The 61,712-nt window shown below is 41.9% G+C and overlaps 1 protein-coding gene across 3 annotated transcripts; it reads left to right on the top strand.

Moving 5' to 3' along the window:
* Positions 1 to 11,131: 11,131 nt before the first annotated feature.
* Positions 11,132 to 48,990, top strand: PKNOX1 (PBX/knotted 1 homeobox 1). Of its 3 annotated transcripts, none has more exons than XM_063181410.1 (12): positions 11,132 to 11,213; positions 21,800 to 21,879; positions 26,046 to 26,147; positions 28,203 to 28,330; positions 29,478 to 29,649; positions 38,043 to 38,213; positions 39,578 to 39,677; positions 40,917 to 41,014; positions 43,057 to 43,185; positions 44,189 to 44,265; positions 45,783 to 45,955; positions 47,312 to 48,990. In XM_063181410.1, the coding sequence occupies exons 3-12, from the start codon at positions 26,097 to 26,099 to the stop codon at positions 47,521 to 47,523; spliced, it is 1,311 nt and encodes a 436-aa protein (XP_063037480.1). In that variant the 5' UTR covers positions 11,132 to 11,213; positions 21,800 to 21,879; positions 26,046 to 26,096; the 3' UTR covers positions 47,524 to 48,990. The 3 variants fall into 3 exon arrangements, with proteins under 3 accessions (XP_063037480.1, XP_063037489.1, XP_063037493.1); XM_063181419.1 differs by lacking the exon at positions 11,132 to 11,213 and adding an exon at positions 11,775 to 12,877; XM_063181423.1 differs by lacking the exon at positions 11,132 to 11,213 and adding an exon at positions 15,997 to 16,444.
* The last annotated feature ends 12,722 nt before the right edge of the window (positions 48,991 to 61,712 follow it).

Here is a 61,712-nt window from a genome sequence, read left to right on the forward strand (position 1 = left end):
TGGCTGCTCCAGCCCTGCTCCTCCAGAGCATGGGAAAAGCAGGAGCAGCAGCAGGGAGACAGCTGGCTGGCTGCTGACTTAGAAAGGCATCATTGCGTCACGTCACGCTGGGTAAGTTATCTTTGCCCCCATCAGAAGGGCCAGGATTTTCCCTTTTTTTTTTTTTTTTTTTTTTCCTTTTTTTCCTTTTTTAAAAAATTTTGTTCCTTTTTTAAAAGATTTTTAGGTGCTCCACAAATTGATAGCGGGGATTTGGTCACGTTGAGTAGTGTCCCATCTGTCAGAGGTAAAGTTTTCATCCTTGAAATGTAATGCTTTTCTGACCCTTCAAAAAAAAAAAAAAAAAACTTTGCTGGACTCCCTTTGAATCCACTTTAAATGAATGGTTTGTAAACCTATTAGGATTTTAGGATATTGGGGCCTGTCTCATATTTAATGTATGGATTGTCTGAATGGAAACATTAAAGCCAATACAAGCAATAAAGATGGATTGCCAGTGAAATAAACAGTTTGGCCTCTCACTGCACAGAGGGAGCAGATCAAGTCAAGAAAACATTTCCTAAAAGTCACTTTTCTAACTGTAAGGCAATTCTAATGGCTGATTCTTGCTTAAACCTACACTGTTCTCCAGTTTATTAATCCACACATTTAAGTTGGTGTGAAAGTGGAAGTTAATTGACATTCTGCTTCCAAAGCAATCCTGCTGTTATGATGGGCACCAAAGTGCCATGTGAAATACAGATTAAAAGTGAATGGGAAGCAGCAGGGGTGCATTTCTGATATTCCAAAGAGTTTTGGATTATCAGAACAAATGAACAAACATGAAATCATATTGATGTGCATATGGATTGCTAGGAAAATTCTGGCTCTGGATGAACCTCATGGAGAATTTATGGTAACTTCTGTCATGCCAGACTTTCGCCTTGTCTCTTTAAAACTCTTATGGTGAAACTCAGGGAGAGGTCTGTGTTGCCCAGTTTGCATTTGGTGTTGTAAAGTGTAGATATGTAGAGGACTCAAGGCAGGGAATCACACATGGAGCTCCATGCTGAAGTCACCCAGCCAGTGAGTGCATTTTACACCTCTTTATGTGCAGCGAGCTCAGCAGGTTGCACGAGGAATGCAATGTCCTGGAGGGCTGACTTCATAATTTGTGGCTGTGGATATATTTCCTTCATGAAACCACATTTATGTTTCTTTATTGTCGTTATTATTTTAAAGGATTTTAACTACTCACAACTCCAGTTTCTTTTTCCATAATCCTTGCTCCTCTGTCTTCAGTATTCTGATTTTTTAGATTTCAAATGGCTTGGCTGCGGTGTTGAGGATCAGGTTGCTGGCTGGAGACATCTGGATGGCTCTGAGATCTGTGCATATCATAATCAGATCTCTTCACTATACATTTAGAGTCCATGTTCTCATTCTTCCTCTGCATTTCTCATTGTTTTGTATCCTCTCCGTTCATATGCGGTCTCATGCAATTATATAAAAATGGTTTCCTTATGCATGGTATGAGTTTATAGCTTTTCATTCACTTTCTTTCTTTCTTTCCATCATTTCATGGTTAAATAGGTAGAAAAGTTAGGTAATATGTACACAGGGACTGCTCCACCAGACTGGAGCTCTGAGTATCTCTGTTACCATGTGCTGCAGCCAAAGAAGTTTACAGCATGCAGAGGGAAAAGGTTATTGCTAGTGTAACTGAATAAGTATTAGGGTTAATATATAATGTATAGGTCTATGTAATGGATAGTTTTTATTCATCATAAAATGTTCAAATGACTTGCAGATGTCTGACTGCTGCAGCTGTTGCAGACCTTGTAATGGCATTAGGCTCTGACTCAGAGAGCAGCTCCTTTGCCAAGGGATTCTGGCAGTGGCTGCAGCTGTGATATTCCCATTGAAAAAAGGTCTGTCAGCAGTGGAGGAGGTGATACAAAACGGAACAGGAGCATGAGAAAGGGGCACGGCTGGCTCTAGGTATGACAGGAAAACGGAGGCTCTGAAAGCTTCCATTTTTCCATGTTTAACTGCCTCAGTGGTGTCCTACACTGCACTGACCAGGGAAGCAGCTGGAATGTATACTCACCACAGATTCTGGCTGCATGCAGCTTGTGTTACACCAACTGGGGGGAAAAAACACAAAACACCAAACCTTTGATAATGTAAAACTTTGTTCCCAAGTTTTCAAAAAGAAAGAATGTCCCAAAAAGCAGACAGGATTGAATCTCACTGTGCAAAGGCAGTCTGTTGCACAAACTGGAGCACGGGAGCCAAAGGAATGCCAGCATCCTGAAAAAGCACTGAGGAAAGAAAAATACACTATATGTCTCATGATTGTTTCCCTGTATCTGTAAAGAAAATAATGAAGACTGACATGCAAAGTAGGCACATGTTTTTATATGTGGGATCTTGTACTGAGACAAACATGCTGGGTTTGAAACAGCTTTTTGATTCCTGTGTGACTGGAAAAGCAAAAGCATGACCATTTTTAGAAGAGAATTGGAGAAGGCAGTGCAAAACAAAAGCACAATTTTGACTGGGTTTGGTGATAGTTGTCAGAAAGTAGAACTGAGGGAAGCAAACCCTGGAGGCAGCTGAACTGTAAATCCCTGAAATGGGGAGGGGGCAGAGCAAGAGTCACCTCTCAATGAAGGGTGGATTTCATTGCTGCCTTTCCTGTTAATTTAAACTACTTCTGGAGAGCAGGGTTTAGCCATGAAATGGCCTGCAGTGCTGGCCCTGCTCTGTGAACCTGCAAAGCCAGAAGCAGAATTGTTTCTGACACCTTTTGGAGGGTCTCTGCTGATTCCAGTGTAGTCTCTCTGCCCATGATCAATGCTGTACTTATGACAGTAAAGCTATCAAAATATGCTGGGTGACCCAATTGTGGCTTTCCAATACCTGAAGGGACCCCACAAGAGAGCTGGAGAGGGACTTTTCACAAGGGTCTGGAGGGACAGGACAAGGGGGAATGGCTTCACACTGACAGAGAGTAGGTTTAGACTGGATATTGGGAAGAAATTCTCCCCTGTGAGGGTACTGAGGCCCTGGCACAGGCTGCCCAGAGAAGTTGTGGCTGCCTCATCTCTGGAAGTGTTAAAGATCAGATTCAATGGAGCTCTGAGCAACCTGGTCTATGGCAGGTGTCCCTGTCCATGGCAGGGGAGTGAAACAAGAGGATCTTTGAGGTCTCTTCCAACCCACACCATTCTGGGATTCTTTGTTTCTTTGAAAATATACAGAACATTAGAACAGAGATGCAGTTTACATGAACTTCCCTAACTAGATTTAAAAAAGAAAAATCCTACTGATGTGACTTGCTCCTTACATGAGTAAAAGGGAATGAATTGCTAACAGCTCTCCTCTCCAGGGATGCATTGGCTGTTGCCTGGAGCTGTGAGCTGGGACCCCAAGAATCCCACCATGTCCCTAAGAGCATTGTCCAAAGGCTTCTTGAGCTCTGTCAGGCTTGGGGATGTGACCACTGCCCAGAAGAGCCTGTTCCAATGCCCAGCCACTCTCTGGGTGAAAAGCTTTTCCTGATATCCAACCTAAACATCCCCTTGCAGAGCGTTGTTCCCTTGTTTTCTGTGCTGGTCAATGAATAAATATTGTGTGTGGTGAGGAAGAATCCCAGTGCTGGATGGGCACAGCCCCTGTCCCAGGAGGCCCTACAGCCATGGTGTGGGCTGTGGGGTCAGTGGGGTTTGTGCACTCCTTCTATGGGAGGAGGCTTAAATCTCTCTGACCTGCTCTGGGAAATAAACAGGATGCTGCAAACTGGAAAGGGCTGAAAAGTCACTGCCCAGCTTGGTGGTCCATGGGGGAGCTGGGTCTGTAGCTGCAGGCACTGCAGAGCTTTGGGAGGATGCACAAAGCATCTCTGTGCTGCCCATCCCCAGCCCGGGGCTGAATGGGCCAGTCTTCCTCAGAGAGAAGCAGAGCCTGGCAGGGATTCAAGCCTGGATCCCAGAGGCAGCACTGCCTTGCTGGCACAGCATTCAGTCTCAAGCCAATTTGCCTCCCAGCTAACCCAGGCACAGCCTGAGGTTGGTATTTCTTCTGCTGCTTCCAGATCCAAAGCTGTTTCATGCAGAGCCAGTGTGGGGATCTCTGGACCTTACTGCTCTGCAAGGTGTTGACACAGCCTTTCTTTCCTAGAATGTTTTCTTATCAGTAAATCTTAGAAAAACTGTCTAGAAAGTCTCTTGTATCTCCTCTTTGTTGTGAGGAAAGGCTGACTTGGGTAATCTGACTCCAGGAGAAACTTAATTGCCAGGCAAAAGGACATTGTAGAACTGCAATCTCTTAAAAAATGGGAATAAAGGAATTAATGGAGGAGAAGTCTGTCACTGGCCATTAAATATGATGCTCTGATTGCAACTTCTTATTCAGAAAGGTGCAAACTGTGCCAGGGGAGGTTCAGGTTGGACATCAGGAAGAATTTCTTCATGGAAAGGGCTGCCAAGCATTGCAAGGGGCTGCCAGGGAGGTGTTGGAGTCCCCATCCCTGGGGGTGTTCAAGAAACATCTGGATGTGGCACTCAGTGCTTTGCTCTGGCTGACAAGAGGGACATCCATAAAGGTGGAACTTGATGATCTTGGAGGTCTTTTCCAACCTAATGCCTGTGTTGTCCTTGTACCCAGATGACAGCAGCCCCCTGTGTTGAGGAAGAGCCTGAAAGCATTCATGGGAATGCTGCCCCAAACACAACCCATCAGCTGATCCAGAGCCTGCTCCAGAGGCCTGGCTGCTCCAAAGCTCTGGGCTTCAGCCAGATGTGGTGGTAGGAACGTGTGTCAGCTCTGGGATGTCAGTGTGGATGTGGGCCTGGAGGAGATGGTGGTAGGAACGTGTGTCAGCTCTGGGATGTCAGTGTGGATGTGGGCCTGGAGAAGATGGTGGTAGGAACGTGTGTCAGCTCTGGGATGTCACTGTGGGCCTGGAGGAGATGGTGGTAGGAACGTGTGTCAGCTCTGGGATGTCACTGTGGGCCTGGAGGAGATGTGCAAGTGCTCCAGGACCATCAGAGATGGGCTTGGCTGCCTTCACCCCAGGGGAGGGGGTGTGTGGTGGTTTCCACAAATCCCACCTTGGCAGAGAGGAGAAGGGGAATGTTTGTGGAAGGCTTCTGCCCTTGGCATTTCCTATTTGCTTTTGGCTCCGTGCAGACGTCTGTGAGGGGCTCAGCTTTGCTTCTGCCTTGTGCTGGGAGCTCAGGTGCCTGGCTAGACAGTTGCATTAGGCAGCAAAGCACCTAATCCTCACTGAAGGCCACCTAATCCTCTCAGCTTAATGGCCTTCTGCTCCTTCAGATAGTCCCTTCTTTATTCCTTTTCCTCTTCCATCTCCAAAAGAGCCAGCTCTGCTGGCTGGCCATTCTCATTCCTGGCTACCAACACCTCTCAGCCCTTCAGAGCTCCAAAATGCAGAAACCCATAAAAGCAGCTGGAAGTAAATGAGTAATGGAGAGGGAAGTCACGTCTCCATGGACTGCAGAAAGTGTTCTGTAGAGCAGTGTTTGAGAACCTTTCATTAGTGCTTCCTGGTCATTTTTTCTGCATTTCACTTTGCTGAATCCAAATCCTGCTCAAGCCAGTGGGAATTGTTCCACTGACTTCCACTGTGAGAGCTGGATCTAACCCCTGGTCTGAAAAGTAAAACTAGTCTCGCTGGTTTTCTTTTATTTCAGTTGGTTTCACTTTCTGCTTCTCAACTCCCAGAATAACATGAATGCATTCATAGTCCTCCATGGTGACATTCATACCAAATATTCTCTTTTTATGTTTTTCATAAAATAAAATGCGTGTCAGCAATTCCACCTCTGCCCTTCTGACTCTGTTTTTCAGCCCTGTTTTTTGGCCCCTCCTGACCTTCTACACAGAGGTAAATAATTTTTTAACATATAATTTTTAAATGATTTTTTAATTTACATAAAATATTTACACATTTTGGAAGAAACTTTGAACAGTAAAATGCCCTCAGCTTTTGGCATCGTTAAAAACAGTTTGCCCTCAGAAAAGAACCTGTTTGTAGTATCTCGAGTGGAAAAAAGATATGCTGGGTTGTGAAAGATGTTTGTTCCATCACCATGACACTCCTTGCACAGTTCCCAGGGCAAGACATGGCACACAGGGAGGTGACAGTGGATTTCTACAGCACAGCTCAATCTTCAGCTTTTAAGTGGAAGCTGTGCTTTTATTCCTAAAATAGCCATTTGTTCCAATTAACATCCTTCTGGTAGCAGAAAGGGAGCATTGAGTAGAGCATGGTGCTACAGAGCCCAGAGAAGGGAACATTATCTTACAGAGCTCTGGGGGGTTGTCCTCCAGATCACCCAAAATTCTTTCCAAGTAACGTGTTAAAATATTGGTAATGCAGTGACTCAACCATATAAACAGATGGAGTGAGTAGTGTGCAGCCAGTGATTCAGCTAATGTACAGCTCTGGAAAATTCAAATTTGAATTAACATGAGGAGAAATATTGAATAAGACATTTCTAATTTTTCCTTTTGTTTTAGGAGGCTGTAAGTAGGTTGGTTTTTCTACTGAACAGAGTAGAAAAAATATAAGCCTGATATAACACAGCTGATTCAAAGGATGGCATCCCTGGTGCCTGCACAGAAACTCCTTGCAGCAGTGCTGCACTGCAGTGCCAGCTCTTGGTCTGAGCCCAAGTCCTGCTGCGGGACACGAGCTCCTAATTTCTCCAGAGGGAGTGTTCCCAGCCGAGTTCCACAGATCTCCATGATCTAGTTCAAGCAAGAGCATTTATTCAGACTGAGTTAACTCATTAATTTCAGCTTTAAGATCTTAAAAGCTGTATCCACCATAAAGTAAGTCACACGTTTTTTCCAGGCTCCTCCTGTAGCACGTAAAGTTGTGGCTGCAGCTGTGAATGTGCTGTGCCTGCACACAGGGCACACCAAGGCTGCTCTTGGGAATGCTCTCCAAACAGCCAGAGGACATCTAAGCTGTTGCCATGTCTTACTACATCCTCTTATTCCCTTGGAATGACGAAAGGAGAAACTGGTTTTCTGCAGAGGCCTCCCATTGTCAGGAGATCAACACTTAAAAACTCACCTGGTTTTTATGGAAATCTGGGGGAAAGCCTGTTCTCTTTAGAGTATTCCAGTCTTATCACTGCAATTACAGGCTTTATTCCACAAGTTTTGAGTACAGATTACTGCCACCTGCATGGAAGCCCATCCTTCACCTTATGTAAATGTTGCCTTTGAAAGCTTAATTATGAAAGAGTTGCCAGTACACAGTCGAGAGGCATGAGAAGTGATCTGAACAGGTTAAATGCAGGTGAATGTTATGTTTTGCACACAGTTGTAATATTCATAGCTTGGTAATTGCTGAAGGATGTCAGAGTGAGCTTAATTCCTCTAGCAGTTGTATGTAGGATAGAGTTTTGCCCCTCCAATACACTTACACAATCCTACTGTGCCTAAATAGATACTGAAAGTGTGTTTAAGAGAAGAGATTTGGGAAAGTGCTTGTCTCATTTGATGAGGCAGGACCTCAGTAGCTCAGTGTGTGCAATTATTTGTGCCAGCTGTGAGGAGTGCTCTTACATATTGGGGGATGTTCTGAGTAGTCAGGCAAGGTACTGACCCCACAAACCTATCTGGGCATGCTTCAAATAATGAGATATACTTAATAATTCCATTTAATATGTACAATGTGAAAAAGGTAACAGAAGTTAGAGAACCTGAGTGTTATTTGCTTGAATATTGCCAAACCCCATTTTTATGTATTTGTAATTTGCTATTACAAAGTATTAAAGTGACATTTAATTCACCCTGGCATGTGGCTTTTGCTTTTTTAGAAAGAAAAGCAGCCCTCTCAGCACTGCATTGAAGTGAGTGCACCCATACCAATGGGAGCTCTGAGCACAAAACCTCATCAGCTGTGTAATAATCCTTACAAGATTTGTAGTATGGAGAATTCCCTCAGGAGTGCTGTCCTCCATCCCATGGATTGGATCCTTGTTCTTCTGCAGAACTGATAAGGGACAACATTGTTTGTTTGGACAAAAAGAAACAGAAAGAAAAGGCACCTGTACTTTCTCTTTCTGTTTCGTTTTGTTGGAATTTTTTGTTGTTTGCTTTTGGATCATCATAATTCATCTCAGTTATTTCTTCATTCTTCTTCTCCTGCTGCTCCTGCTTTCCAAATTATCGACTTCTCTCAAGGGTCCTATAATTTTTAGAGCTTTTCTTAAATCTTCATCTCCTGGAGCCATTTCAGCTGTGATATTTTAAAAATTAAGCTTAACCTTTAAAATCTAAGCCATCAGAAGCTGTATCAGAGATGACTGAAGACAAATTGAAAAGCAGGGACCTCTTGACAGTGAGTGGGATCAGAGCTTTCAGTGAGCTGGAAGTCACAAGTTTGATCAGGAGTGATTTCGGGGTTATTTTCTTGTGGGAACGAGGTTTATATGGTCCTGTCATGTAGGCAGAGGTATATCTGAGGGTGTATCCATGTTATTTAATAATGTTTGAATCTACTGCCTTACTCCAGACAGGATTAAATCTGACAGAATAATTTAGTTCCTGTGACTTTCATGAAAATAAGTTGTGGAGCAGGGAGGATGTATCATGTTCTCCCCTAATCATGGAAAATCTGCAGCAGGAACTTTTGGGCATTAGCATGCACTGGCTAAAGAGAAATCTTAAATAAATCACAACTTTGGAAGAGATTTCAGTTAAAACTTGTACCTTACACCCTAAAGTTTAACAAACCATGAGGCCCAGATGTGTGGGGAACCAGGATTTCTTCATTCTGATAACAAGCTTTAATTTCAAGGGAGTTAAACATCTAGTGAAATCACATAAAGAGTAAAAAGCTGAGGAGAGTAATGGATGGAGTAACTTTAACTACAAAGGCAAAAAAAATGGGATTACTGGGGTGAGGGGGAACAGCAGATGAGGAATTTCTACACCTGTTGTGCATGAGGGGGGAGCTAAGGAATAGAAAGTCAGGAAGGGAAGGAAAAGCAAAAGGAAGCAGGAGGAGAAAAGAAAATTCAAGTTGGGAAAGGCATCAAGAAAGGCTTTGAAGATCACTGGGAGGAGAGATTAAACAGAAACTAAATTAGTTTTAATTTAATCTGTTCGCTCTCAGAAGAAATCAGTGAACTCCCATCCAAAGAAGTGCAGGCAAGGCAGAAGGAGAACAAAGGGGTTGCAGGGAGAATCAAATTTGAAGAAGAGGCAGGTCTGGACATGGGAAGCAGTTAATTTTAAGCACTGTTTAGTGAATGTGTCACTAATGAATGTGTCAGGGATAATGAGAGCTGAAACTTGTGGTAGGAGCAGCCAACCTGGCCACAGGAACTGTATGAGAGGCGCAGTTACACAGCACAGGAGCGGAAACAGAGATTCTCCTGTGAATGAGACAAACTAAGAGTTGGTTGAGTTTGTTGGTTTTTTGGGATTTTTTTTTTCCTAATCTTGTTTAAATAAATCATTCCCATTGAGATTGAGCCACAATTTACCCATCTGAGCACCCTGGATTAGCACAGCTCAGTTCCACCCTCTCTGCTTGGTGCAGAAGTTCCCTCTCTGCTCACAAGCACAATGTCCACATGTTTCTGAACGTGCGGGGGGAAATGGCAATGGAAAAGGAGCCCCTGAGAAGGCTCCAGGCAGTCTGGCAAGGGCATGGAGCAACTGTTTTGTCAGTGGACAAATGGTGGCAGTGTGGACAGGGTGACAAGATTCCTGAAGCAACTGTGTTGGCTGGACACAGCAGTGACGTGCAGGCGACTGAGGGCAGACCTGGCTTGCAGGAACATTTAAGTAGCTGTTCCTATTGCCAAACTATTAGCCAGATCTTTAAAAAGTGGCCTAGCCCAGGAAAGTGTTATGTAAAACCAAAAAAACCCAGTTGATTTGCTACTGTTAAACCAGGGAGAGAGACATGGACCATGAACAAATGTAGGGTATTCCCAGTTTAATGGGAACAGGATAATCAAGTGGATTCCCAGTGGCGGCTTTGCAGAGGGAGTACAAGACCTGAAAGCAAAACTGCTTTGGGTTTAAACAGAGCTCCCTAATATGAGATTTGCTTTTTATGTGTCACTTTCTTTCTCCCCTTGTAAACCTCTGCTCTCAAAGCCAGCGAGGTGATGTGGGGATGATCCTTCAGAAGCCTTGAGAATGAGGAACAAGGTGGGGATGACAGATCCATCACCTGTGACATGCATGACTCAAAGGCATCCCAGCCCTTTTGCACAGCAGAGTCTCTTTTTAAATATCCCACCAGCAAAATGGCCAAGCCATAGGGCACCCTCCTGAAAGCACATTCCTGCCATTTGTACAGGAATGGTTTGGGAAAAGGGGGAATATTTAACAGAGGTAACTCATGGGGGAAGAAGCTGTGACAACAGTGGTTCCTCCCAAGCGGAGTTTCCGTAGAAAAAACCCGATGTGTGGTCAGCATCTTTATTTCAGGGCATGGCAGGACCCGAGCAGCGCCCGATCCGCGGGCAGGATCCTGAGGGACAGCGCAGCTCCGCCCGCACTCAGACCCCGCAGTTCGGGGGTTTGGGGAGAACGGGGGGCGCAGCTTTGGGGCTGGAAGGGTCACAAGCCTCAGCCGGGCAGTTTCACCCCACACAGGCCGCAGGAGAAGTTCCTGGGACAGCCTGTGAGGAGCCTCCAGCGCGGCTCCCGCACTCGGGGCTCCCCGGGGGGCGGCTCCCGGGGGCACTCCACAAGGCGCGGGGGCTCGCAGCTCCAACAGCCGAGGCAAGGGTCTCCCCCAAGCCCGGGGAGCAGCGCCCTGAGGAGACCCCAGGGCAAGCACCAAGCGCTGCCCGAGGGAACGCGGCGCAAACCCGACCGCCGCCGTTCCCCTCATGGCGAAGCCACTTGGTACCTCCCTCCTCCCCCCACCCCTAGCAGTGGTTTCACCCCCCCGCCTCACACACGGCGAGGGGCGTGGCCTCACCCTCACGGCTTTCCCCGCCCTCTCATTCATATTCATGAGGGAGAGACGGGCGGCCCCAATGCAGAGGGGCGGTGCACCCAAGCCCCGCCCCCGAGCGATGAATATTGATGAGGCGCGCCGTGGCGTCGGGGGCGGCGCGGGCGGTGATTGGCCGGGCGCGGCGGCGCGCGGTGACGCGCGCGGCGGCGGTGCGGGTCCCGATTGCTGCAGCCGCTTGTCAGTGTGACGAAGATTGGCACCCGAGGTAAGCGCTGTCACTCAAACCCCGCTCCAGCCCCGCCGTCCATCACGGCGCGCCCGCCGCCCGAGCACGGCCGCACCGGGGAAGCGGCAGAGCGGCTGGGGAAGGGGCGAGCGGGGCGGCGGCGGCGGCGAGGGGAGAAAGGGGCACCCGCGCTCCGCCGCCGCTCGCACGGACCGGGGGGTTTAAGGGGCGGTGGCGGGCGCGGGGAGGGGAAGGAGGGGAAAAGCGGGGAGGGGTGTGGGGGGGGGAGCGAAGCGAGGAAGGTTCTGGAACCGCCGCCGTGCGCCCGTTGTGTCCCGGCGGGGGCGCGCGCGGGGAGGGGACGCGGGAGCGCGCGCGGGTCCGCGCGGAGGAGGAGGAGGAGGAAGAGGAGGAGGAAGGAGATGGGGGCGATGGGATGGGGGGGGAAGGAGGCAGAGAGGGAGGGAAGGAGGGAGAGGAGGCGACGCGGTGCTTAAAGGGGCAGCGCCGTGCCGGCCGCTCCTCGGAGGCGGGGGGGAAACGGGGGGCGCTCCGGGGCCGCAGCTGCTGCTCCCCGCTCTGCTCCTCTCCCTGCTGCCATCCCGCTGCCCCGGCACACCTGCCCTGCCCGGGGGGAGCCGGAGGTGTCCCCCCGCTTTGGGGGCTGTCTCCCCGTTTTGGGGGATGTCCCCCCGCTTTGGGGGATGCTCCGCCCGCCTCCCGGTCACAGCGAGCGGGGCCCGGCCGGGTTTGTCCCTCGCTCCCGGCTCCGGTTCGCCGTGACCCCGCGCTCTCCCGGCCGGGCTGCGAGCTGACACCTTCCCCGCAGCCGGGCCCGGGGCTGCCGGGTGTTTACGCGGCCGCAATTGGGAGCTGAGACTTGACACTGGCCAGAGGCCCTGCTGGGGATGTGTGTAAACAATAATAAATCAAGCGCTGGTTTTATCCCCGAGTCTTGCTGAGCCGCGTGTCCCACCTCTCATGGAGCAGCCCTTGGCTTTCCTTCGCTCCCACCACGCCGGAGTTGGTCAATTAACAATATAACAATATGAGTAGTTAGCATATTCTTGTGATAATTCTCTGTATAGCTTATGGCTATTTTTAAAATATATAATTTATTAAATATTTTCTTAAATGGTGATATGTAGTGGAATTTTGTAGACAGGTCGCAGTATTGGTTTATTTTTTTAATCTGCTGCTGCTGAAGTTTTAGTCTCTTTTTGCAGTTTTGTCTGAGTAAATGGTGTGGTTTAGGGAGGGAGAATCCCAGAATTATTTGAATTGGAAGAGACCTAAAAACTCATCTTGTTCCAGCCCCCTGCCATGGGCAGGGACACCTTCCAAAATCCAGGTTGCTCCAAGCCCTAATATCCAACCTGGTGTTGGACACTTCCAGGGATGGGGCAAATAATTTATTAGGGGAGTAAATAATTGGGCAGTAAATAATTTATTCCTAATACAAGACACTATATCTGGTATGGAACCCTTAAAAGTAAATGAATTGCTGGTTTGTTGGCTTTTTTTTTTTTTTCCCACTTGCACTTGAGTGCTGCCAGGCAAGATTCATTTTTTTGTCCTTGCCCCTCTCTGGAATAGGTTGTGAGCATTCCCTTAAACAGATCCCAGGAACAGGGAGCATGGCATTGTGTTCTGGATGTTGGAAAACACTTGGGCCAAAATCCTGTGGAGGAAAGCAAGAGGCTGTAGGTCACTCTCAAAGTATGCTAAATATCTCATTTATTTTTTTTTAAGCTAAAAAAATCCTTTCTTAGTTTTTACAAAAAAGTGCACATTTCGTTAGTTCCTAATTTTATTCTTGAGCGCGCTCTTGCACAAAAATTCATTAATGTAGATATTGTTTGATGAGGAGAATTGTAACAAGTGTGGCTTAGGAAATGCACCCATCCTGCTGTTGTCCATGCTGTGCCCTCACTCACAGGCTGTTTTCCCTGTCCTCTGTGGGGTATAATTGTTCCTGGACTGTGGGGTTACATCCTTTAGCTGTGTCTGTGTGGTGTGAGATGGCTTCTGCAGCTGGATGGAGCCCTGGTCAGCCCCTGTTAGCTCCATGTGTGAATTTTATGGATTACACTCAGCCAGGAAACAAGATGTGATTGTATCAGAAATCCATCCTTACATGGATTTCCAGGCTCTGTCATTGCTACAGTATGAAATGCATTTTGAGTGCATTTTCTGTCAAGTAAAATTGCAGATTTATCCTTTTCTGAGTGTGTAATCACATACAGAATCATTACATTCAAATTTTCAAAAATTTCTGTTGGAAAAAAATCCCCCAAACACTTCACATAACCTATTCAAAATAATTATTTTTCTCACAAATTTTCTACCTTCAGTTTATTTTATGAACTATAGAGTATATTTTTTTTCACTGTCACCACTTGATATATTTTCTTGTCATCTCATAATTAAAGTATCCACAGGAAAACTTCAGTGTGGGTTTTACTGTGTTTTCTTTACATAATCTCCAGTTCAGTGGTGAAAGGCAGAGCTCAGTGTGCTGCAGTCACAGGGTAAAAAGGGAAAATAACAGAGTAAAAAGGGAAAGTCACAGGGTAAAAAGGGAAAGTCTGAGATTTTGGAGGCTCAGATCATTTCTCATTGATCTCCCCAGTGGATTTTGGCCATGCATTTTTTTTAAATGTGTTTTTCTGAAATTTTTTCTTGTTACCATTTCCCATCTGCTGATAGAAAACCCAAGAATTCTTCACATTTTAAGTACATTGTTGTTGTTCTTAGGGTTGGTGGGGATTTTGTTTTGTATTTGGAAATTTCACTTTGGCATGTAAAAAGTCAAGCTGGTATTAAGTACTTAGGGCTTTGATTTGTACTCTTAATACAATTTATAATATTTGGGTTAAATAAAAATAACATTTTAAAGCTAAATCCCTGCAATTTTCCATGATAGGACTGAAAGGAGTTTAGAATGAATTAAATATAAATTTAATTTATTTAATTTATTTTAAGTGCTTTAAGTCTTATAAAATGCCAAGTCTTCTGGAAGCTGTAATTTCTTCTTCAGAATTTTTCAGCTGTATTTTTTCCAGGCTTTCCTGTATTTTTCTATCCTGTAAATGCAGTGCACTAATAAATCCCTAATAATTCTGATTGCTACCACAGCAAGTTTGGGAGCAATTCCATTTCCTGGAAAAGAGGAACTTTGGTGGAATGTTGACCAAGGGTGGCTGATCACAGAGCCACTGGAACTGCCTGTTCTGATGGCCATGGCAATGTCCTGAGAGGAGCAGCCCAAATTGTATTTCAGAATATTATGTCGTGGTCTGGCAGCCAAATGTTGCCTCTGCAAAACTGGCACATATGTGAAAGCTTACAGTAAAGCAGATTAATTTTTTTATTTTGGTCTAAGTAAGACCAAATGCAATTTTTTTGTGTGTGAAATTAAAAATGTTGCAAATGTTACTCGTCTAGCAGCAGCAGCAGCAGCTGGTTACTTCACTTCTCACTTGTTCAAAGAGTCTGTAAGTTTAAAAATGAGAAATCTCAGAGGGGTTTATTTTGCTACAGCTCAGTGCTGTACAAAATGTAAAACAACTTACTGCTCCTCTAAGCAAGAGGATTCCAAGAGCAAGGGGAAAAGCTGCTGATGGAGTTCTTTCATTTGCTTACTTGGGGCCAGATGTTGCCAGAATCTTTTACCCAGACCATTTTAGATGTGCCCAAGGGAGTTGAACAGTGAATTTTTCACACTTGTGGCAGGTTCTTCACTTTGCTCACTGTGAGGTGGTTTCGTGCCAGAGCTGTGGGACATGGGATTCACCAGGTAGATCAGGGGTGGGGTGAAAAATAAAATAATGACACTGTGGATCTGGAAATGGCAGTTTTGTTGTTATGGCACATTTTTATCAAGCTGCTGAGGGGCAGTAACTTGGTTCTCCTGCCAGCACTGAGGGGATCCCACATCATGTGTGGCACTGGAAGGCAAATGTGGGTGCTAGAAATGGAAATAAAACTCAGATATTGTGCTGGCACGGTTGGTTCTCATCCTCCACAGGAACACAGTGTTTGGGGTTTGATGTGGCAGCTGCTCCAGGCCGTGCTGTTCTCATTTTTTAGTACCTTGGTGTACCAGAGAGGCATTTGCTGTTAAACCTGAGGGCTGTTTAAGTACACAGAGAGTCAAAAGGTGATTTTTGAGAATGGGAGCTCAGTGTGATGATCACAGACTGTCCCTCACCCTGCTGTGCCCAGGGATCTGCAGCTCTCCTTGCAGCTGAGGGGAAATTCAAGCAAAAAGTAGAATATGGCAGCTAACTTCTGGTGTACTGTAAGAGGGATCCATTTCTTCTAAACCTCCAAATTCCAATTTTTATTTTATTGGTGAGGTTTTGGAATTGCTTGTGTTTTTTCTTGATGGCAGAAGAAGCTAGGAAGTGTGGCAGTACTTCACATCCTGCTTGGCTTTTTATGAGTTACACAGCAAACAGAGCAAAGGGAAAAGGATATTATCATACTTGCTGAAAAATAAAGTCCAAGCCTTTTATATTCCAAGGAAACAGAGGCAATTAAAGAACAGAAATTGGATCATTACATGTTTTTGACACGCCTAGAGAACAGGGGAATGAAAATGTGTGTGCTGTGTTGTATGATTTTGTAACTAAAGAACTTCTGGGTCTGTGATCACCTTATTTATGTTTTCTAGCCCATTTTTATGTGGTCTAGACCATGATAGTAGTAATACTAGAAGGAAGATTACCTGGTAATAATAATAATAACAACAATAATAACAATAATAGGTTTTGGTTTTTGGTTTTTTTTTTTGTTTGTTTGTTTTTTTTGTTTTTTTTTTTGAGGTGTTGGTTTCAGTAGCTTAATTCTTAGTCCTACTGAAATTTGCCACAATGAATATCTTTGAGCAGGGTTGTTCTGCCAACTTAAAAATGACTCAGCATCTTGAGAATGACTCTAAGTAAATATGTTCATTTATAAGAAAGGCAGGATTCTTCTTATTTAAGAGCATATCAGCAGCTGAGTTGTGGATTTTAGTGTTGCAGAGGGGAAAGGATTATAAGCATTCACATGGAGCATTTGGCTGCTCATTGAGAACCTCCAACAGGCCAAAACCTCTTGTAAAACCTGCTTTAGATGGTACTGGGCAAATATTTATTACCTAAATTACCTGAATATTCTGTGAGTGTCCTCCAGTCTGTTGGTCCTTGCATGTCACCTGCCTGTGCAGGCATCACCTGGGCCAAGCAGTTCAGCATGATGCAGCTCACAGCAGCAGGTGATGGGTAAGTTTAACCCTAAATTGTGTTTTTTTTACCCCAGAACACTTAGGCAGCAGTCATAACTCCTGGGAGGATGGACATTTGTGTTTGGGAGAGGTGGGAAGCAAGAGTGGAGCAGGAAAGGAAGAGTTTTTATTTCATCCTCACTTTAAAAAGAAAATAACAGTTCATTTTAACACCTAAACTCAGTAGCAAAACAAAGCTAATTGTTCAGGTTTGGGCAAATGTTGGAGTCAGAACAGGGAAGATTCTGGAAAAGTTTGTGATGGATTGGAATTGGATTTCACAGAGCGTTGCCGGGCCAGGATTTTCTGTCACTTTCAGGTTTTTTGTGTCATTTTCAGGTCCAAGTTAATGCTTGATTCATTAATGGGGTTGTTATTCCAGAAATCATTAAAGATATAAAAAATTAAATAATTGGTAAGGGAACATCTTGATCTTTATGAATTGTTTAAATGCCAAAAATGTGTAGAGGGCATTTTCTTATCCATTCAACATCCAAAGTCTATTTTAAATGCATTTATTATTTAAATAAAAACTCCAGGAATTCACCTCTTCATAGAATAATTGGAAACTTTTATGGTTTTATAATAAAAAGGTTGGAAAACATAACATATGCTTACACAAAGTGCTCACATTGTGAAGTATTCAATAGCAATAAAGGCAGAGAGACTGGTGGTTATTCTGTGTCTTCCTTATGAAACCACAAAATATAAACACAAAACAAGATTCATTTCACTCATAGTTTATTGGGTGCTGATGCAAATCATGATTAAAATAGGATTTCCTGTTGCTTTGGATTAATTTGCCTGGAAGGAGATGGTTGCATGAGTGTCTCCAAAATTAGGAAATTTGGGATGTGCTCATGTGGAAACTCCAAAGGCTTCAGTGGCAGAGGGATGGATTTGTGTCTGAGGCATAAGCAACTCTTGTTTATCCATGTGGGGAATGCCAGAGAAATGGTGAGAGTGGTGGAGTTCTCACCTTTTTTTTTTTTTTCCTGTTTATTGAGTTGTTTTTGTCTTTTTAAAATGAAATTTGCTTTGAAAGTAATTAAATATCAGTAAGCAGGAGCTGTACAGGATCAGTTCCAGCTGTGGAAGTGCTGATACACATCCTCTGGGATGTAAGGAGTGTTTGGAATCTTTCCAATGCCACCCTCCTGTCACAAGAGCAGCAGGGCAGGTGTGACACCATCTTCCTGATTTTTGGGTCCAACATGTTCTGAAAGCACATTGGGTGAAAACTGAGGGCAAAACTCCTTCTCTGTCCTGTAACAATAAATATGTGTGAGGATTCATGATGTGAGTGTGAGGATTCTCATGCTGGACCCATAAAGTCCTTCTGTTTGTAGTGTTAATAATACAGGGGGGAAAAAAGGAATCTTCTTTTATTATGTGAATATTGATGGTGCACGAGAGTGATGAGAAATATTTTTGCTCCCTCGTACCCTAATCCCTCAAGAGTCTTGGAACAATTAAAGAGGGAGGTTTCCTTTCCCCCAAGTTTTGTTATTCTCTTGCCAAAATTGCTGTTTAGTCCCCTAAATTCCTTACTATTACTTTATGGGGCTAATAAAGCAGGGTCAAATTACAGTGTGAATTGGGTGGGAGAAATGAGATGCTGCAGGAAGTTCCTTGAATTTGAGGATCTTTCCATAGTCAGAACAATGAGGATTCCATTTTGCAGAAGGTAGGAGAGCAACCTGAGGATTTCCTTCCAGAATTCCAAGAGCTACCTGGGGGCAGGATACCTGCATACATCATTTTATGACTGGACTGGGTAGAATTCCTCATCTTTCTCATCCTTGTGTAAAATGACTGTGGTGAATTGGTGATGACATGGAATCAGGAATGTGAGCCATGATTTTGCACCTTTCCCTATAAATATGCTGGTGTACCCACCAAGGATGTGTGCAGAATCAGGAGCTGGAGTTCTTCACTCCAAGATCCCCTCAGTTTTATTTTTGTTGTTGTGCCTGGAGAAATCCCTATCATCTGTGCATCCTTAATATTCATTTTATCAGTTAACAGCATATGCCATTTTTGCTTATAATGTGTCACTTTTATTTTTTTAATTTGGTACTTGCAAATAGGAGAATTTATAGGATTAAACGTACCAAAAGCAGAGTTTAAACAAAGAGTGAGTTGCTAAAAGAGCACAAATCTTGCAATGAGGTGGTTTGTTGTTGGTCATGCTGTGTGACAGTGTGTGCTGGTGCTTGGGAGGTGGCCTGTGGTGTGAATAATTTGTATGGATTGTTAAGATCTGAGATGGAGGGATGTGAAAAGAGGATGCTAGGAAAGATTAATGGGACAACAGAGCAGTGGATGCACTGTTGGAGAGGCCTTGCTGAATAAAGTCACTGTTATAGCATCTCTGTTCAAAATTCTACATGTAAGGAAAGGTTGATGGTAGCTTGGGGTGTAGCCTGTATTTCTGCAGAAATTCGACTTTAGTTATGGATTTTAATTTATTTTTAATTTTCCATTTCTTAAAAGTATAATTTGCATTCATTTTTTAATGTAATCTCATATTCATCAAGATTAACATATAAATAACTCTATTGCACCACCAAACAATAAAGGGAACAAAGTGACACAAAATAAATCTCATTTTACTGCAGCCCAAAATTGGTTTTGTGGCTTTTTAGGGCTTGACTCCCAGGGCAATTGCCAGCATAGCTGTTGTAGAGTAACTGAGTGGCTGTGTCTGTGTGATGGAATCCCTGAGGCTGGTGTTGTGTTCCTGAACAGGAACATTGTCTTTCTTAAAAGTATAATATTCTAAATAATGACTGTACTTTTTAAGTACATGAGACAGAGGAAATGGAAACCACCTTGGGTGCTGAATGAGAACATTCTAATTGAGCACATTTTTAATAAACTTGTCTGCATCAACTTCATATTAATTTGTTTGTCTTAATTTCTGTGAATGACTGTGCATGGGCAGGTCAGTGGAGATGGAAATGAACTGCACGAAGGTGGGATGAATCCTGCATGTTGGCATGTGTGCCCTACTTATTGCTTCATTATTTGAATCAATTATTGCTATCATTATTTGAATCTATAAAAATACCTGGATTTTAATGTCTGCTGATATTTGTTCATGTGAATGTGCTCACAGGTGTTTGCTCCCTGTGATGTGAAATGCAGAATGAGAGGGTGACTCAAATGAGGGCTCTTCAGTGCTTGAATGAACAAGTTCCTATTTGACTTTGTAGTTAAAATCCCAGTGCTGATTCACCTTCTGAGAGACAAAGCAAGTTGCCTTTTGTTTTGGTTTCATCGTTAGGTATTTTTATTATGATTGGCGTTACTTTAAAGCTCGTGTGCCATAGGAATTAAAGGAAAACAAAAATTGGCAATAGCAAGTCCAGGTGAAGACTCCACAGTGCCTGGGTGTTGTCTCCACCCTGTAACAGGTGTATCTGCTCCTTCCTTTTCCCACTGAAATGTGCAAGACATCATCATCTGCGAGCTCAGATCTCTTGTCTGATATGTTTTAGGGCTCAGCAGTATTAAATGTTGCCCAGTGTCTCTCTGAAATGGGCAATATCACTGCAACATCCTCGGGCTCTTCTCAGCCGCATCCTTCCCTCTGCAGCAGCTTTCACCCAGACCTGCATTTCTTTAGCACCTCTTTGTTCCTGCCTTGGATATCTCATAACCTGCCTAGAAATTTGCTTTTCCCAGAGTTTCAGCTGAAGGCTTTGCAGGCAAGGGCTACTTCTTCATACACTGAATATTGTGTGACCAGATCTGACAGCAGTTCTTGGCTGCAGTTGTTTCTGAATGCAGGAGCAGGATTTTCAGATTTTCAGTAGTCCTTATGTCTGAGCAGAGACAAGGAATGGATAATTCATCCATTTATCCGTCCTGATTTATCTCAGTGACCTCTGTTCTGAAGATGCCATGAATAGTGAGAAGTCTTTTATTTGAAAGTAGCCCAGTAAATTGAAGTGAGAATGGGTACCAAAATGCATTGGCATGTGAAAAAGGGAGTAAGAGGGTTACACTGTCCTCAGAACAGAGTTAAGAAGCTGCAAAAATGAGAGAAGCCCATTTTCTGAAGACACAGATCTTTGATGGTTTAAGGAAAAGTGGTAAGAACTTTTAGTGTGCCATCTGCTCCTTGAACCTTCAGGACCAGGTCTATCACTTTGGGCTGAAACTCCTTCTTGCTCAGTGTTCAGTCTCCAACCAATGGCTGAAATTTAAACTGCCTTCAAACTCCTCACAGACCTTCCCTGCCCTGTTTGGATCCAGGTTTCATGAGCCAGAGATGGCATCTGGATTGAGTGGCCCTTCACATTTTGTTTTTTTGTGAACTTGTCTGAAAAACATCACTTCTTGGAAAACAACACATGCATAAATTTTAACTATTTTAAAAGCCAATTCAAAGACCAATTTCATCTTGCTTTCAAAAATGTTGGAGTTACTTCTCTCTAGTTCTTATTGTGAACTATCTGTGTGAGAAACAGACATAATCAGATTCAAGATCTCAGCTGTGTTTTAGCCATCATTTAATTTATGGTGGCCTCTGTGCAACCTTAGTGTCTGGAACTTCTCCTGAGATGGTTTTTTAATGCTTTCCAGCAGTTGTGTTTTCTAAATATGTTTTCACAATCTTTGCTACTTTGCTTTCACAATCCTTACTGCTTTTTAAAAGTAGCTTCACTGTATCAAATGAGTGCTATTAAATGTAATTAAAGTGATTTTAAGTCATAATTTTTGGAAAACTTTTTAAAATGGCCAAATAATCCTGTAGCAGAACCTGTCCTCACAGAAGACAGGATCTTAACAATGGCACATTTCTAGCATCATGCTTTGATTTTATCATGGATTATATTCAAATGATGATGAAGGAGATTTAAATGGGGAGGAAAAAAATCTCTCATCTTTCTTGATTTCATGCTTAATTTTCACAACAGTGGTGAGTTACTCCTATTTGGATTTCATGGTGTTATTTTTGGGATGTGTCTTGTCTAGTCTTGGCAGACAGACACCGAGCCAAGGAGTAAAATATGAAAATTTAACAGTGAGGGAGTTATTATCCAAATGGAGCCTTCTGTTAGAGGTGTCAACAGACAAAGGTGAATGTAGAGAATGAATGGAATAAGATGAGAGAAAGATCAAATAATGGGATAAGAAGTTCAAGCGTGGGATAATGGGTGTGATTAGAGATTATTAACAATGCAAAGATTTGCAAAATGTGTAAAAAAATTCCTGTCTGTTCATTAACACTTGATGAGGGAACCACATAATAAAACAATTTTTTAAAAAAAATCATATTGAGTCTTAGAGTGTTCGTTCTAAGGTGTTATTTTCTTCTGACTATTTCTCTGTTGGTTTTTAGGTTTCTGTCTTCCACCTTGTACATAAGTGGGATCTCTGTGCTGGAACAAGATAATGTCTTCAACTCATTGAAGGAAAGGGGTGAGCAGCTTTCTCATGGCCAATATTTTATCTTCTTTAGAAAACAGCTGCCCTGGAAATAAACGTCATCCTGTATTGTGTTGAAAAGGAAGCCAGTTCTTGTTGCTTTTCATGTGTCAAAGAGAATTGATTTTTGTTTCTTTTTAACTTGCTGTGTGAATGTAAGCATCTAATGTTACATAACAAGTGCCAGGACTAAAGTTAAATAAGAATGAACAAAGAGCCATGCTGAATCTGCCAGTCATGCATTTCTCTCTGAAGGACTTCAAAGAAACATGTATGAAGGAAAATGAGTAGGAATGATTACTTGTTAACAAGTCTGTTCCCTCACAACCCTAAGAGGGCTGGTGCTTCGGTCGTAGCCCGAAGCGTAACTATTTATATCTTTTCCAAACATCTGTTGTAGCTTGTATATGTTAGCAATGATACCACTGATCTCCAGCAGCTCCCTTGTACCTCCTGTTAACGTTACTGGGTGGTCCCTGTGCCCTTAATTGTGAAGGAGTAAGTGGAACAAGCCAGGAGGGGAGTGATGAATGTCAAGTGATCACTTTGTGTGTGTGTTTCAGCTCACATTTAATCTCTTCACTTCCATACTCAACTTGCACAAGCTCTCCACATTTCTAATTATGATTACCCCTCTTCATTTAGCTTCCTTTCTGCTTTACATTTTCTTTCATACTTCATTTTATAAAAGGCTTTCCTTTCCTTTTTTTCCCCTTTGCTTTGTAGACCATGCTCTTTTATGAATTTCCTTTCACCACAGGTATCAGTGGAGTTTCTGATTGCAGGTCGTGCATCAGCTTCCAGTTACATGACCTTGGGTTTTCTACACATTTTACTTTCAAAATAAATAGAATGAGAGTTAGTTCTGTTCTGTTTGAAGCTGACCAGCAGACTCACCCTCAGGTTATTTTTGTTATTTGTAAGTCTTTGAATATAAAATTAAAACACACATTTTCCCCTATGCTCTCGATTTCTCATAAAGAATAATTGGTATTTTGAAAGCTAAGAGGTTCAGAAGTAATTTATTCTTGGGTTCACCTCAGATGCCCAAACACTCTGTGTGCTGAGGCAGAGTTGGTAGGTTGGAGGTGGTCTGGGAGCTGAGGATGGACATACAGAGCAGTCAGCCAAGGGCAGGGCTCGTGTGAGAGGAGAGCACCACAACCGCTTCAGACCACGTCCGCTGCTTTCCATCACAGCCACCTTCAGCAGGGAGAGGCTGAACCAGCCTGTGGCTGGGTGTAAAGAGCATCAGAAACATCCACACGTGTTGTGTGAGCTCGGTGGAGGAGCTGTGTTAGTAATTAGCTGTGGCACTGATAAACATCTGGGAGCGATAGCAGCCTGAGCATCTGCTGGGGCTGGGCCTGCTAACGAGGCTGGTGCTGCATCCCAAATGAGGCCAGGAAAGCCAAATCTGTAAATACCTTCTCGGTTACTTTCCTTAAAGTTTAACTCACTTTGTTTCTTGTCTCTACTGAGTAATGAGGAAATGTTTCTTTTTAGTGAGCAGAAGTAATTCCTCAGTTAATTGCCTCGATTTAAGGGTGTGATTAGCTCAATTTGTTCTTCTTGATTTGCAGTGGTTGTCTTCACTAAATCTCATCAGTTCCTATCTTGCCTAATAGCTTAATCTTTTTCTACTGTAATTATAAGTCAGAGGGGAAGCTCTTGTGGGAAATAAAGGAAATACACATGTAGAATTCTTTCCAGTCGTTCCCCTGGGAGAAAATACAGCAAAAGTCCTTCTAGATGCAGTAATCTATGGGTCTAGCTCAAAGCTGTGCACCTCCTTTCTTCTTTTGTGTGGCCTGAAGGCCTTCCAGATGTGGAACGTCTCTTCATTATGGAAATCTGGAAGGGGGGGTTAGTCCAGCTTGTCTTGTTCTCCAAAAATTCTTGCCATGTCCTACTGTCTTTACCAATTTACATGTATTATCTTTGTGGCCTCCCTCTCCAGGTTTTTCTCCATGCCACAAATATGATTTTACATCCCTGTGAACTCTTAAGACTTTCTTCCTCTTCTACAACTTGTACTTTTATTTTCTCTTTTTTTGCATAAGAATTTCATCTTCCATAGTTAAACAATTTCTTTAGCAGTGTTTTCTGTGCTTTTCTTAGCTTTAAAATAATCATTAAATAATGTTTGCTTTTTCTTTGTTGATAGTTTAAACTGTTCTGCTTTTATTTTGAGGGTAGTCTGGTCCATGCTTTGGATGTCACAGTCATAAATTAAATGTCTGTCTTTTGAGATGGAAGAAAAGCAGCATTTTCTATGTGTCTGTTCACTCTGTCAATACAGACAGGCACTTGCATTGGCTGTCAGCTGCCATTTATGAAAGAAAACAAATGTTTAAACAGCAGAAAAATGCTTACAGGGCTGATGCTTCAGAATGTGTTCCCTTAAAGGATTTTGAGAGGTCTCTCACTTATAGTGGCAAATGCTGATTTAGCTTTTAACACTAAGTGATTTGTAACTGTAAAAAATTTTAAAATATGAAGTACTTCTATCAATGAGTGCACTTTGGTTGTTCCATTTGTATTTTTAATTTTGGTGGAGAAATCAGTAATGTATTTGGAGTTTCAAAGAAAGAATACTGATATTCTGTAAAAACAGATATAACCTAGTTTTTAGAGGAAATCAAGCTCACATCATCTTGGTGAACTTCTCTGGTCTTTGAAGCAGTTTAAAAAAGATTTTAAAAATTGCACTCATACTTAGGAATTACACTGAGTGAATTTGATGCAAAGTGATGCTTGAGGTTTCTCCTGAGGAGTTTGGTTTGTCTCTGTGCCTGAAACTGTTGTCAAAGAAGGGAACCTTGAAGTTTGTTCTGTGTTTGCAAAATGAAACATTCACTTGAGACTGTTATAATCTGCAGGGGAACATATCCAGAAATGTAAAAATTGCTTTTAAAAATGGTCATATGCAGTAGTAATATGCAATAAGGGAAGGACTTAAAATACTTGAAAAATTTGTAGTGATTGAACACATTGAAAGAAAAATATTCTATTTCAGATTTTAAGGTGGTGAAAATTTTAAAACTTAGTTCTTCAATACTGACATAAGTGACAAAGAGAAGAAAACCTGGAATTATTACCTGGATATAATGTTTTTCAAGACATGAGCTCTGACTTCTTTTTTAATATGGATTTTTTAATAGTAGCTAAACATTAGAACTCCTGTGTGTCAAGGAAAATTGACTTCTGTGTTAATAGTTACTGGTAATAGCTTAATGAGTTACGTGATTTCAGTTGTAATGGCTGCACATCTGACAAGAAAATGAAATGTGAAGTAATAATTTGTTGGCTACACTCTGGTGGTGGTGCTTTGCTAATTTTTTTTTTTTTTAATTATGGTACATCTTAATTTAAAAATGTTTAACTCATCTGGGCACCAAACTCCAGCTAATGCTTAGAGAGAATAATTTGATGCATTTGCTTATGTTTAAATCCTATCGTAATTAATATTTCCCAAAGTATCAAATGTCTCTGAAATTGAGACTTCTGAATTCCAAGATTCCTTTTGAAACTTTATAATCACGTGGGCCCAATTGTTTAAAAATTGTTTGATATTGTTCCATTCTTTGTTGAACCTTAAATGACTTGGATGGCAAATTCCTGATGTCAGAAGTGATTTGAGGCTTGGTCTCTCAAAGTAGTTTCTGCTCTAGTTTAGGATCTGGGATTCACACCCAAAAGTGAACAGGATATTCCTTAACATTTTGCATTTGGTTCATCATTTTTAACTGCTATTATTTCAGTTACATTGATGCTCAGTGGGTTGGGAGCCTTTTAAAAACACAGAAACACAAACCTGCCCATTTCTAGATTTCATGTATGACCTTAGAATGTCAGTTAAGTAGTGCAGAAATTAATGCTAAAATTCAGTTGAGCTTGTGAATATAAAAAGCCTCAGCCTCTTACTAAAAGTTTTACTTTAAAATATAAAGAGACAGTGAACTTTTTGCTTATAAAACCTGTTATATTTCCAAACTGAATTTATTTGTTGTTTGAATTTGCATGTGGCCCTTGTTGTCAATAAACTCTCTGAGAGAGGTGTACATAAATCTGAATTTCTACCTTTATTTTTACTTCACCCTTTAGAACTGGATTCTAGGTGGCCACTTTTGTAACTGACTATTTGTTTTTCTTTAAAGACTATTTGTTCACACTTATGATGATTTGACACAATTAATGTCTCAATAACCATGATGGCAACACAGACATTAAGTATAGACAACTATCAAGATGGACAACAGGTAGGTGTGTTTTCATTTCTCTAGGAACTAAATACACTTAAAAAAGGGGGAGAAAATAGTAATTTTCCTTAGTTCCTGCTTTGGCATTGTTTAAGCTGGAATAATTAAACACAGTCATGTGTATCTGGTCATGTTTCTTTTTTGTACAACAGGCTGTCTAGTTTTACACTTTAAATTGTAAATTAAAATGCTGTTAAGTGGAGGCAAGTCGTGGGGTGGCCTCTACTCTGAAGATCAATTTTTCTGTTACTCTGTGTCAGCCCTAAGCAATAACTGCAAATACTTCTGTCAGCAGATGGCAACAATGGGGAACAGTCAGAAAAAACCAGTGGCAACTTTCCACATCTCCTATAAAATGTTCATCTGAATGCAGTCAGATTTTTGATTTTTAGTTTTATTTTTTTTTCTTTTATTGCAATTCTAATTTCTCTCTCTCCTCTCACCTACTTTACATATTTGACTTTTTTCCCCCTGCAAATACCATCCTGTGGCAGTAAAAGTAAAATATGTTTTTTTCTAAAGAACGGATTGGGAGAGAGCTTTTTCTTCCTATTTCTTGTGTATTTCAAGTGTTCAGTGTCCAAGATAGACAGGGAATTTGGGTGCCTGCTGTGTTTCTAGTTTGGAAATGCCCCACAGGATAAAAAACTTTCAGTTTTAAGTGAGCTGTTTCCTCCTCCTAGGGCAATAGAACCCTCGCTGAACACACTCCCTCCCTTCAAACTCTGCAGATTTATGGCCAACATTTATAATCACTTGTCTGACTCATCCTCTTCTAATTTGCTCCTCCTTCCTGTCATTAGCCAAGAAATTGGTCCATTAGTTACTTTTTTCTTAAGCATTCTGGTTTGAAAATCATCTCTGCTTGCTGAGAGAGCTCTCTGCAAGGCAGGCTTCTCTCTTGGGTGGGAGATGCTGAATTTCTCAGTTTCTGATTTTTCTAGGAGATGGCTTGGCCCCAATAGGTAATAAAGCACAAACCTTTTGGTTCTCCCAAACTGTTAAAAATACTATAAATTTTTCTGCTGCTGTTATGTGGAAATAAATTAAATTCTGTTAACATCAGGATCTCTCACAGTTTCTGGGGCTGTCAGTTCTGGCTGCCTGGAGCTCCCTAGAACAGTGTCTGTTCTCTGCCTGAGATAAAAGAGAATTAAGAGAATAGATTGCAATGCTTTCATGTCTTTGTGCAGATGCTCAAATGGGAGAAAAGCAAAGAGTTTGGGCTGAGGGGTGGAAACTGTGACTTTCACAGTTCAGGTTCCTGGAAGACCTTTTAGTCCAAAAGATATTTAGCTGGAGGTGATGGAAAAAACACTTGGAACATCTTCAAAGCACCCCAAAGGTGTGCCCAGCCTCCTAATGCAGTTCAGGAAGTGCTCAGGTGAAGCTCTGTGGTGCTTTTCCATGGCATAAATGTGGGTTAAATGGATGTGTAGGAGGAGTTACTGCTGTTCTCCTATAGTTTAACAGCCCTAAAACATTTGGTTCTTGCAATATCTAAAATGGAGTGCTAAAGGTCGTGGGAGGTTATGCTCCTACAATTGAAGGACTGGAGGGACACAGAATATTTCAAATGTGCATTTTAATGGACAAAAAAACCTAGAAGATCCTTTTCTTCAGTACCCTTATACAATGCACAGTAAAAAAAAAAAATAAAAAAAATCTTAAGTGCATAAACTTTTCCTTTTCTTTACATTGATTTCATCCTAAAAGATTTTTATGCAGACATTCCCATGAACTTTTTGGAGCAATGTACTCTAGGCTATTCCAAAAACAGCCACTTCAGAGACAAAATGCTTCAGCAATTTACTAATATCTATCATTCCCATTTTAAAGCCAAATGCTAAAACTTGGAAATGACCTTTATCCATCAAAAAGTGTCCGGGATTAAAAGAGGGGTTTTGTTGCTGGTACAACTTCTTGTGTCACTGCCAAGTCACACCAACCTTCTGGCAATCTAGGAGCCCTTTGCACTGCTCTTTCCTTAGAACACAGCACCCTTATTTTACGCCAGGGCTACACATTTACTTTTTTTTTTTTTTTTTCCTACAGATGCAAGTGGTAACAGAGTTAAAAACTGAACAAGATCCCAACTGCTCTGAAACTGATGCCGAAGGGGTGAGTCCTGCCCCTGTAGAATCTCAGACTCCAATGGATGCAGACAAGCAGGCCATTTACAGGTAGTGATGTACTCCTGTTCTGTCTTTTGAAGGGTGAAGGATAGGGTAGGGGATTTGGGGGTTTTTAATAAATAAATAATAAGTAGCTAAAATCAGGTGATTTCTTGGCTGTCTCCATCGCTTGTAGGGAAAGAGTGAGACCAAACAGGCTTCAATGGCATCATCAGCCAAGGAAAAACCTCCTGAGCATGTGGGATTTTTAATTTCAGCAGGTTTAAAGGGTATTCTAAGAGTGGTTGCCAAATTTAGAAAGCTGTTTTAGCCTTTAAACTATGGTCACTATTTGCCATATTGTTGTTTTTATCTTTAATACGGGTTTTTACTTTTATTGTAATTAGGTCAATCTTTACTCCTTTTTCTTTAGGGATAACAATCTATTCCCTAGTAATTAGCTGAAAATGGACTAAATATTGATGTACGAGCACACTAATTTGAGATTTTTCAGTGCAAAGTGCTGTGCTGAGCAATATGCTCAGTTTTCATGGGGTTGAGTGTTCTTTCAGCTTAACTACTTTATAAAGACAGAATTATTACTGGTTTTCAAGTTAAAAAAGAAAACAACCACCAAAACAGGAAAAAGCCAAACAAAACACTAAAAAAAACCTCAACCTGAGGCAGAAAGATGTATCCATTCATTTACAGACTTGTGCTAACAAAATCTTCTCCTCAGAGCATGATTTCACAGGAGGCCTCTGAGCACAGCCTGAATATTCTTCTCAATTTTTTAAAGTTATTTCATGATGTGTAAGTATGGCCCACATTGAAGAATAAATTAATTTTATCAGGCTTCATTTAAATCTGCATTCATCCTCTTTGTAAATCCTAAATCTCATTTCTAGTGCACTGTATTAATCTGTCTCAGTGCCACTCAATTACAGTGAATTAAACAGTCGGAGCTTTTTTAGCTTGTGATTGTTCTCTTTAATTAAATATATACATATTTTTTGCTGTATTTGCCTCTGGAGTGGGGTAAATCAAAATGAAAATAAATATTATCTTATTTTGCTCTAGCCAATGCTGTTATATGCAGTCTGTTCCAGAACTTGTCACATTCACATGAGTGACTGTGAGCTTTTCTGAGCTAGATGTCTTAATTTTCACATAAGTGAAAATACTTATTCATGTATTTAAACATTTTTTTTTCTAGGCACCCACTATTTCCCTTGTTAGCACTATTATTTGAAAAATGTGAACAATCTACACAAGGCTCAGAAGGCACAACTTCTGCCAGTTTTGATGTAGATATTGAAAACTTCGTGAGGAAGCAGGAGAAGGAAGGAAAACCCTTTTTCTGTGAAGATCCAGAAACTGATACTTTGGTAAGTATTGGCTGTTTCTTTCATTTCTGAAACAACCATCACATTTGCAGCTTCTTCCTCATTTCTCATCTCAACTGGTCCTTGTAGTTTCTCCTCACATTTTTCTGCCTGTGAGAGATTCTTCTTTATGTTAATGATTAAAAATATTTTTAAAAATTTCTTCTGACCCCCTTTTCCCTTTTATCTGTAAATTTACTTTGGTCTCTTCACAGTTGTTTCCTGTTCTCAGCTGACATGGATGTATTGGAGAAAAACACAAATAAATCTTTTCCATAGCCAGACTGACTCTGCAAATTAATTTTAGAGTGTTGGGTGTTTAACATATTAATCAAAAACGTGTAATTGATGTAATTTTTCTCCAATTTTATTTAAATCATGCTTCACCTAGTTAATGTGAGGGAAGAACTGTTATAAGATGATCTTAGAAAGTCTTTACCATCTATAATTTTTTCTTTCATGTCATTAACTCCTTCAAGCTTTCTGAAAGTCATTCCTGTGATGAAGCTGTGATTTCTCTATTTTGAATATACCTGCCCTCAATACTTTACTCAAAAATGAGAGTTAGTTCTGTTCTGCATGAAGCAGGTCTGCTGACTTGTTAAGCCTCAGGTTATTTTCTTCATTTGTAACTCTCTGAATCCAACACAAAATCACTGTTTTCCCATATTTCCCTAATCCATATTTCTCTAATTTCAGAAGCACATCTGAGGTCTAATAGCTGGAATGTAGTAGCTGTGGTTCAGTGGATGAGGAAAGAACAGTGCTGGTGGTTTATCTTGAATTCTGAGGTCTCTTACAATGTTCTCATAGACAAACTGACAAGACAGGGGCAAGATAAATGAGCAGGGAGGTGGACTGAAAGATGGGTGAACCCCTGGGTTCTGGTCAGCAGCAGGAAATCCATTTGAGGGCTCCCATAAGTGCTGTTAATATCCCATTTCTGACTGGGGTGATGGGGCAGGCTGAGCCCTCAGCAGGGCTGCAGGTGCTGCAAAGCTGGGAGATGGGGCTGATGCACACATGGCTCTGCCACCATTCAGGGATACTTTTTTGCTTTTGGAGAAGCAGGAAAATGGGAATCTCGTGGAATGCAGCAAAGGGAAATGCCAAGTCCTCATGGGGAAAAAGACAGACTGACTCATCAGGGCAAGAGGAAATGGGCATGAACTTACCCAGGAATGGGTATGAAACACAGGAGGTTCCATTAAATGTTCTTTACTGTGAGGATGATTGAATCCTGCCCTATAGATCCTGTCTGCCCCATAGATCCTGAAATCCTGCCTCATAGATTCCTACTGCCCCAAAAATCTTGCCCTATAGATCCCCTGTGCCCCATAGATCCTGAAATCCTGCCTCATAGATTCCTTCTCCCCATCTCTGGGGCAGAAGGAATCCCAGAGAGTTGTGGAGTCTCCATCCTTGGAGACAGTCAAACTCAGCTGGACATGACCCTGAGGAACCTGCCCTTCCTGACCTTGCTTTGAGCAGGAGGGTTGGATTTAACCATCTCCAGAGGTCCCTTCCAACCTCAGCTGTTGGTCCCTTTCCAGCCAATTCCAATTCTGTGGCTTCTGTGAGCCTCCAAAGATTGGTTTCCCAAGGATCCTGCTTGCCTTGGCCTGTTCCCTGTGCTTTTGATCATACATAAACACTCTCAGATCCAGCTTGCTTTGGTTGTAGCTGGGTCTGGTGTGTTCAGAAAGTCCTTCCTGTCACTGAGCTGTTTATGGTTTCAGTTTGTGGCTCTAGTGACAAAGTCTCTGGATTATGTGGTGTTCTCCTTTGCTGATGGGCTGCACAAACCTGGCTGGTTTTGCTTGAAGTGGGTGAGGAATTGTTTATGTCCAGGATTCCATGGCTGCTGAGGTCAGTAGTGGCTTAAACTGGAACCACATTGCAAAATGCAAAATCCTTGGCATTGAGCTCCTGTCCTGTGGTCGTACTGTGAGCTGTGACTTTCTGTTACTGGATACCAATGAAACCTGAGTGCAGCTTGTCCTCTGCCTGTCCTGGAGGCTGGGAGCTCTGAACAGCTGACATTCTGACAGGCTCTCATTTGGTGTGGGGCTGTGAGCACAAGCTTCTCTGAAGTTGTGAACTGGCTAGCATGGCTTTCAGCCTCTTTTCAGCTTGAAATATTGGTGCTTGCCACAGGGAGGGCTGTAGACAGGCAGTTTTTCTGCCTCCTCACATATATATATTTTTGTAGAGATTAAAAAGTCTGTTTAGTAGCAAGAAACACTGTTGTGCACATTTGTTCCATCTTCTGCTCATGCTGTCCTTTTTAACTCCAATGTTAATTCAACCATTCATCTGAAAGGAGAGGCTGTTAAAACTGATAATTAGGCTGGGCTAGAAGGGTGGAGCAGAGTCAAACAAATAAGGTGTAAATGTTTGCTCAGTAGGATCAACTCGGGGCCAGAGCTAAACTGACATGAACTGAGCATCACAACAGTAAAGAACCAAATTCAAGTCCTATCTGAGAGTCACAGGCCTGTTACACTAAGGAAATTGGTCAGCTGTTTCATTTCTTTTTCCTTTTACCCCTTTGAGATGTGGCATGTAGAACTCAGCCAGACTGCAGTTTCTGTGACAGAGCTTCAACTGTGACAGCTCCAAAGCAACAGAATATAATTCTTCATGAATTCTCCAGAATATAATAATGTTCCATGCTGCCTGTGGGCTAATTAAGTAGATAACAGAAATTAGGAAGGGTCACAGATAGTGATTGTAGGGTCACTTACAGTCCTGGCAATGTTCCACGTTGTGCACTCACTTGAAGTGCCTTGAATACTCCACAAGAGGAGTTTGGAGTTCATCCAGAGGACCACAGAATGTTAATCTGGGTGGCACAGGCATTAGATCAGTTTGACCAGAAAGGAAATTCATTAAGAGCAGTGGATGCTTGTTCCAATTTGAGCAGCTCTTACTAAGCTATGGTCTAGATTATCTTGTTACTTTGGTATTATAATTCCCATTCTAAATTAATTGGTGGCTTCCTGCTTTAGTATTAAAAAGGATTTCAGCATCCACCTGAAACTTAGTTTTGAGGATACTCATAAATTGCTAAATTGCCTGTAAACCAGCTTTCAAACCCTTGTTACTATCCAGCTGGAGGGATTCTGTTCAGGGGATTCTGTTCTTCCCAGTTAAGCTCTCCAACAACATCAGCTGGTGTTCCTGAATCAGCAGGGCAAAGGATCATAGTCAGTTCAGGAGAATTGTTACCAGGCCTTTTTAGGAGAATTGTTACCAGGTTTTATTTTACTTCTGCAGGGTCTTTCCCCGGTCTGGGTGCAATCCTGGGCCATGTGCTCTGGAATGACCCTGGGGTTCATCCTGCAGATCTCCTGTTTTCAAATCCTGTGGGAAGGAATTGGAAGCTGAAGGTTGTGCTTGTGCTCTTACTAGACTGGAAATGTGCTTTCCTAGAGCTTCAACTTCCTCCAAATCTTCTTGGAATGTTATTTGCATCCCCCCTTTTTCCAAGCATCAGTGTCAGAAGATGTGTGTTTGCTGTCAGTAACCAGATTTTGGTGCTCTCTGTTGCTGCGTTCTGGAAGTGAGCTCAGCTTACCCACATAACTTTGAGTATCACCTTTTCCCCTTACCCTTTGCTATCCCTGCCTCATTTTTACAGATCAAACAGATCCTGGAATGAACCAACTGCTCTTTGTTCACCATCAGTCTCATTTTGTGCATAGGACATCCACAAATTTAAGAATTTGTTCAGCATGGGTGCTTGCAGAGAGTTTTTTTAGACCTTTCACAGATTATTTTATGTTTGAAGACATTCATTGCTAAACACTTTTGTGTTGATCACTGCTAACCCAGACACTGCAGAAATACCACATTGCCTCAGGGTGGTTCCTGCCTCTCTGTTCAGAGTGAACTCTTCCCACACATGGGTGGATTTTTTAATTTCTCCACATTCCTAGGACCATAGGATGGTTTGGGCTGCCCTAAAAGCTCAGGAGGTTTCTAGTCCAACCTCCTGTGTCGGATCCCATTTTTCTCTTTCTCCTCTGTTTTATGGTTGATTTATGTTTGCTGGTTGTCGGTTTCTCTTCCCAGCTGTTTTATGTTCGGAGATAGCTCAGGGATGCCACTTGCTCGGTTTCTCGGTTGTTTCAAAGACCTGGAAAGGCCCAGAGTGGCCTTGGACAGCCCAGCGCTTCAAAGGACGAGGAGAGACTTCTGATCTTGTTTCGGTCTCAGTGTTTATTAATTGTTTATCTAAAAGATTTTCTTTCAGCCCGACAGAGGTCTGCACAGCAAGTCAGCCATGGGCACACTCCCCAGCCTCCGGGGCGGTCACTTATCTTTATACCCGAAGTTACGTGTACAATATTTATGATTTTTCTCCAATACCTTCTACTCTTATTAACCAGTGCACTTTTAGTAAAGACCAATCCCAAAGTGCCACCATCACCACAGAAGATGGAGGCCAAGAAGAAGAAGAAGAAGGACAGGACACGCCCCAATTCCTCCATCTTACTTCTCTAGACCCCCCTGTACAGAAATCCTAAACCCTGTGTTCTACACCTTAATTAACTTATCCCTTCACCATTCACCCAGTGAAATCCTCCCATCCTCATACAGGTGTCATCTCCTGTGTACGATCAAAGTCCTGTCACCAGACACTTCTGGCAACATTCCAGGACTCCCGAGCCCCCCAATGGTGCTCTCGGTCACTCTGCACCCTCATCCTGAGGTGCTGAGATCCCACACTCCTGCTCAGAGTAGGGTCAGCTGTGAAGCCAGAGCAGGTTACTTATGGCTTTGTCAAGTCTAGACACAATCCAAAACAGGGGCTGTTAAATCTACTCTTCCTTTTGTATTTGAACAGGACACTGCCTTTTTTGAGGACCCCCGAGTTTTTTGTTTCATTTGGGGTAAGGATTTTTGGTTCAGTACCCTCTTCTCAATTCTCTTGAATTCTTAGTTGTGCCTGGAACCTGAGTTTAGAGGTGAAGCCAGCTGGTGTCATTTGAATATTGACTGACCAAGCCTTTCTGAAAAGTTTTTTTTTGCTGTTTTAATGTGCAGAACTGTCCCATAAACCTCTAGTTACACCTTTTCTAGCTATGCCTCATAGCTGAGGACTCAAAATAGAGGTTATCAAATCAAAACAAATGAAAGCAAAATAGCTTTTCTCCCAGAGTGTGTGTTCTTCCACTGAAAATCTGAATTGCTGCAGGAGGATTTGGGTCAGGGAGGTAGGTAAACTGTGGATGTATATATTTTAATTGGTTTTTTTGCAAATGAAGAGTCATTTGAGTGAGATGATGTGTCAGTATATGGAGATTCTTTCATGTGTGCTGCCCACATGTGCAGTTGATGTGCTCTGAAATCTATAAAGAATTGTGGCTCTGTGTTTTACATCAGCACAGGTGAGCTGGGTATCACAGCTGAGGCAGTTTGTGCTGTGTCTGTGCCTTTGCACCACGGGCTTGAGGCACTGCAGGCAGGACACAGGCACAACCTAGAGCATACTGAGGCTAAAGATAGCATAAATTTCTTAAATTTGGAGACACATTTTTATATAAATAGGCTCTGGAGAGCAAAAACTGGAAGTTTTTCCATAACTTTTCTTTCTCTAATAGTTTACCATTATCTTTATTTACAGCAGTTTCAGCCATAGTAGAAGATATCCCTGCTCATGGCAAGAGTTGTTAACAGGATGATCTTTAAGGTCCCTTCCAACCCAAACCATTCTAGGATTATGTGAATATACACAAACCTCATGGTTACTTCATCTTTGTGCATTTCCCAGAAGTGATACTTCAGTTTTATTGCTACAGCTAAAAAGACTGAACCAGTTATAAAATGTCATTTTTCTGTGGCATATTCTATGCAGTAGCACTGAATGAAATATTACTGCTGCTGTGACCTGTCTGAAAATACTTCTTTGTATTGCCTTTGTCCAACCTGAGTTATTTTATCAGGAGTTCTTGATTTTTGTAGCTTTAAGGGAAAAGTGAACTTCTGCTGACATTAAGTTTGGCCCACCTGTGCTGCAAGAGAGCAGGAGCCATAGGGCCACAATTAATGTAGCTGTAAATGAATTAATAAGTCCTGGTGACAGGCATGGCATATTTACAAAGTTTAGTTTTCCTCCTAACACAGCACAGCTTCCTGCAGGAGCAGTGTGATGGAGAGGGGCCCTGCAGAAACCTGAGTAGTGTTACTGACTCTGGGTTTGTGGGTAATTCTGTCTTTAATTCAATTTTCACCTCAAGTATCAACCATCAATTTTCAACTAGGTCTAGGCTGAAGAAAGGACTTTCATTTTTCCTCCAAGCACGTGCTGATAAATAAACAGTACAAATTTGGCTAATGTTTAAAAAAACACAGCTCTCTTGACTGAGCAAAAATAAACTAAACTCTATTATGGTCAAATATTATGTGTCCAAAACCATACTTTGTTACCTCAGTTTTGCTGAATCTTTAAAGCACTAACTAATATGATGAGCAATTTGTTGATCAGTTACACATGAAGAATTTTCTATTTTAAGCTTTTTGTTTCTGAAATAGAGACAGAATTTCTTGAAACACAGATGACCTTTGTTTTGTGTTAAAATTTAGTCACATTTTCATGCTTTAACTTTGTTGTGTTTAAAGGTGCTTAAGCACAGTTTAAAAAGCAACCTGGGCTGGGTTAGAAAATCACTGGTTTGTGTCTCAGTGCTGGGTCACTGCACTCAGTGTTTCAAAGGCTTTCAGTGTCATAGGTCACAAGAGTTACCAGATATTAATTTGAGTCAAATCTACAGCTCAGGTGTTTCTGCAGCTGTTTTTTGAAAGATGTAAATTTTTTTTCTTTTTATCCCTGAGAAGAAATTTTTTTAAAATCATTTAAATTCTTAATTTTTTAAATCTTGTTTATTTTAACACACAGTTGCCTACACTGAGTGTCCTAGAACCTTTTGCTGAAAAAACAGAAAATATCTGACTCGATGAAAGCTAAAATGTCATGATGGAGAGGGGAGCACACTCAAAAGTTTTCCTGCCTTGATCTCATTTAGGTGCCTTGAGCAAAGGCATCTTCAGCTCCCAGTTGGCTTCTTGAGGTGGAAGTAATTGATAGATTTATAATAGATTTAATAAATAGATAATAGTTTGGAGGGTATAATTTCTGTTCACTGGATCAGTGCTCTGCCCAGGTAAATAACCCTGTTATTTATTGGTGGACCCCTGTTATTTATTATATGGTGGACAGATTTTTCCAAATAATTGTAAATTCAAGCTCTGCACAATGCTTTAAAATTGCAACTATTCCTTTTCATGAATCTGAAGGATATTTCTCTCAGAGATCCAGCACAGCACAGAAATGTTGGGGGTGGCATGTTGTATAAAAATAATTACTTTGCTGGTGTGTTGTGTACATATTTGAATGTCCTGGATTTCCTGCTGCTGTTGGACCATCTGGATTTGGTTTTAGCTTCTGATCTTCTGCCATGGCCCTTACAATCACCTTAGCTATTTTTGTGCAGTATGTAATGCCATTGGTTATCCAGGCTTACAGTGCTTTTCTCACAGTGAGCATGACAAGTATTCTCCTCACATCCATATCTCCTGTACTTGGATTTTAGCTTAAACATGGATTATTTTTTTAATTTGGTTTAGTGCTTTGTATTTAATGTTTTGTATTTCAGAATCAGTCTCCTCACCTGAAAGTTCTTACAAGATTTTACCTGAGAGTTGTTCATCTTTGACATACAATTACAGAGGAACTTAAAAGCTGTAGCACTGAAGAACTGTTTGATTACTTTAAGCTTTGTTGGCTAAATTTGGGACCTCTTTATTCTAATTTTATTGAAAAATAAAAGCTTTCATCCTCCCTAGCAATCTGTGGAACAAATTTATGCTTAATCACAGGAGTGTCTTCTTTCTCACTGTATCTCCAACCCTTCTGGTTTCCTTGTGTCAGGATGAAGCTGAACCTGGTGTTTCTGATTTATAGAGCTCCAGAGAGAACTGCTGCTGGCCAAGCCTGTCCAGCCCTGCCTTCCAAACCATTCCTGGGGATGGGATTGCTTTCCATCACTTGCACTCCTGTGTGGTCTGTGCCCCAGAGGTGGAGGAGGGGGTTAAAGACCACATGGACATCCAGGCTCATCCTGTGCCCTGTGACACCTCAGCTGCTCTGGCTTCCTGAAGTGTCACACGTGACAAAGATCACTTTGCTGTCCTGTTCTCTTTCCCCTGTGTGTGCAGTTTCCTTGTGTTCTTTCACATTCCAAGATTTAGCAATTAGTACCTCTGCTTTAATTTAATTGGGTGACCTTTGTTACTGGCAAGCACTGTTTGCTTAAATCTCACATTTTTGGTTTTTTTTTAACAAATACTTATTTTGTTTCTGATTTTTTTTTTCCAATTCTCTCCCTCAGATGGTAAAAGCAATCCAAGTTCTTCGTATCCATCTGCTGGAGCTGGAAAAGGTCAATGAACTCTGCAAGGATTTCTGCAGTCGTTACATTGCCTGCCTGAAGACAAAAATGAACAGTGAAACTCTATTAAGTGGAGAGCCTGGAAGTCCTTATTCACCTGTGCAATCTCAGGTGTGTTTCCAATGCTGTTCAGTGGATTTTTGCATAGATTTCCTTAGGAAGTTACAGCTGTGCTTGTTTTGCTATCAGTTTGCAAACAGAGTTTCTGCAGTTTCCTGTATTCTCTCAAATCAGGTATTAAGAGTAGAAAGAGTTTTTTATTTGTTTGGGTTTTGTTTTGGGTTTTTTTATTTTTGGTTTTGGGGTTTTTTTTGGGGGGGGGGGTGGTTTTTTTTGTGCTACTGCCCAATGGACAAATTTGTTGAAATGTGCCAAAGCACAGAATCAATTTTTGATTATCTGTCTTCCTTTTATGATTTTCTCTCAGTTCAGAAAATGGAGATATTCAGAATAGCCTGGATTTGCTATTTGGTTGGAAGGAGGTTAGGAAACAGAATAAACAAGGAAGAAAATTTTGCCTGTTAAGACCTTCTTAGTCTGCCTCCTTCATTAAAACATTGAGATGACTGATGCATTTTATACACAACCTGTATTCTGGAATAAGTAGACAATATCTGATGGATTAAAGTTGCAAAATTGCATTTTTTGTATTAAATGGATCACAATTAATAGTCGTGGTTGATATTCTTGCTGTCAGATGCTGCAGAGTGTGCCCTGCCACCCCAGTACCCTCCTGTGAATTACTCATGTATGTGATGCTCTGCATTAAAAAACTCCCCAATGACTTTTAAACTTCACTTTCTGGACTCCTTTTATAGGTTTTGATGTCTGGAAGTGTGGAAAGAAGATTCTAAAATCAGGCAAAAAAAGCTTTTAAAAGGTTTTTTTCTTTATATCTCTTACAGTTTTCTGTAGAGACATGAGGGACCCATTTTGCATTTGCTATCAAAAGGGATTATTCATACATACTAAGGAAATGTGTAAGAGTTTGCATGTCCAGGGTTGAGTAAGACCTACCTTGAGCAGAATAAAACATATTGAGTATTTAATACATTATGTTCAAATTGAAGGAATTGAGGTAATAACTAAAATTCTAAAGCTTTGATGCCTGTAATAAGAGCATCAAGGGTCATTTACTTTGTCCTTTTTCCCTCTTGCCTTTGGAAACTGTTTCTTATTCTTTACACACCTAGAACTAAAATTTCTCAAAATTGTTTTACATCTTTTCTAGCAGTTGCTTTCATGAGGGTTTTCAAAGGTAATGGTTGGTGATAATGAGGAAGTTAATGTAGGTAATGATGAACCCCTAATGGAGTATTTTTCTCTTTGAAGGTAATCCTGTGATTAAACTCCAAACATATTTTGGAGCCAAAAATACCTAAAACAAATTACAAAAATACACAAGCATGCTTGATCTCTTTACATGAAAATAAAAATTTAAAAAATGTAAGCAACTAATTATTTTATTCTTCTAGCAAATTCCAAGTGCCATTGCAGGCACACTCAGTCCCCAAGGGATCGTGGTGCCAGCATCAGCATTGCAGCAGGGAAATGTAACTATGGCAACAGTAGCAGGTATGACACACTGAAAACAACTGGCACCTTGCTCTTCATCTTGGTTTCCCTTGTGGTTGTTGCAAAAACTACACAAATACTTGAAAAAGTGTGTTTTAATACCTGAAAAGTTGTAGTAGTACAGTCAAGTGCTTTACTGGTTTATGAAAGTTTGTTTAATTTTTATGTTTTCCAAGTATGTCCATGGGCGTGGCAGTTACATATATAATATTAAGAGATCTTAATGTGCAACACTACATTTGTTAAATTTTCACAGACTGTGATGTTTGACTTTTTTTTTTGCCTTTAAAAAGAAGAATTCTATTTGATAAAAGCATTATTACCTAAACCATTGCACTTGTTGGTTGCCTTGTGCTCCTTGGAGTTTGGAACCACACCTACAAGTCTGTAAAATCCTTGATGTCCTTGTTATATGGAAATTACATTTGAGATTAAGTGTTTAGTCTTGCCTCTCAGCAAAGTTTCAAATCAAACCCAGCTGCCCTAAGAACTGGCCACACTGAGGTGTGATTTTGGTGTTGGGACCCTTGTTGGTTGATGACTTAGCTCACTTAAAACAACATGAAGAACTCTTTTATAACCTGATAATCATGGCATTTTCCTTTGAAAATAGATTTAGAATGCCTAAAATACAGGGAAATAGAATCAAATTTTGTACAGTTTTTTGTGAATGAATGAATATTTTAGTGTGCAAAGAGCACATCTTGCCTGCTGACTAGAAAAAAATAATTGATATATTATTAAAGTCTTGTATGGTGTGCAGTGGTGATGTGTTTAAAGAAAATAATACTTGAAGGGGTTTTTCCTGCCCATAATCTGTGTTTCTGTTTGCTTCAAGTTTAGTCTTGCCTCTCAGCAAGGTTTTAAATCAAACTCAGCTGCTGGATGAGCTGGATACATTGAGGTGTGATTTTGGTGTTGGGACCCTTGTTGGTTGAAGACTTAGCTCACTTAAAACAACATTAAGAACTCTTTTATAGCCTGATAATCATGGCATTTTCCTTTGAAAATAGATTTAGAATGCCTAAAATACAGGGAAATAGAATCAGATTTTGTACAGTTTTTTGTGAATGGATGAAAATTTTAGTGTGCAAAGATCATATCTTGCCTGCTGACTAGAAAAAAATAATTGATATATTACTAAAGTCTTGTATGGTGTGCAGTGGTGATGTGTTTAAAGAAAATAATACTTGAAGGAGGTTTTCCTGCCCATAATCTGTGTTTCTGTTTTGCTTCCAGGGGGGACAGTGTATCAGCCAGTCACTGTGGTCACTCCACAAGGACAGGTGGTGACACAGGCACTGTCACCTGGCACTATTCGCATCCAGAACTCTCAGGTGTGTTCCACAAGCTCCACAGAATGGTGATCTGGTTGGAAATACATCTCAGGGGGTTTGGGAGTTTTGATTTAAATTTGACACACTGCCAGAAGGAGCTCTGTGTACACACAGAGTAATTAATTGTAAATTGGTGCAGCCACTGCTGTGGGAGGTTCAGGTTGTAGGAAATGTCATAAGGTCCTCCTTGCCACAACAGCTCATCAGAGTTCCTACCTTGTTCTTTTACTGATGCCAGAAGAGTTATAGGTACATGAAATTAAAAAAAAAAAAAAACAAAACAACAAACTAAAATTAAAAAAACCCACCTCTAAACCTAATCAACAACAACAAAGAAAACCCAAACCAAAACAAACAAACACAAACAACCAAAATCAAACAAACAAAATCAAAACAAACAAACCCAAAAAAACCAAAACAGACAAACCCCACACCAATGCAAACCAAAAAACCCTCTAAATTAAATGAATACTTTTTCAAGGATTATAACTTTTCTAATCATTGAACCTTGTTTATGACTAGATAGATTGAATGTATTACATTAGGATACCACACTGCTATTGTGAGAAATCTGACTTTTTATTACAATGGCAACCAGTAGAACTGTGAAACTATGTATTTCAGAGTTTTACCTTCAAAATATTTAATTGAGACTCTGGGAGATCCTTATTTTGTCCCTTTATACCCTAAAATATAAGTGCCAGCACTATTTTGTTGGAGGCTCTTAAGAGTTGATCTGAAGAGTTCAAAGAAACAACTAAAGAAAAAGAAACATGAAAATTGGACCATCTTCTGGTATAGAAAACCTTGCTGGCTTTCTCTGGAAGTGGTAAACCAAATCTTCCTGGAATCTGGATTTAATTAGAAATGTGAATGAGGAGCTCCCATCTCCCCAGCATAAAATCTGTTGGTAATCACTGACTCACTGGTTTCTTTTCCCCCTTTTTCTGGCCTTCCAACCAAAAAAGTGTGCACAGAGTGTTCTTTGAATTGGCAGGAGAATATCTGTACTCAGCCATGTCCCCCCATAGAACACAGACATCTCTGTCCTCACACACCTCTCAGAAAGAAATGTGTAAAATTACACTCCTGGACTGAAGGGATTTGGAAAAATTGAGGGTTTTTTACCTTTAATGAAAAAAATAAAATACTGAGAGGAAAATAATGCCTCTAGCCAATAAATAGAAAAGGAGTTGACCTCCTGTATACATCTGTGACTACTCTTGATGTTAGCTGGAGTCTCCAAAGCCACCTATGCAAAGGTCACTAATTGAAAATCCTTCTTTAGTGTTTCAGAATGCTCTGGAGGTAGGGAAAATCACTGTAGAAAAGCTATTGAAAGTTCATTATAAAGCTTCCATATGCAAGCAGGTTATTTAGAATGTAAGACATTACTTTGGAAATTAAAATGTGCTCCAGATATATATTTGTAGTAATTTGATAGCCTAAACCTTGTTTAAAAGTAATTTCCTACATATTGATTGGCTTAAGAAATTGCTCCAATTTGTCTGGAAAACCGGATTTAGAATTATTTTGGTTACAATTGTCTGAAATAGAATCTTATAGGACAGCACATAAATTGTGCTGTTTCTTTCTATTTCTGCATAAGCATTTAAGAATGTATTCCCAACATTCAGATAACCAATGTGCAAATGATTTGATGAATCCATAGGAAGTCAAAAACAAAGATAAAGAAATATGAATATTTAGGAAGTAGTATGAATGTTGTAAAGTGTAGTATAGGTTCTGCTGTATGGATTTTAATGCTCTTTGAGAATTTAATGCATTTATTTAGCAGGACCTTTAGCATCTTTTTTTGCAACTGCAGCATAATAATTAATTTTACTTTATCCTTCATTTAAGTCTTGAATCAGTAATATTTTGCAGCTTCCATAGTTGTTTATGTTTGCACACAGTGAGTACATTCAAGATATTCAAGCCTAATTTCTTTTCATGCCTTCTATAAATGAGTTTTCATTTATTGATACAGAACTGCCATTTCTATGTTAACTGCTTTATTTCTCCTAAAATTAAATGTGCAGCTCCAGTTGCAATTAAACCAAGATCTAGGCATCTTGCATCAAGATGATGGCTCATCAAAAAACAAGAGAGGAGTTCTTCCCAAGCACGCTACAAATGTGATGAGATCTTGGCTTTTTCAGCACATAGGGGTAAGGACTGAGCATGGGCAGTTTTCTATGTAGCTCTTTCATGTGATCTCTCACAATTTTTCTTCATAAACAAGGTGAATTTATTCTGTTGTCAGTTATGGAATCTCAGTTCAGCTTTCCTTGGAGTCATTTGGAGTAGTTCCACAGTCTAATGCTGGTTGGTTTTTAGTAATGTTTTAATAAATATGTTACATTTGTACTGCATGGTCTCAATAAGTGCTTTTACAAGGAGCTTTTCTTCATTTCACTGTGTTGAGAACTTAATTCTCTCTACACCCTGGTTCATGGCACAAGGAAAAGTAATTCCACCTGTATTTTGCAGTGTTTTAGGGGTATTTCACATTTTCTGTCTTCATCTCCTTTTCAGTTCTTTGATGTGTACCAAGCATGTCACTATCTGCTTGTGCTTTCAATTGTCCTCCCTTTGCATGAATACTCTGAAAGGATAAATGGCTCCCAGGCTATCTCAATGCTGACTTGATTGATATTTTGCCTTTTACAACTGGTTTGCAGCAGAGAACTGATGCAGGGAAGCTGCGTGTGCACTTCTTGTGTTACGTGCCCTGTCCTCATCTGCTTAGAGCAGCTTTATTTAACTCCAGTGCTCCTTTATTTAACTGAGTGCTCCTCACTTCTCTCATATGACACTGCCCTGGCCAGCAGAACTAATCAGAGCTGCTCACATGCTGTGCTGCCCAGGGATCACGCTCTTTAATAAAGACTGTCAGCCATGAGAAGCTTTTTCTTCTGAATTACACAGCAGCAGCTTCATGGTGCCACAGACACTCTCAAGGATAAAATCAGGTTTTGTGTAGTGAAGCACTCTTTGTTGAATTATTTTTGTCTATAAAAGTTTGTGAGGTTTTCTAAGGTTTGTGTTTTAATGAGTCAGGTGGCCTTAATCCACCCTTTTAAATCAGATGTAATAAAGGAGTTCTTATTTTTGATGAGGAGATGAAAAACAAGTTTATGCCTTTTTTGTTTGCTTTTCTGGCCTGTGTAGCATCCATATCCAACAGAGGATGAGAAGAAGCAGATTGCAGCACAAACAAATCTGACACTACTCCAGGTTAACAATTGGTAAGAACAAAACCCTTAATATCTGTCCTTGTCTCCATGTGCTTACAGCTCAGAAATAGGGAGGAGGATAACTTGGACATCTGGAATTCAACTTAAATATTCTACATATGTTACAAAACATGTATAGAAATACAAGAGCTATGCACTGGCACACAAGCACATTATTTTTATAAGGTATGATAATACTCATGCCATTTAAATTATATAAGGACTCCAGAAAACATTGCAGCACTAGGAATTGGGTTCTGTTCCAGTGCTGAGAGATGGAAGTACTCTCATCTCTCTTCTGCAAGTAAAGAAGTTGAAGTCTAAAGGCATTTTTAGTGGCCTGGTGGCTGCAGGTGTTTAAGTTACTGTTAGCAGATTCTGTTCTTGTATCAAAGGATGCTCTCTCTGAATGGAGAGGCAGTTCCTCAGCTCCACCAGTTCATGGATAAGCAGGTTCTGTCATGTCTTATCTTTCCTGGAGGTGTAAGATAAGACACCTGCCCTGCAGAAGAGAGGAGGGAAGGTGCTGACACATGTCCTGTTCTCCTTGTGGCATCAGTTCCTAAAATTGCTGCAGCAAAGTCCCACTGGGATCTGCCTCAGATTTCAAAGAGGACACTGGCTGTGAGGCTGTGGAGGGGTCCAGGGGGGAAATAGCCAAGATAATGACAGAACACTGGTTCCCAAAGTGGAACAGGGTGGCTGTGCCTGTGTAACCTGTGCCCATGGAGCTCTGTGCTGGGATCTGACTGCTGTCTTTGCAGAGCATTCTGTTACAACTTAGGAACCTGCCAGCTGCACCTGATTTCCTCCCATTGCAGGTAAACTTGGGACCTGGATATTTTTGTATTTTTTTGAAGATGATATCTTCAGTCACAACTCCCTGCCATAGCTCATATGTTGAAGTTGATTCAGTTTCAGTATTTTCTTGTTCACTAGCAGAAAGGGGAAGGACAGCAATTAGCATGCTAAAGTAAGCAAGTGAAAATCAGAGAACTGAAATGAACCAGGACAGACCTGACAAATGTGTTTGCTGTCATCTCCTGGATCAGGAGCCCTTGGAAAGGCAGGGAGCCTGTGAAATAAGTAATGCAGAAGCTTAAGGGAGTAAATGAAACCAGACCAAACAAAGCAGGTTAGGCAGGGGCTAGACTTTAGGTGAACCCTAATGAGAGGAGTATCAGCTTTCTGAGCTGGGCTGTCAGCAGGTTTTCTGGTGCTTAGTTTTTAATAAGATCCTGAAGGGTACATACATATGTTGTGCTGTCTGGAGAATTTTTCCTTCTGAGGTGGGGGAAAAATGCTGTTAGTGCAAAATGATAGAAGTGCTTTCTTAGCTAGTTTGCCAAAATTGAAGGATGCTGATGTTCTAGGAGTGGTTCTACACTTTAAAAAGAATGTGAAGCCCAGCTGATAGAAGATTTCATATTCCTAATTTTATTTTTCTTGCTGCATACTTTGTGAATGTGAGAGACACAGAATTTACAGCCAACTGATCCTAAGTTCACCTTGCCCTTGATTGTATTTAGGTTTATCAATGCTAGAAGGCGAATTCTTCAGCCAATGCTGGATTCCAGTTGTTCTGAAACTCCGAAAACAAAGAAGAAAACAGCCCAGAACCGACCAGTGCAGAGGTTCTGGCCTGACTCCATTGCCTCAGGAGTTGCTCAGCAGCAATCCAACGAGCTCACGATGTCAGATGGTGAGGAGAGCTGCCTGAACATGGATCATAAATTAATTCCTCTCTAACAGGGAAAGGGAAGGTTTGATGCCTGTGCTGGGAGGGAAACTTCTGGATATTTCTGTATAAACGTGGTTTTAATCCGGGAAAGCATAACAGAAATGTGTCACTTTTTCCTCTCTTTAACACTTTTCTGTGGTTTAAGCGAGGGTATTGTATTGGAATTCATGTTGAGAAACTTGCTTTTGTTTCAAAAGTTATGAAATGACAGAATAAAAGATGTAAAACTGAGATGTACAGCTGAGTTCTCTCTGTGTGCACATCAGGAGTGTCCTGTTGGATGAGCAGCACTGGGCTGCAGCTTCATGGCTGCTGCAATTCCACATCTGCCTCACAATGAGAGGCAGAAAAATATCACAGAACCTCCACAGACTTTGACTGAAGTAACTTCCTCAGTGTCAGATCAAACAAAAAGATTTACTTTAAACAAGATAAATAACTGCTTTAATGCCAGGATCATCCTTTCTGTCCTGCTGCTTGGTGCTTTATTCTTTCCAGTTTGTAACAAATTTTCCGTCAGCCACTGTGACGCTGTTCACAGGGGTTTCAGGATGAGGGAAGAGACAAGAATGTTGACTTTATGTTTCAGAAGGCTGATTTATTATTTTCTGATATATATTATATTAAAACTATACTAAAAGAATAGAAGAAAATATTTCATCAGAAAGTTAGCTAAGAATAGAAAAAGAATTATAACAAAAGCTTGTGACTGACTGAGACAATCTGGACAGTTAGACTGTGATTGGCCATTAATTAGAAACAACCCCATGAGACCAATCACAGATGCACCTGTTGCATTCCACAGCAGCAGATAATCATTGTTTACATTTTGTTCCTGAGGCCTCTCAGCTTCTCAAAAGAAAAAATCTTAAGGAAAAGATTTTTCATTAAACATGTCTGTGACAAACCTCTGCTGGATCTGACAACAGCTTTATCTATTGAAGTTACCTTGAATCTGAACCTTTTGAATCTTGAACATTTTGAACCTTGAATCTACCCTTTTTCTGCAAGGAATTAAGCTGGAACACTTTGCAGAAAGGGCCTTGTGGTGACTTGACTGGAGAATTGCTGTAGTGGGTGTCCATAAGACAGATTTAAGATTCACAACACAAAGTTTAAGATTCCTGACCAACCTAATTCTGACATTTAACTATTTGACAGCCTATATATCTTCTATTTTAATGTAGTTCCTTGAGTTTCTGTGGTGGGTACCTGTTGATTAGAGATCAGTGTTCTGTGGTAGCTGTTGATCAGCAAAAAGCCCCATAAAGAGAAGGCCAGAGCGGCGCTGAAGTGCTGTGGTTGTGCCTCCTGCAGGTGCTGTCGTGACCATCACAGCCCCAGTGAACATGAACGTGGACAGTCTGCAGTCCTTGTCCTCGGACGGCGCCACGCTGGCGGTGCAGCAGGTGATGATGGCCGGGCAGAGCGAGGACGAGTCCGTGGACAGCGGCGACGACGACGGCGGCGACCTCTCGACGGCCAACATCGGCGGGCTGGTCCTGGACAACAGCGACTCTCTGCAGTAGGAGCCAGAGAGCCTGGAGGGGAGAAACACTTAGGAAAAAGAATGGACTGACTGACTGACTTTTTACAGTTTGCACAGCAAACATTTTACACAAGTTTTATTTCTAATATGTTTTATATGTAGATATAGAAGGGTGCACTTTTTTGTATTTCATAGTAAGCTTAAAGAGTGTTTTTGCAGGTGCAGCAACTTCTTTCAAATGTGTTTTGGTTTGGTTTTTTTTTGTTTATTTTCCTTTCCTTATTTCAAAAAATTATATCTAGTAATATAAAGAACCACGTAAGCACCCCTTTGTTCTCTGAATTGGAAGTGCTGCAGTTTCTGATGAATTATGCAGTTTCAATTAGTGCTGTTATTTAACACAGCTTTTGATGGGCAGGTGATGTAAATTTAAAGCATGTGACACTAGTGTGTGAAACTTGATTATTGAGTTAGATGCATATATTTGAAAGATGCTTCTGCACCTTAAAAACTGCTAGTCTGAGGTGGACAGCAACACACATAAAAAGGAACTGTTGATGTGTGATTCAGTAGAGAATGTATGGCAATTTAAATAAGTTTAGTTTCTCTCATAGTCTGTGAGCCTGTTTATCATTTGCTATAAAAACTCCTATTTTTACCTTGCTGGGGTTATTGGATAAAAAAAAATATTTTTATAAATTCACTAGAAATTGGGATGACAACTGTATTAAGCAGGAGGAAAAAAAATAATTTCCAGAGGGGAAAAATAAATGTTTAGTATTCCTATTTGGAAGGTCTGAAAATTGACCCAATTTAATAAACAAGCCTACACTAGCATTCTATGATTCTCAGCTATCCCACAGTGATATACTATATTTGATAATAGCATAAGAAGGGCCCACTGTTTGATGGGATTTTGATATTGTCAAACATTGATTTATATTATGTGTAAACTAATATTCAAATTGCATAACTCTGTATCTAGACTTGTATCTGAAAATATTTGCTAAATGAATATTCAGGTAAGTAAGTTCAAATACCCACAACTTTTCCAATTATTAGAGAAATTTAACAGTTTATAGTTTGTACAACTGAATCTAAAAAAATGAAAAATTGCCTACTATACAGTCATGAATTCTGCTATTTTATTGCATTTGAAATATTTTCCCCTAATACAAAAAGAAAAATATAACATGGATTTATATAAAATTTCTCCAGATCTGAAGTTTACTACCAGAATATACAGCAGGCTTTGTTAGAGTAGGAGATCCTTGTGTGTCATTTAAAAAACGAAGAGCTGGTGATAAAAACAGCTGGGTTTTGGTTTGGTTTTGGTTTGGGAATTTTTTTTTTTTTTTTTTTGTTGTGGTAACAGTTCATTTCTTTCATTTTCCCAAAGTTTGAAGTCTGTGATTGTCTATCCATGAACATTTGCTTTTGGAACTTTGTATTTCCCATTGTTGAGTACAAATAAGAGACTCAAGAGCCTCATGCTATGATCAACTCCCTCTTTTGTCCCTGTCCATTTGTCACAGTGTTGGCTTAGATCAAAGCCAGAATTTCCTTCTGATTTTCACCAAATCTGGGTGTGCTTCTAACATGACAGGGAGAAAGGTGGTCACCTTTAGAATCCTCAGACACTGCATTTGAAAACACCCCTTTGGCAGATGCAGATATTTATTAAATACTTAATTTCTGCTTCTCAGAGCACTCAGGCACTTGCTGAGGTCCCCTTGGTTCCAGGAGGATGGAGGATTGTGCTGCTGGACATGCTGAGGTGGCTGGAGGCTGCTCATGGCCGGTTGTCTTCCAAGGCAAGGCTGAGTTAGTAGGAAGAAAAGCTTCAGGAGGAAATTTCAGTGGCATTGCCACACACACATGAAGGATAACAGGAGTTTTCAGTAACTGGGAGTTATTTTTTTTAAAATTGTTTTTACTCAACACAAGAGGTGTTTCTGCTCTGGCTCTCACTGGGTCCTGGCTGAGGATCTTCCTTAGTTCAAGGGCTGTCATGATCTGCTCCACTGGACTGGTGATTTCTGAGAATTTGTTTTCTTCTGATTTCTCTGCTTTGCCACTCATGTGCCATGTTTGATAAACAGCACAGGAAATGAATAGTGGGAGATGAATTAGGAAGGCTTTGACATAGCTTGGCTATCTCAAAAGCTGCTGTCAAATCCAGTTTGACCCCAAAACACTTAAAACACAAACCATGTACAGATCCTGCTCCTTTGGAAGCATTCAGCCCCTACAAAAGATAGCTAAGATTACTGGAACTCAGATTCTGTATTTTTGTTTTTAGTTGTTTTTAACTCCAAGAGTGCTCCATTACCCCCACCATCTCCATTCAATAGCAGATCATATTTGTTGGTTTGTCTGGGGTTTTTGGAAACAACCAGGCCTCAGGGTTTGCAAAGTTCTGAAAGTTTATTTTTCAGAAAGAAGCCATTTTCTAGTTAGTTTTTTTTTTTTTGGTTTTTATTTTAAATTATTACTCCCCCCACCTTACATGCAGCAGAAGTTCTATTCTTCCAAAACATGACCTTGTCTTCAGCTACTTTATCAACTCCTTGAGACTGAAGCTGACAGTTTTCTGTGAAAGGGGAATATGGAATAGTTTCACTGTCAGATTAGAAACATTAAAAAAATATAGAGGCTTGAATTCCTAAAACTGAAAAGGCTTCACCAGTGTAAAAGTATTGCTTAACATGTGAAACTCAAATATTTTCTTTCAGTTCAGTGAGAATTCTGTAGTGGGTGTGAACTGCAGGGAAGTGCTTGTTCTTTTCATAATTTAAAAGAAGAAAAAACAAGTAGAGTACTTTGGGTTTTCTATCTTTTTTTTTTTTTTTTTTTTTTTTCTGTGTAGGAAGGATTGCTGGTTTCAGCAAAGCATCACCATTCAGGAAAGGTACATGTTTACATTAGTTAAAAAGTCTTTACAGGGCATCTGACTTTGAGTCTGTGTATAATTCCCCCTGCCCCCAGTTAAAGTCATATTCATATGCAATGGAACTAATTTGGTTTTTGAATCAATGTGATTCTTCTGCAAACACAATTATTGAAACTTTTATATTTTTTCACTCTAACCCAAAAGAGGGTTCTCAGTCCAATTTTTTTCAATATTCCTGGAACAGGCAAGGCGATTTTCTGTTGTTTTTTATTAACTTTGGACGCATTGCAGTTCAGCAAATCGATTCCAAAACGATCAGGAGAAGTTTCTGAATGACTGTTACAAAGAAAAAATCACGTCAGAAAATGCTCAGAATCAGCTCTGGCTCTGCACAAGGTTTTCTCCATCTGGATTTTGTGTCTCAGTGGAGTCCTGCTGACCTCAGGGAAGCTCCACATGGATCCATGTCAGGCTCATTTGCCTTCTCCTGGTACCTGCTCTCTGTCAGGAATATTTGGAGAGCTCTCCTTGCCTGCACACCTGGGTCTTTTCCATGGAAACCTGGGTATGGATGAAGGGCTTGGCAGGGCAGGATTTTGTGGTGACCTGGGGTGCAACAAATAAATCTTTTTTTGATGTTCAAGATGCAGCCAGGAGGCAGAGCTGAGTGAGGAATTGCAGTTCCCAGTTCCTGTGCTTCCAAAGTAGCTTTAGGTCCGTGGATATTGGAGTGGAATAGGAGCACACGTGGCTCAAAGCCCAACTCCTGGCCTGAGCTTGGCTCAGTTGGTCAGAGATTGGTGCCGGTGACACCAGGGCACAGCTCTGATCCCCACCTGGGCCATTCCCTGGGGAGCTGGACTCCTTGTTGGTCCCTTCCACCTCAGAGTGAAATAATCCATGGATTTGTTTCTGGAAGAATCACAAGTCCACCTTCCTGACTTGAGGAACTTGGCAGCCCAAAGCCTTTCCAAGGGCTGATAGTTGCACTTCAACAAAAATCCACAACACCCTGGTGTTTTACAAAATTGGAACACATGCATTTAATTGTAATTAAAGTTGATTTAACATTTTGTTTTCTGAAGCTGAGTTGTCTTGGGAGAAAAAAAAAGAATAAGTATTTGTCTATGCAAGACACAAATGTCAAAAATGTGTGAATTACCCATCTTTAGTATTGTATTGTTATTGTCTTTCTGCCTTCTGTTCCTTTGATTAGTCTCTTCAACCTTTCAGCCTTACATTTGGCTTAGAGCTGAACAGGCAAGATGTAGTTTTGAAATCCTGTTGGAAATGTAACTAACCTTCGTTCCCTCATGAAAATCTCGCATGTTAAACAATTGAGTGAAATGTTTTGGTTTCCTAATAATAAATTCAAGCTCTCACCACCTCCCGAAGACAGCAGATCCATGAACATGCACGTGTGTGACTGTGGTGTGCAAACCACCCAACCAGCAGCTGGATGCACTTTGCTCTTCCCTCTGCTGAGGACAAAAGCAGCTTCATTTTGCCAAACTCAAACTCAGCATGGATTCCTTCCCCCCTTCCCTGCCCTTGGCATGCTCAGCTCCTTCAGAGACCTTCTGGGCTGTTTAATTTTCAAGTCCTACAGGAACCTGATGGTCCAGTGCAAAGTGCAGTGAAATTGGCACTGATGTGTTTTTTTTGGTGATTGCCCAAATCAGGTAATTTGTTCATTCCTGTCACCTGGAAATACAAAATCCGTTCCTTTTCTGTGACTTAGTTCTTTAGGACCTGCTGAGTGATCACAGTTGGTTTTGCCAGAGAAAAGCAAGGTGTGAGAAGGCAGGGAAATGCCTTTCCAACCTTGTAGACACATAAAGACTCAGAGTTGGTGTTAATAAAATCCAGTGTTTCAGGTGGTGACAGAAGCTGCCCATGCCCTGCCCAAGGATTGCAGCACTGGGTCTGTACAATTGACAATCTTTAAAATGTGAACCCTCTAACTTTTCTTTCCTTGGTTATTAAGGGATTTTGCAGCAACTAATCTATCATGGGATGAAATTAAAAATGAGAATATGCTTCATGGATGATTTATTTTTACACTGCTGCTCTCTGAACAGAAAAAGCACATTTTGGAAGCAAAGCATTTACATTGCTTTAACAGTATTGTTTGGCTGAAAGACAAATACGTTTTCAGGAAATCTTGAGCATAGTTTCAAACTATTTAACCAGTTCTTGGCCAGGGAAAGTCCTTGGCTCTTGTATTTGTTTGGGGTTTCTTGTTTATGCAAATGAAGAAAAATGTTTACTAGTTCTTACCAGTGTGGGGATTTTTATTACGCTTTTGTAATGCAGGAGCAGCTTGGATGAAAGAAGGAATTAGCAGGTAAATAGTCCACAATGTTTGTGACTTTGGGTGGGGTTTTCTTTTTGTTGTTGTTTCAAAATTATCCATTAAAATGGCATGGACATCAAACTCTAAATAATGGTTCCAAGCATATATGGTAGTGATTTATTTGAAAACACTTCCTCTCTGCAAATCCCATGTGTTAACTTGTTTAGCCAGATTGTGACACATCTCTAAAATTACCATGTTCTACCAAATCAGAAATCTTCAGGAAATGAGCAGCTCCTTTATTACAAGATTCTTCTCAACTAAGAATCTCAAACTCATTTTATATCCAGCAAGTCCTGCTCAGCAGAGATTAAATCAGATGTAGGTACTCTTGGATTTACTTTTGTTGAGTACTGGAGCATTATTTATCCCTGCTGGAGCATTATTTATTCCTAATGGAGCATTATTTATTCCTGCTGTCTCTTCCCCAGCATCTGGCATGGTGACACCCACAAGTGCCTCCAGAAGGGAAGACAGCAGATTTTGGATGATGCTTTGTGGTTAAAGGGTTAATCTGTGGATAGACAAGTAGTTTGTGTTCTAGACAAAGGAATATTTATCATTTCCTTGTCTGGCATTAGAGGGGTGTCTGAGAGTAGTGCCAATAACTCCTGGAAATAATTTTAACTCCACTGCTGCCAGGCAGCAATTTTTTCCTTAATCTGAAATGAATAAACAACCTAACAAAAAAAAAAAAAAAAAAATCCCCCACCTGTAAAGTACAAAGGGGAATGGCTTCAGACTGAGAGGGAGTAGGGTTAGATTGGATCCTAGAGAAGATTCTTCCCTGTGAAGGTGGGCAGGCCCTGGCACAGGGTGCCCAGAGCAGCTGGGGCTGCCCCTGGATCCCTGGCAGTGTCCCAGGTCAGGTTAGATGGAGCTCTGAGGAACCTGGGAGAGTGAAAAGTGTCCCTGCCATGGCAGGGAAGTTAGAATTGGATTATCTTTAAGGTTCCTTCCAACCCAAACCATTCTGTGATTATATGATTATGTCAACAAAATGAGGTCCCATATTGAGTATTTTTAGTTGGATGGTTTCAAATTCCCCTGAGAGATAAATCCCCTCTTCAAGAAGCCATTACAGGAATCAGAAGTAAATAGTTGTAAATAACTGGTGAGCTGGCTTGTTTTTGTGGAGCATCAGTTTACAAAGTCCTTAGTCTGCAGTTTAGGGCTTTTCCTAAGTAACTCTCTTCATAAAAACCAGAGCAATATCCTCAAAGCTAAAGCAAAGGAAAATAAACTACACACACAGTGTGAAATGAGGATTCTGCTAAAACAACCCAACAACGTGGCTGGGACACATTAGATATTTATTTATCCATATATAAACTCATGCAAGTTCATAGTGTGTGAGGTGTGTGGGATTACATCTGTTGTGTATTTAAAACACAGAATTAAAAATCACCATTTAGATATCCTCCTAAAATCTGAAAGCAGTGTGACCTGTGCAGGTGCAGTTTGGTTTCTCTTCCTGATGCAAATGAGGTGTGATCTTGGGCTTGTGAAGTAATGAGGGAACACCTGTGGGTATTTCCCTTCTCTGTTGGACTTTGGGGTCACCACTGGCACAAAGCAGGAGCTGAGGCCCTTGGGCCCACTCCTGAAAATTATTCCTTGCACACTTTCCATTATTTTGATCCTGAATCCTAAATACAAACTGAAGCAAGCACTAAATGTGTCTGTGGTAATAAAAATTAATTTAGATAATGTTTTGCTAAGATCCAAGAATTTCCCAAGTCACATTTTTAGAAGTCTTGAAGAAACACGCAGATCATGCTGGGCAGGGATTGTCCCTCTGCGCTGAGGCCGCACCTCCAGGGCTGGGCCCAGTTTGGGGTCCCTCAGTGCAGGAGGGGCCTGGAGGGGCTGGAGCGTGTCCAGGGCAGGGAACGGAGCTGGGCAGGGGCTGGAGCCCCAGGAGGGGCTGAGGGAGCTGGAAGGGGCTGAGGCTGGAGCAAAGGAGGCTCAGGGGCCCTCGTGGCTCTGCACAAGTCCCTGCCAGGAGGGCACAGCCGGGGGGGTCGGGCTCTGCTGCCAGGGAACAGGGACAGGAGCAGAGGGAGCGGCCTCAGGCTGGGCCAGGGCAGGCTCAGCTGGGACAGCAACAGGAATTTATTCAATTAAAAGGTTGTTAAACATCGGCAGGGGCTGCCCAGGAGGTTTGGAGTGCCCATCCCTGGAGATGCCTAAGGAAGGCCTGGATGTGGCACTCGGACCTCTGGGCTGGGGACAAGTTGGGGACCAGGAACAGCTTGGATTCAATCTCAGAGGATTTTTCCCACCTTCCGTGATTGAGTAACCAGTGATTCACTTTTCATCTTGAGGGTTGTGTGTGTCCCTTCTCCTGCAACTTCTCTCTATGAGCTACAAACTATGGACACTTCCCTTAATTTCTTACCATTCATCAAATTCTGTTTGCTCACGTTTCTGCACAGCTCAGTTCATGGCCCTGTTTGGTGTGTCAGGTTTAGACTCCTTGCTCTCAGCAGAGACTGGCACACAGAAAAGACAAGGGGATTTACTGATGTGTGCAATTACAATAATTACAAATTCAATTACTGTGCAGATATTGATTTTTCTAAGATTCTTACAATATCTATAGTTCCATGGGCAGGATCCCAATTAAGGCCAGGAAGAAGAGACAATATTTCTGTTACTTTTTTTTTTTTTTTAAATACACAAAAGGACTGTTTTGCACAGCTGATTCTGATTAAGTTTCTTAACTCAGTACTGTGGCTGGATCCAGACCTGAAATCTCTTGAAAATTTTATGCATCATCATCAAATTAAATTCAAAATGGCAAAATTCCAAAGGTTTTGAGGAACTGGGTTGGCATTTGTTAGGTAATGCCTATGCTGCTCTCCCAACTTTCCAGATGCTGGAAACAATGTTCCTGACTCGCTTGTACACACAGGGACACTTTCAGCAGCTCCAGAAACAATAATTTATCTCTAAGATTCTCCATTCTGCTTTCAAACAACTGGTTTTGCTTTCTTATAGTTTTGTTGGTTTGGTTTTTTGGGTTTTTTTTGTTTGTTTTTTTTTGTTTGTTTGTTTGTTTGTTTTTTGTTTCCCCCTTCCTTTCTTTGGAAACTGGCAATAATTAATCTTTGATTACACACCCTGGACTTTTTTTGGTGTCTCTTGAACTTCTGAACTGTGAATAGCCATGAGTAATGACTTTGCAAATCACTCCAGGATTGGAAGCCAGCTGCTGGAAAAAGCCCAGCAGCCTTGGAGAGCTGAGCTGTGGGTGCTGCTCTGGATGCAGTACCAGAATGATTTTAAAAAGCTGGTTTTAGTGGAGATGCACAATGCTGAAGCTAAATCATAGAACAGAATCAATTAAGTTGAAAAGACCTCCAAGATCACAGAACCCAACCTTTCACCAATCCCCACTTTGTTCCCAGCCCAGAGCACTCCTATTAAATCATAAAAACCCAAATACACTTGTGTGTGTGTAGCTCCCATCCTTGTGCAATTTGCTGTTAATAAATGCACCGCACCTTTGGCATGTCAGGGCAGCTTAAAATTTCCTATAATGAAATTCAAAATGACAATAATGACACTTTCAAAAGTGTCAAATGTTACCTCTCTCCTTTGCCCCAAATTTCAAAGAAAAATTATTTCTAGAGGGATGTGCTCAGTCCATTACCAACAGTGAGTGACCATGTTCTAATTTAATCAGGGGGTCCTCTAGGAAACCTCTGTTCTCATCCTGATCAGAAATCACCTGCCATGGATGATTTCTCATGGGGAAAAAACTGGGGAAAAAACAAATGGCAAGCAGCCAGCCCCCCACACTGGGCTCTGCAAATGCAGTCTGGGTGCTAAAGCTGTTTGTGAACCCCACCTGAGGAATTCACTTCTGGAAGGCTGCTGGAAAAGGCAGAAGGACTTGGGCAAACACTTCAACTTCTTGACAGACCTGTGCCCAAAGGAAGCTCCTGATGGGCTTTCATTCATGAATATTTTAATGTTTGACAGCCTCATGAGGCAGGCCCTGAGAGGGCTAAAGCATGGATCTATTTAAATCAACCATTTTATGATTAACAGGATGAGGAAAGTCCCTGTCCCTTCCACAACTAACTAAACATCAGTAATGATCCTTTACAAAAAAAAAAAAAAACCCAAAACCTGATTGCTCCATGAGCAAAATGAGTTCTTTTTAGGAGCTGCAATTTTCAGCTTTGGTTTCAGTTCTCAGGGCTCATTTAGGGATGCACAGGAGTTTCTGTGTTCCTTTGCTCTTGAGAAACATTTACAGTCCTTCCCTGCAAACATGTGCCTGGCTGTGGTGCAAAGTGACAGTGACCACGGGGAGGAGCAGCCACAAAACTGCCCAGACTGGGGAAAATCTGATCTGGAAAAATACAAATAACACCAGCGATACTGTGTCCAAATTGGGGGATTTATACTGGAGAATCCAGGACAACACCCACTCAAACAAAGCATGCCAAACCCCAGGACATTCAATTTAAGTGAATAAATTCTGACAACTGATCACTGTGAGTTTTTAATTTTTTCCCTGTGCTGTTCATGGAAAAAGTAAAATAATGCAGCTCCTGCTTTCAGTGTGATGAAATGCAGACAGAGATCCTGGAGACAGAAGGTATTTCACATCAGAGCAAAGAAACTCTGCACCACCTCCAAGGAGCAGCTTGCAAAGGAGCCAACAGGGACCTTTTTGCAGGGATATTTGGCCAATAACTCTCTCATTGTCCCCGTGCTGACACTGGGCACAGCAGACAATCCCAACATTATGCAGGGGCTGCCCATCTGTCGGTCATTCCCCCTGCTCCAAGGTTATCAGTCACACAAAGCAGGGAGCCCTGAGACAGATAAGATGTGTGACAAAGGATAAACGACCCCAAATAGCCCACCAGCCTCCCCAGGCAGTCAGGAGCCTTTCCAAATCCCTCCTGACTCCCTCTGGATAATCCCTGTGCCTGCAAAACCCATCACTGCCCTTGCAAACCCTTCCCGATCTCCTTAAATTCTCGGCAGACACAAAAGGAAGCCCCCCGCCATGGGTTCAGACACCCTCACCTCACAAGGGCATAGAGGATGTATAATTTGTAAATACCTGGAGAATTTGTAAATTTGTAAATACCTGCACAGCAGGTAATTAGAAACCTGCCATGAGAAGAATTTCTTGTCCTGCTGGTGGACATGGTGGCATGGGATGTCTGGTGTCTGTCTGGAAGGTGAACAATGAGCTTTAACCTCGCTAAAAACTGAGATTTTTACACTGAAGAGTGTAAAAAGAGAAGAGGGTGAGAGGGTGAGAAGAGGGAAGAGAAGAGGGTGAAGTGTTGTCAGGTCAAACCCCCTTCCCTGAAACAGGAACATGGAGCAGCTGTCCTGTGAGGAAAGGCTGAGAGAATTGGGATTGCTCAGCCCAGAGGAGAGAAGGCTTTGGGGCGACCTCCTTGTGGCCTTCCAGTGCCTGAAGGGACCTAAAAAAACATGGAAAGAGAGAATTCCCAAGGGGCTGGTGTGACAGGACAAGGGGGAATGGCTTCAAACTGAAAGAAGGGAAATTTAGGTTAGATATAGGAAAAAATTTATTCACTGTGAAGGTGGTGAACTGGCACAGGGTGCCCAGAGCAGCTGTGGGTGCTCCATCCCTGGAAGTGCCCAAGGCCAGGCTGGATGGAGCTCTGAGCAGCCTGGGACAGTGAAAGGTGTCCCTGCCCATGGCAGGGGAGTTGGAACTGGATAATCCTTAAGGTCCCTTCCCCAATGGCTGGAGACCCCTGCTGCATCCCAAAACCCAGATTCACCGGCTTCTTCCAACCTTTTCTTCACCCTCCACCTGAACCCCACATGCTCACTGGGGATTTTTGGAGTTTTTTGTTTTGTTGTTGGTCTTTTGGGGTTTTTTTGGTTGTTTTTTTTTTTTTCCAGTCAAACAGCATCAGACAGAGCAGAAGAGGAGAAAATTTAAATAATCCAAGAGACCCACTTAATGTATCCAGCTGTACCAGCAGCCAAGGTGGTTGGAGAGAGCCTTCTGTGGCCCAAGTAGCACTAGCTAAGACAAGAGGAAAATATGTGTCTTTATTAGTAAAGTCTTCAAAAGTTCACTGCTAACAATTATTTTATTCAATCCTTAAACAGTTAACAATTATTTTATTTTATTCAACCCTTAAACAATTAGCATGTGTTAATAACACAGCCTGATGAAGCTGTGGGGTTTATATGTAGATATATTTATTTGTGTGTGTATTTATATATGTCAAAGCACTCAGAAGCTGCAGCATTCTGTATCCTGTGACTGTATCCAAAGGACACAGGCACTGAGACACATTTTGGGGCATTCCTGCTGAACTGGGACTGACAGTGGGGTCAGCCCTGGGTGGGATCAAGGGGGCTGTGCAGGACAGAGCCCTGAGTGCCCCCATCCCCATGTGAGCCAAGGCTTTGCTCCGGAGGGTGGAGACAGGAGAGGGGTTTATCGGGTTTATCTCCTAAGAACCAGGAGCTGTGCTCACCCACCACCGATGAAAAGATTGGAGAGAAGGTGTCAGCCAGCCCTCTGATCTTGGTCCCACCACAGGACACAATTACAGGAACAAAAAGCCTGGCACCTGGGAGAAAGTTCATCCAGAGAGTTTAATATAAACAGCCTATATAAACACAAACACATACAAAAGCAGAATCACCTTCCAAATAAACAAACAGCTCTGTTTGCTCCAGTTACACGCCAGCAGCAGCCAGTTTGTACCTGTGGAACAAACCTCACCAGCAAGCAAGCTCAGCCCCTGCAGACACCTTGTCCTGGCCTAGGAATGACAGAGAACATGGTATCTCCCCCTTCAGAGGGGAGCAACCCCCACATCCTCAGGAACCCTTTGAAGCTGTTCAAAGAGTCCAAAAAGGAGACAGAGGAGTCCTTTTACTTTATTGGAATAAAGGGAGAGGCCATGGGGGCATTCCCCGGGGATCTCTCAAATTTTTGGAGGACACAGCCTCTTTTTTATCCCAATTTCCTGGCTGCATTTCCCTTCTCTCTTTCCCCATTGGGTGAGGTACTTGAGAGGCACAGACTGCCCAGAATGCCTGATACCAGAGATTACCCTCCAATATATATTTCCCTCTATAACCCTCCCTTTTAGTTTTTAATTCTTATGGAACTTAGCCTTTCCCCCCATTATTTCTTTTACCTTTCAACGCCCAATTTCATTTGTCTGCCAACCCTAAAGTTTATCCGTAAAAGCAAAATCTCTTTTTCCCTTCATCAATCAGTGGAATCTCATTGATCAATCAGTGGAATCCCATTCACCAATCAGCAGAACCCTCCCCATTGTTTATTTTATCTTATTATTTTATCCCATTCACCAATCAGTGGAACCCTCCTCATAGTTTCTTTCATCTCTCAGTGCCAGTTTTATCCACCAGCAGACCCACAGCTTGTAAAGACAAAAATCTGTCATTCCTCTCAAAGCCTCTCGGTGAGGATGCCTCAAAGCCCAGGAAGATTTTGTGTAGCCATGTTATTTTCTGAAAAATCCTTTCCTTAGGATCTTTTTCTGCCGAGAAGCTGGGAGGCCTCAGGAACAAAATGTAAACATTGATTATCTGCTGCTGTGGAATGCAACAGGTGCATCTGGGATTGGTCTCATGTTGGTTGTTTCTAATTAATGGCCAATCACAGTCAGCTGGCTTGGACTCTGAGACACAAGCTTTTGTTATCATTCTTTCTTCTATTCTTTTAGTATAGTTTTAATACAATATATAACATAAAATAATAAATCAAGCCCTCTGAAACACGCAGTCAGATCCTCATCTCCTCCCTCTCCCTCGGCCCCCTGTGAGCACGGTCACGGAGGTTTCGCCGCCGGAGGGACCCGGGCAAGGCGAGTTTCACTCCTGGGGCTCCGCGCACTCCAAGTCCCCGCCCAGGGCAGGGCAGCGGCACTCCCGGGCCCCGCTGCGCACGGAGGCCCCGGCGGGCACCGCCATCCCCTCGGGGCCGTAGCACACACACCGGGGACAGCCGTCGGCCACCGGGCTGCCCAGGGCGCGGCAGGCGGGCTCGGGGCGCGGGCACAGCGCGCTGCAGGCGATGTCCCCGCTGTCCCCGCAGCGGCACAGCCGCCGCGCGAAGTCGATGTAGAAGGAGCGGCCGGCGGGGACGCGGCCCCCGGGGAAGCCGTGGAGCTCGCAGTCGGCCTGCAGGTGGGGCGGGCAGGGGCAGGACCGCGGGCACGGGGCACAGCAGGTGCTGGTGGCGCCGGGGGCACCGGGTGTCGCCTCCGGGCCGCCCTCGGGGCACGGCGGGCAGGCGGGGTCGCAGGTGGGCTTGGGGGATGCGATGCCGAGCAGGAGCGAGGCGAGGCACAGGAGGAGCGCGGCGGGGACAGGCATGGCTGGCTCTGGGGGGAAACGGGGAAATGGGAGCGGGTGTCACACAGGGAGCGTCACAGGGAGTGTCACACGGAGAGAGTGTCACATGCAGGATGGGCACACTCAGAGAGCGTCACACGCACACACGGAGTGTCACAGGGAGTGTCACACGCAGGGTGGGCACACGGAGAGAGTGTCACACGGAGGGAGTGTCACACGCACACACATAGTGTCACAGGCAGGGAGTGACACACACAGGGACTGTCACACATGCAGAGTGGCACACGCACACAAACAGTGTCACACGCAGAGAGTGGCACATGCAGAGAGTGGCGCACACACACACAGGGTGTCACACACAGGGTGTGTCACACGCCGGGACTGTCACACACACAGTGTGTCACACTGAAGGTATATCACACAGGGAGTGTCACACACACGGTGTGTCACACACAGGGAGTGTCACACTGAAGTTCCCGGGCCCCTCCACAGTTTAAAGCCAAGGGGATCAGCCCCATCCCTTGATGAGCTGCAGGTTGGGTCACCCACAGCTGCCTGTGGAGATTCTCAGTTCAAAGAAAGAGCAGAGAGAATTTCTCCCAAACCTGGAAATCTTAGAGGGAGG

Source organism: Melospiza melodia, chromosome 2 (genome assembly GCF_035770615.1).
Source record: "Melospiza melodia melodia isolate bMelMel2 chromosome 2, bMelMel2.pri, whole genome shotgun sequence".
In the NCBI taxonomy this organism is placed as follows: Eukaryota; Metazoa; Chordata; class Aves; order Passeriformes; family Passerellidae; genus Melospiza; species Melospiza melodia.

Bases quoted from the DNA above. Each gene is read 5' to 3' on its own strand.
- PKNOX1 (XM_063181410.1), top strand. From the start codon at position 26,097: ATGATGGCAACACAGACATTAAGTATAGACAACTATCAAGATGGACAA. The intron at 29,650-38,042 runs GTAAGTATTGGC...TCTCTCCCTCAG, and splicing joins ATCCAGAAACTGATACTTTG to ATGGTAAAAGCAATCCAAGT. The intron at 43,186-44,188 runs GTAAGGACTGAG...TGGCCTGTGTAG, and splicing joins GGCTTTTTCAGCACATAGGG to CATCCATATCCAACAGAGGA.